Consider the following 72089-nt stretch of genomic DNA (forward strand, 5'->3'; position numbering starts at 1 on the left):
GTTTCTAGGAACAGCATGCCAACAATTGCTTTTTAGGCCACCTTGTTTCTCACAATTAAAACACCCAAATGTCTTGATTTTTCTTCAAGCCTCTGGAAATCACTACTCATATTCAAATATCACCATAGTTATGAGATTCAATATTGACTATATCTCAGATTTATCCTTCTGTGGGTGCTGATCTTGCCTTTAAAGCCCTAATTATGCTTTTGCATTGTGAATGAACATTTTCAAAAGCCAGAGATTCACCTATTATTTGTCTAGCTTCTGAATTTGGTATCATTATATTTACTGATAAAGTCAATCTTTGTAAGAAATCAGTGAAGGTTTCTTTTGATCTCTGTATGACTTTAGTAAATGACTCAGTTCTCTTTCTGACTTCTTTAATTCTGTCCCAAACATTCAAAGATGCTACACAGCATAGAGTCAAAGTGTGGTCATGATATAGAGACTATCTTTGTACATTAGAATAATTGCCTCTCCAAGAAGTTGATCTTGGGAGATTTCAATACCTCTATCCCTCCTTCATTGTTCAATGGTCCTAACCTCATCTTTCTACTAGATTCTCCACTGTAATTGAGGACTAGGCTCCAATACTGCTGAAACTAAGTCTCTCCAGTCTTGTGGGATAATTCTGTTACAAATTGACTATGAGTTTAACATCTTCTTCACAAAAGGTGAATGCATGCCATAGGAGACTATCACTTCCTTAAATATCCTCAAATATAACATTTCTACAGGAGTCTATTCAGCTCTTGCATAGCCTTGGGGTACCTATTCTTTGGCTGTTCCTGTAATGTGACTAGATAAATTAAGGTTGGTTGTTTGAAAACCTTGGGCTATTCCTCTCTAATCTTATAATACAATGCTGGATTGGTTCTCATTTAAATTGTATTGTCTGGGTCTGAATATCTCTATGATCTGTTTGAACAAGTTTTCCTATGACTTGTATCTTGGTACTCATATTAACCAACTTTTTTATGAATAAAACAAGAATAATCAAACTAATGATGTTTATAATTGAAATTATATAAATTCCATGTAAGTTATTTATCCTCTAATTTAATTTTTCCATTTTAAACCATCCATTGTGTAATCATATAGAGAACTAACTCTCTTTATCAAAATATAGTTTCCCATTTTTTTAATGTAGAAAAATTCACTTTATGTCTTTTTAAAAAAACTAATCCCCCCACTTTAAGAAATCCCAATTGTCTCACCAAATCTTCTGCTGATGATGGTGAAGATATGAAGCTGACTGGTGATGAGTAGAACAGTAGAAGCCCAAGCAGGTTTTCCAGGCAGCTAACTAGTTTGGCAGCAGCCTGAGGAGAGGAAAGGTCCCAGGGGAAACCCACAACCTACCAGGAAAGGGAAACTGTTGTCTGAAAAATGCACACAGAGGATTGTGGGGAGGAAGCACATGTAGTGGGAGCTGCCTAAAGGAAGAGTTGGCTGGAGGTGAGGGGCTAAGTCTGACAACGTTTGGAACCCAATCACCTGTGGAGCTTGCTGTGGAGAGGCTGCAACAGAAAAAAATTCCAGACTAGCTCAGTGGGCATGATGCATGATATTTATTAGTCTTAATAATAAATACTCAGAGTCAGATATCATGGTAAAAGCTAAAACATCAGAGAAGCAAAGGAACAGCCATAGCCACCTCCTACCTCTCTAGCTCCTCAGACTGAAAAGGGGGCAATCTCCTGTCTGTACCCTGCTTTATCACTTCTTCTCTCTGCCCAGCCATGTAACTTCCTGTCTCCTGTCTGTGCATACCCCCAGTTCTCTATGGTTAACTAGTGGCAAGCTCTAATCTCTTATCTTCAGGCAAACTTTATTTGTAAAAACAGAAACAAAATATCACAACACAAAACTTCATATCAATGCATATTAATGCAATGTTATCAAATATAATATTATGAGATATATCACTGTCTTATGCAACAGTAAAAACACAAAAAAACATAAAATATCACAAATATTCCTGAAAACACCATACCTGTCAACTATGAGCTTCTTAAATATAGCATATACTTCTTAATCCAAGAAGGAAAGAAGCAGGAAGATGGTAATTTTTGGGTGCTGCTATCTGCTTTTGTCTTTTTTTGGGTGGGTGATTTATTCCTTGGGTTCTGTTGCCCTCCATGATTCTGAGGAGTTTGGTGGATGTGTGTTGCCTGGTATGAAATTCTTCTGGGAATCCTGCTAGGTGTGGCCATTGAGGGTTCCAGGTAAAATGTGTGTTTCTAGGTATTTGGACTTGAGACTTATAAATGGCGATAGTCAAGGGGGATGAGGTTGAGGTTATCTAAAGAAAGAAGAAAAGTGGGGTGTTCTACTGGTATCTACTTAGTTCCCTGGAAATGGAGGCAGAGATTAAGGAAAGACCATAGCAGGCAGTCTGGTGTAGAGCTGGGGATGAGAACTGGGAATTAGATTTGGAGAAGCTAATGGAGAAGTAGAGGTCTGCAATTAGTCTACCTGCTTCCTTGCTCAACAAAGAACTATTCTGTCAGTAAAAGGCTTTCTGGAGAGATTTGAGTCAGGTTCCACAGAAGAAAATATAGGCATGGCACTGGGAACCTGTCCAAAAGTGAGTGACTAGACATGTCACATGCCCTAGAAGAGAATCCATTCTGGATATTTTCTACATGTGCAAATATTCAAACTGTCTTTAAATGGTTCTATTCATACCATAGCCTAGTAGTACTTTCAACATGGTTTCAGAGAAACTTTAGTTTTTGCAGTGGGCAACAATTATTTCATAGACTTTTGAGTGCAAAGCTTGTAATGGGGAATTCATATTATCACATACAGATATCAGAAACATTACAGAAGCGGTGGGGGTGGGGGAGAAGATTGAAAGAGCTGGAGAATGAAGAGGTAGTATATGAAAAATTTAAACCAAGCAGAAGAGAGGTCTCTACAATGAACACTTTTGCTGTGGATATCATTCTGTATGCTGTGACTGTGTTGTTCTGATTGGTTAATAAATAAAATGCTGATTGGCCAGTAGCCAGGCAGGAAGTATAGGCGGGACAAGAGAGAGGAGAATCTGGGAACAGGAAGGCTAAGTCAGAAGTTGCCCGTCAGAGGAAGCAAGATGGGAAGGCAGAACTGAGAAAAGGTGCCTAGCCACATGGCTAAACATAAATAAGAATTATGGGTTAATTTAAGTGTAAGAGCTAGTCAATAGTTAGCCTGAGCTAATGGCCTAAAAGTTTTAATTAATATAAGCCTCTGTGTGTTTACTTGCGTCCAAGTGGCTGCAGGACTGGCACATATTAGAGTGATTAGGTTAGTGTCCTGATCATGGGCCAGGTGGGATACAGGAAAACTTCAGCTACAAATGGCACCTAAAGGATTGAGTTCCCACCTAAGTTTCTACTTCACATCTTATGTGGGCAGTGAGACACTGCAATATGCGAGCTTGAGCTACTCTATGGTGGGTTCATGGTGTGCGGGCTTGACCTATGTTACACAGAGGTGTCTCCAAACTGTGCATTTTTGCTGTGTGGTGGATATAGTTCCACTATGTTGGAAAGCTGAGGTGGGCAGAGCCAGCAGCCACAGCTGCCTTTTCAGTCCTGGTAATGCTGCAGTTTAGAGCAATAAGTTCACAATAAGGCAGATTCAGATGGAATAGTTTACAATGTGTGTAAAAATGTATGTAGGCTTGGAAGAAACAGAAAAAGGAACATATGCAGTTATATAAAGACAATCTTGAAAGAGGTTTGTGTTCTGTAATAATCAAAACATTTGCTCAAAAAATACTCCTAGTATTTTGAATAGAAATAAGTCCAAAAATTATAGAAAATGTGAATAAATACATCTTGAGAAATTTTTAGAGGAACATCAAGCCTAAAGTTGAAATGAACATTCATTAACATTATAAGAATGAAAAACATAGAGTACATTCATGACTCAGACAGCATCAAATATAAATGGAAAGACATTGTAGACTGAGTTTAATACACTATGGCGATACTATGCAGTTCTCACAAAAATCTGCTGGCATTGTTAGAGAAAATGGAAAAATTAACCCTAAATAAACAGAACCTGAAGGAACTACAAAGTGTTCCAAAATATGACAGCAGGCAATAACCTGGAGGCATCAATGCCCCCAATTTCACACAACATTAAAATTATAATAGTGAAATTATTTGGTACTGAAATGAAGACAGGAACATCAATGTAAATGAAAGAGGGACAGCATCACTCATATTCAGTCAGGACAATAGTTGCTCCTACTATTAATTCCTACAATGCCTCACTCTAAAACATCTTATAATCCAGAGATGTTTATCAGTAAAATTCTCCTGAATCATTTCTATTGAAACAATGTGACAAATCAATATCATTTCTTGTTTCTACTGTCACTTGAGACACTCATCAAATCTTCCTCAACTCCACCTACCAACATGCCTAGAACCTTTGCTACTGTCTTCTCTTTTCACTTTCCAGGGTTTCTTCTCTGCGTCTCAGGTAAGAAGGCCTAGCTGAGCAGTGTGAGACCTGCATATGGGAAAGACATTCTTCATAATGCACCTGGATTTCTAACACTATGCTGCATAAAGAGAAAATAAAATAGACTCTAGAAACTATTTCCTAACAGTAAAAACAGATTGAGAAGAGGTAGTAAGGGATCATTTTCACATTGTAAAACTTGAGTCCCATTTCTAATCAAAGCTACATCAAATTCAAGGGGGAAAATTGAACTGACAATATTATTCACTACTGTGTTTCTGAATTAATAGTGGAACAAAATGAAAAAAGCTTAAGACCTCCCCAAATGAAACTCATGAAGAAGACAGGAAAGTTCATGAAAGTCTTTTTCCCTTGAGAATTTTACTGAACTGTATGAGATGTGTGACTCACTCACATACAGCCCAAATCCATGTGCAATAGTTTAAAAAGGAATCCAGATGATGAGTACAAAAGCTGGGCATGTTCACTCAGGCTTTTATACCCAGCACTCTGGAGGCAGAGACAGGCAGAGCTCTGTGAGTTCCAGGATAGCCTTGTCTATATAGCGAGTTCTAGCACAGGCAAGGCTGTGTAAAGAGAATCTGTCTGAACAAATAAGAAATAACCCAGAAATAAAAATGAGCACTTTATTTACATCACAGAGTGTATACATCTCAAATGGAAAGTTAATGGTTAAATTTTTTACACAGTAAATGTTAATGTTTACAACCATACCCACAGGGCTTACAAAAGTACATTAAATAATCCAATTACATCTTCAGTCGATCCTTATGAGATTAATATCCAACAAACTCAGTGAAGGCCAAGAAAACAAAAGTAAATGGCTAAGGATTTAATTCAACAATATAGAATGCACACATTGCATTATAAGGAGATAGAAAACTCAGGGACTCTCAACCTGATATAATGTGAGAAAGAACAGATTCAGTTAAATAGTAACTCAAGGGAAAGCCTGTGCTCCAGAATGGAGAAGGGAGAAGACTAACATCAGGGCTTGAAGATAAAGCAACAGAACTGAATCATTCAATCAAAGAAATAATAGATGAAAAAGTGAACAAAATTTTAGTTGCATTCTAGCAGAATATTAAAAGATAAAAGTGAAATTCAAGTCTAGAATTGTGAGTCAAGGCAGGTTTTTAATGTCAGCACCGAGGAGGGACAGGCAGGAAGATCTATGTGAAGTGGAAGCTGGCCTGGTCTCCTTATCACATTACAGGCCAGTCAGGATGACATAGTGAGACTGCCTCAGAAATAAACAAGAAATTCAAGGTCTATTTTCTACAGTGATATTAAATTCCTCCAAAATATGCCTTTTGATAGAATAGTGGCATGAATATTAGAAAGCTTGTCATAGTTTGAGTGAGAATGTCCCCCATAGACATGTATTTGAACTCTAAATCCCCAGTTGTTCAAAACATTTTGGGAAATTTCATTGATGGAACATTTTTAAATAAAATGTGTCACTGGGGACAGGCTCTGAGAAAAAACATCCACAAACCACCTTCACTCTCTTTCCCTTCTTAAGGATCAGGTTGAGCATGTCTTCTCTCAGCTGTTATTTCATCAATAAAGCTGCTTGCTCTCAGCCCTCCCTGCCATTATTTACTCTTATTCCTTTGGAAGCATGAGCCAAAGCAAGCCCTTTCTTTTACAAGTTGCCTTTGTTGTGGTGCTTTATGAAAGCAACAGAGTAGTAACTCCTACAGGCAACCATTGTCTGACTGGATTTAAGGCTCTCTTCAGAGAGCAATAATACCAGGTTTGAAAACCTGGTGAGGACACAGTGTGGTAAGTAATGGGCACCATAGGGGACACACTACTGTAGATTTCCTAAAATGTCCCTATGGTAAACTTCTTGATAAATACTTGTTTACACTGACAGTAAAGTGCTGTACTCCGCCTTCATCAGTGAATCTTCTTATGGCAGTGCATAGACATTAGTACAGAGAACAATAATGGCCCAAACTGAGATGCTCTACGCTAAGTGGACCATCTATTACCTCCTCCAAGGCTCAAGAAATTGTTATGGTTAGATCAACCTGAAGCTTTCCTTCAGGCCCCAGTATATGGAGAAAGAATATATTACCTCCTCTAAATAGGCCCAGCAGAGCCAAGAATGTCCCAAGGCAAGGGACTTGGGGAGTTATATTTTCTGACCCCAAGAACCCAACTGTTCCCAGCATAAGGCATTGGGGTTGTCTATCCCAAGGCTGTTGTGTGCTTGGTCTCTGATGCCATTGAGATATTGTGTGTTCCCCTTGTGCAACATGGATTGACTAGATTCTCATTTACTCCATCCCATTATATGATAGGCTGTTGAGGCACTCCCATTTTTACTTTCAGGAAAACTGTATAGTCTGCTATACTTCTTAATAACTTTCTTGGCATAAGACATAGATCATACAAGAACACTTGAGCCAATCTTTCCTATCTTCTTTATTCTAATCCCCTATATCTTCCTCTTCACAAGCCTGTCCAAGTCACAGGATCATCCTGGAAGATATAGGAAAAGCCAGAGCCAGAGTATGGGGAAGAATGCAGTGAAAAACCTTCTGGATCTGACCATATTACCCTGGTAATTGGCACAATGCCTCAGAAGATTGGGGCTAACAATTCATCATTGCTGAGTAGGGTGCTAAGATTGGGAGCTTCCCTGAATGTCTGTTGACAGTTAATAAGAGGTGGTGGAAGGGTGTTCCTTTTTCAGAGAGAGAACCAGTTATGAGTAGTCCATAATCTAGTGAGTAACCTCCCACCCATGTTCAGACAGGTCTAGTTAAAATCATAGGGTCCTACTCAAAGAAAAGACATGAAAGAAGTTCTGATTTTTCGTTTCTGCAATGGCCTTTGAATTATCTTTATAGAAACTCTCAACTGAGTCAGGTTCAGGTTGTGACCACAGGCTCACAACTCTGCCATCTCTGTACCTGTCTCCCTGATTCTACTCCATAGAGTTCACACTCCACACAGTCACCCTGCCCAATCACAGATTTAAAATTCTTTCACGTGTTTAATGCATATGCTACCATTTTCACTGCATACCTCATTCTTGACTTTCTGTTTATAAGAACCAAAGTGATACAAGAGATGCCTAGCACTCAGGGCACCCATTACAGCTGGTCAGTGGGCAGTACTCACCATAGGTGAAACCTATCTTGTGTTTCCTACTGATTTATCTTGAAACCAATTTTCTGTCTGGAATCCCCACACAATTATTCATGAACAAAATTTTCACCTAATGTGCACTGAAATTCAGTCTCTGCCTAGTCAGTGTCTATACTCGTGTCCTCAACAGTAAACAAATTCTGCAGACAATGCATCAAAAAGAACACAGAAATACAGTGTCAGTGGGAATTCAACTTACTGAAGTCATCATGTGTAGCTGGAGAATTTCTCTCTGGGTTCCGCCAAGCCCCCGCAGTCCCAGAGAGCATTTATAAAATAAACAAACTGGCTCAAATGGCTCAGGCTTCTACCTAGCTGTTTTTGTATCTTAAATTAACCCATTTTTATTAATCTATAAGTTGTCACGTGGCTCGTGGCTTACCGGTATTTTAACATCTTGTTTTTCATTGTGGTGGCTGGCAGTGTCTTTTTGTCTCAGTCTTTTACTTTTTAGACCCTTTTTTTCTCTCTTTGTCCCATCTATATATTTTGTTTGGCTACTGGCCAATCAGTGTTTTATTTATAAATCAATCATCCAAAGCACTTCCTTTTTTTATTTTTTAAAAGGGTTTAACTTTAACATAGTAAAATTACATATAACAAAACAATTATTAAGCAAGAATTACAGTTACAATATCTAGTCTATTTATAATATCTAGTTTATTTGTATTTGACAAAATTAAAGAAGATATCCTATCTATCTTATATTTGTGAGTCTAAGGTTTTATATCTAACTTATCTTTTATCATAACCAAGGAAATTATAACTATTTAGTCTTCATCTATATCAAAGACCTCAGAAGGATATACTATTACCTGAGAAACAGAAGAAGGACACATGCAACTTTCGTGAGTCTTGCGAGAGTAGACAGAGACAGCTGGCAGCCTGGACTGTCATCCAAAGGGACTGCAGGAGCTTGGCAGTACCCAGAGAAAAACTCTCCAGTTACAACCATGCAAGTCTGTGGGCAACTTCTTCAAGAAATTTACATAAGATTCAAATACATTACACATGTGATTTTGTATTAAATAACTTTAGTACATTTTTGCAATAATGGAGAATTACTCACTGATCAACATGCATACTAAATAGCAACAGAAAATGGAAAACAGAAAAATACATATATGATATATGAGCATTGACACATGGCTACCATGTCCTCATTCAGTCACAAGAAGACAATGTGAGAGGTTTCTCTCCATAAAGATTCTAAGAAAGTTGTTTCAAGAGGAATGGGCAGTTTCTGCAAGACAAATGAAGTAATGTTAAAAAGAAACAAAATATAGAGAAAGCTCCAAGACTTCAAAGACCCCTAGGAGATTAAACTAAAATTCCAAAATCTTTCAAAATTATTGCAATAAAAAACATTGAATAATGTTGCAAAGACAGACATCAGGAGATGTTAATGGGAAGACAATATAGATAGGACTTAATCCTCTGCAAAGATACTAAATAATTCTTCCCCAAATCCTGCTGGCATCACATTAGGAAATGGAAAAACTGACCACAAAGGAAATGGAATCTAAAGAAATTACAAAAACCTTCAGAGTTAGGAGATCAGCAAACAAAACTTAAAGGGAAGAACTTTTCTAATTTTACAGCACGTAAAAATCAGAGTAATGAAATTCATATAATAGTGAAATGAACACACAAGTGATACAAATGGAATAGGAATGTCATTGTTCACAAACACAATAAAATAAGTTATATTTTCTCTAGTATTAGTTCTCATGTTAAAAGACAGTAACATATATAAGAACATAATCTTGAGATTATTTAGTGTAGATTATTCCACAATAATTTTTAGGAAAACAATATGGCAAATCCAATTTCATTTCCTGTTTGCCCATTTTGTTTTTTAAAAAAATTCTTAGATTTTTAAATTTCAGCTCATAAGTATTGATGTCTAGCAGTATGTCCTCTGTTGTGTCTGATCCCTGCTGAAGTCAGAAGAAGGCATCAGATCTCCAGACATAGTTGTCAGCCACCATGAGGGTGCTTGGAACTGAACCCATATCCTCTTCAAGAACATGAAGTGCTATTACCTACTGAGCCATCTCTTCTGCTCCCTCCAAACTATACCATATATTTCTCTCTACCTCCCAGGCTTTTTTTGTTCTGTATCACAGGTTAGCAGGTTTATCAGTAAGCCTAGTCTCTGAGAAATTGAGATTCTTCTGAAAGCATCTGGATTTCTAACACAGTACTGCACTTTGTAGAGAAAATAAAATAGAGGATTCTGCAAATGATTCACCAACTGCCACTGTGTTAGAATAATCAAAATACTTAGAGAGAATTTTCAGATGATATAATTTGAATTCCACCACTTCTAATTATATATCAGTCAAAACTCAAGGGCTGGCATGGAACTGAGTGATTGAGATGACAATATTTTACATTACCAACTTTCTGAATTTATCATGGAACAAAAATGAAAGAACCTTACACCTGGCAATAGAATACACATGAAGAAGAGATAAAATATCATGTAATGTTCTTTCCTCCTCTGAGAATTTCTTTCCTCTGTGAGACGTGAGACTCATTCAAACACAGCTCTTACACTTGCAGAATTTCTCCTGAGGAGGAGCAAGGGAGACTGCAGGCAAATTATTCTCACCTTCAGAAAACAGACTGCTGTAATTCTGCAGCATCCAATCTCTGTACAAAGTTCACCGAGCAAAGTATAGGCATTGCCCTTACTTCTGATAGAAGTGCAAATCCATTAAACTGAATGTCATGAGACTGTGAAATAAAAAGTGAGTGTTTTAGCCAGCTGTGTCTGTACACTGCTTTAACCCTAGCACTAAGAAAAGCAGAGGCAGGTAAATACCATGTAAGACCAGGCCTGAGCAAGACAGGGCAACAGAGTGATGTATTTATTGAATAAAACAGCAAAAACCAAACAGTACCAAGCCACTTTGTCCATGCCTACATGGGAAGACTGGTTTTTGTTGGACCAAAAGACAATTTTTCTTACACTTGAGTGATCAGAACTTTTTAAAAGATGCTTTCCAATTCTGTCCCAATCTATAGTACAATTTATAACTAAAAATAGTGTGGCCTGGTATTCACCCACAGCATACAGACTGCACTTTTCCACAGTCTAAGGTGTAATATTAAGAATGCATCATAGACACATTTCTGGATGTTGTATTTTTATACTCTAATTCATACATCTCAGATGGAAAATTAACAAATTTTAAAATTTACTTAGTGACTGTTAATGTTTTCAACCATTAGTGTGGGGCTTAGTAAAATATATTTTCTAGATCAATCAAATCTGTACTGAATTCTCATGGGACTAATTCCTTTTTAGCTGTTGTTTGTTTTTGAGATAGGCTTTTTCTGTGTAACAGCCTTAGCTGTCCTGGAACTTACTCTGTAGACCAGGTTGGCCTAAAACTCAGAGATAAGCCTGCCTCTCTGTCCCAAGTGTTGGGATTAGAGATTTGCACCACCACTGCCTGGTGTCATGGGACTAATTTCTAAATAGCTCCTGAGATACTAATCACAGGAGAAAAATCCACTCTCTTGAATAGGCAAGTGGAAGAATGGCAGAGTTAGAAATCATGGATGAATTTAAATTCCAGGTGCTGTGAAATTGCCGCAATAGCATGAGAACCCTGTTTGCAAACAAGAGTTAATGTAAATGCAACTATGCTGCAACCAAAAGAAAAATGAAAAGAATCCTGATAAGCCCTAATTCATATGATCTAAAGTTTACAGACATGGGTAGATATCCACAGCAGAATTTGAGACAGTATCCTCCTGCACAGCAGCACAAAAACTAGTCAAACCCCTGACTAGGTTCCAGACACATTTCCCAGCCCTGCAGCTCCACTGGGCTGCAGTTTCCCCCACTGCACTGCTGACTGATAATTCTCCCAGATTCCTAAGGGTGGCCTGCAATGGAGGGGAGTTTTCCTGTCCCTACAAGATATGGAGATGACACCTGTGTCTTCTCTTTGGTTCTGAACAATGTAGCTCCTAGAGGTCTCTCTGGGAATGCTGGTTTTTTCAGACCATGATGCCCTGGTTCAGGAAACACAGCTCATGTAGTCTAGATTTCACCATGCACTTGCACAAATGCCGCTAAATTTTCCAAGCCCACACAACCTCTGCTTCATTTCCCCATCATTCCTCAGATCAGGCAATTGTCCCAGTCCCACTGATACCCATCTGTCCCACTCTGTTCAGGCTACCTTCTACACAGCTTTAGCTGTCAGGCTGTCCTAGTTCTGCTCTACCAAGCTTCCCAGGTGTTGCTGCAATCATACATAAGAACTGTGTTTATAAATGGGCACAGAACGAGGCAAACAATATCATATAAGGGGTACGAGGTGAGATATCTTCATTGTACTCAAGTTGACAAATTTATCCCTAGAAATCTGTGATGAATTAGGTAGAATAATCATCTAATGTCATCAAGAAGGGGCATTATGATCCATGGAACTCCCCAAATTTTCTGATATGTCTACATTATTAGTATTGTGTAAAGGACTTAACAAAAGGATTCAATTCATTTGTTGAGGCTTATAGAGTGGAATTTCTAAGGTACAACAGGACATGAGGATAGTAAAATGATGTTGAGTATTTACCTGTAAACATCAGTCTTCTGAAGGTCATTGGAGTTTGAATGACAGTCTAAATGTGATTTCAGAGCAATGCATAGACACAGCCCATTTTGGATGATGTCTGTCAATAACACAGGTTTATACCCATATTTTCATTTGTCCCACTGCAGACCTCTCACTCTCCTCCTTGAATGCAAGGAAGAGAGTGGCCTTCTTTATTAGGCTCCCCAAGCCTCTATGTTTTGTCTGTGTTGAGCCCTTTCAATGGGACAATGTACTACTCTAACAGTAAGCCTGGAACAGTGAGTAAAATAATCTTCCCTACTTTATTTGACTCACATGCTTTCTAACATTGATTTTCTGGTGTACAAGTTTGGAGGAACAATTAACGGGTTCAGTACATACTATATGAGACCTTTCCTAGGAAGACACAACATTCATATGCACCCACTCAGCCAAAATGGGAACTGACAACAGAGCCAAGCATGCTTGCACTGAAATCCAACTCGTTGAACCAATGGGCTTTATTGGGGTTACTTATATAAATATGAGACTGGAGTTGCTTACAAGAGCAAAAGTTACTCATAGACAGTTGTCATAATGAAACTCCAAGTCAGCATGAAATACAGCTTTTGAACACTGGACACCCATAGCATACTACACACCTGCAGATATATCTACATGTTAAAGGACAATGTATTTTAATGGCTCAATTCATCAAAGCCTCTTCTAAGCAGCAAGACTGGTATGTTTCTTCAAAGGAATTAAGCATAGTGAATCTTGACAGTTTCAGTTCTGGAAGCTATTTTGAGTGGTTCATTTCCCGTCTTATTTAGCTTCCCTACAGGATGGAATGCTTGTCTCCACAAAACTGCTACACAACAGCACATTCTTCAGGTGTCTCCATTTTTTATTCATTCTGAAGTATTTGAAGGTGAGAAGGTAAAACGTCTTAATGAAAATTTTCCTACAATGTCACATTTGCAGAATTTTTCCTTAGTCTGGACTTTTTTTTTCCCCTAAGATTCAAGAATTACTCAAAGGTTTTCACACATTTCTCATGTACATGATTCCCTAGTGTGGATCCTGTGGTGGTCCATAAGGACAGAGCTTTGATAAAGCATATGCTGTAATACTTACTATGTAAACTTTTGCCTTCAGTATGTATTTTCTGATATTTTCTTAGACCTGAGGGACAGGTAAAGAGTTTGCCATATACATTGCATTTATAAGCGTTCTCTCCTGTATCAATTCTTTGATGAGTTCTAAGGTGGGCTTCCTGGATAAGGGATTAGTCAAACTCACTGCATTGGTAAGATTTCTTCCAGTATGAATTTTCTGATGTTTTCTAAGAACTGAGCCACCAGTAAAAGATTTCTCACATTCATTGCACTTGTAAGGTTTCTCACCTGTATGAAGTCTCTGATGTGTTCTAAGATGGTCTTTCTGGATAAAGCATTTGTCACAGTAACTACATTTATATGGTTTCTCTCCTGTATGGATTTTCTGATGTGTTCTAAGATTGGCTTTCTGGATAAAGCATTTCTCACATTCATTACATTTGTAAGGTTTCTCTCCTGTGTGAATTCTTTGATGTCTTCTAAGGTGGGCTTTCCGGATAAAACATTTGTTACATTCACTGCATTTGTAGGGTTTTTCTCCAGTATGACATTTCTGATGCTTCCTAAGATCTGAGCCAACAGTAAAGGACTTGTCACATTCACTACATTTGTAAGGTTTCTCTCCTGTATGAATTCTCTGATGAGTTCTAAGATTGGCTTTCTGGATAAAGCATTTCTCACATTCATTACATTTGTAAGGTTTCTCTCCTGTGTGAATTCTCTGGTGTCTTCTAAGGTTGGCTTTCCGGATAAAGCATTTGTCACATTCACTGCATTTGTAAGGTTTTTCTCCAGTATGAATTTTCTGATGTGTTCTAAGATCTGAGCCAACAGTAAAGGACTTGTCACATTCACTACATTTGTAAGGTTTCTCTCCTGTATGAATTCGCTGATGTTTTTTAAGTTTGGCTTTCTGGATAAAACATTTGTCACATTCACTACATTTGAAAGGTTTTTCTCCAGTATGAATTTTCTGATGCATTCTAAGATCTGAGCCAACAGTAAAAGATTTCTCACATTCACTACATTTGTAAGGTTTCTCTCCTGTATGAGTTTTTTGATGTCTTCTAAGGTGGGCTTGCTGGATAAAGCATTTGTGACATTCACTGCATTGGTAAGGTTTCTCTCCTGTGTGAATTCTTTGATGTATTCTAAGAGATGAGCCAACAGTAAAGGATTTCTCACATTCACTACATTTGTAAGTTTTCTCTCCTGTGTGAATTCTTTGATGTGTTTTAAGTTGGGATTTCTGGATAAAGCATTTGTCACATTCACCACATATGTAAGCTTTCTCTCCTGTATGAATTCGTTGATGTCTTTGAAGACCTGAGGAGGTGGAGAGGGATTTTCCACATTCATTACATCTGTAAAGTTTCTTTCCATTGTGGGTTCTATAATGGTACTCAAGGTGTGACAATGTATAGAAGGACTTACTACATTGTTTACATTCATAAGGCCTCTCTCCTCCATTAGCATTCTGATGTTTTCTAAGACCTAAGCAGCAGGTAAAGGATTTTCTACAATCACTACATTTGTAAGTCTCCTCTCCAGTGTGGATTCTGTAACGTCTTTTAAAACCCAATGAACGATAAAAGCACTTACCACATTCTGTACATTTGTAGGGTTTTTCTCCATAATGGATGTTGTAATGTACTTTGTGGTGTGACAAATACAGAAAAGATTTATTACATTCTGTAAATTTATAGTGTTTCTCTCCAGGATGAATTCTGTGATGTCTACTGAAGCTCAAATAGGTTCTGAAACATTTTCCACATTTCCTGCATTGGTATGGTTTCTCTCCACTGTGGATTTGTTTCATCTTTAGTTTATGTTTAGAGTCAAAAAATTCATCATACTCTCTATTTTTGTGTTCTTTCTTTCCAGTGTGGATTTGCTGATATTGGCTAATGATGGGGCACAAATTTAAACACTCCCCACAATTGTTATATTTATATTGTTCTTCTGCAGTGTTCCCACTTTTATTTCTCCTTGGGTCTGATGATTCAATAGAGGCATCACTGTGGTTACCATTTCTGTACTCCTTGAAGTTTTCTGTAGTATCACTTGTGTTATACGGTATACCCTGTGAGGATTCATGAATCGTTTTCCCAAGCTCGCAACATTTGTAAGACTTCTCTTGGATATTCACATCCTCATGGACAATGTGCTTTGAGTCTTGATCCAAGACCTTCTCGTATTTACCACATATGCAATGGTTCTCTGAAAAATTAGCACAATTAGGGATAATAAGGATTGATGCTTGATTAAACAGATTCAATAACTGATGTTTTCTTAGACATACAAGTAGCAGTTCTCAGGGATAAAGCTTTCAACAGAGGACTTTGTGTTTCACGGTCATTAAATGGATGCTCAGAAGAACCTCAAGGACCACAAAGACAAATAATAGCCTTTTCATTCTTACCTAATCTGCATACCTTGCAGAAGGTTAAACAAATAGGTGATAGAGCAATAATGTACTTTGAGAAAAGAGCTCTCTTAAAAATCTTATGGAGAATGCTTCTCTTTTTTCTTGTTTGTATTTTTCAAAGAATCACACTGTGTAGCCTTCATTGCCTAGGAACTCACTATGTAACACAGGCTGGCCTACAACTCACCAGATCCACTTGCTTCACCCTCCCTAGTAATAGGATTAAAATCATGATTTTCCAGGACTAGAAACTATATCTCAAAGTATTGAACAAAATCACTCATATGTACACCATCAACAGTTCTTTCTCTATTTAAACAACTCTGTATTTTAAAAATTAAAAATAGGTGAATAGCTTAATTCAAGAGTAAAATCAAAATATTCCAACAACTAAGTGCACTATAATGCATTTCCTTGCTCTGAATATTCAATTTTCTTTGAATACTGAAATTAAGATTAAAAACTGTATGAGAGGGTTGGAGAGACGGTATACTATATAGAATTACTTGTTTTTGGTGAGAAGACTGAATAATATAAAGCTATGGTTATTATCAGAATTTCCCTACATTCTGGTAGTCTCTACACAGATCGGAGAGTTTACATACCACAAAGTAAGTAAATACAAAGGAAGAGTTAGGAATTCTACAAGAAAAGCATACTTACCTACAAAAACTAGATTGCTGTAATTCTCCCACATTACATCCATATACAGAGACCTTTGAGAGGAGTCCAGACATTCCCATTCCTCTGGGGAAAAGTCCACAGCCAGATTCCTGAATGTCAACAGACCCTGTAATGGAAAATCACACATTTACCATGTGCTGTTGACAAAATGCTTTCCTAGGTAAAAGAGACATAAAGAACTAGAGGCACTTTCGTGATATTGATGAGGCGTGGCATTCAAAGACAAAAGCTTTCTAACAGTGCTGCAGAGATGGTTCAGAAGTTGAGAGCATGGGTGGCTCTTCTGGAGGACCCAAGTTTTCTTCCCAGAACCCACACAGCACTCCATAGTAGATTATAACTCATGTTCCATTGCAGCTAATGCTCTTTTATGAACTCTGCAGGAAGGAGGCACATATATTACTCATGCATACATTCAGGCAAATAAAGTGAATGTGAAAGTTAATTTTAATAAAAGATACATTCTAGAATACTCTGTTGTATTTTCTATCTCTGCGAAAACAGGATGGCATAATAGGCTTACAATCAGCAAACTTTGAAGGCATATACGATATATATTGGAGTTCTAGATGCAGGAGTATACCTTACTGAAGGCTGTGTTGATATCAAACAGGATCACATTGTTGCACCTCAGATGGAAAAGTCATGATGAGCAAAACTCTGTCGACCTTGCTCAAATAAGGACACTGGATCAATCCTGTCAGCAGCTGGGCTACAGCTGACTTTATTCTAATATGCTCAGTTAAGATCCCACGGCACAGGTACAATTCTACACCATTTGTAGAACACAGATTTAGAATATGGAATGGAGAATTCATGGATGAATGAAAGTCAAAGAGTATTTCTTTTTAACAGTAAGGAGAGTAACAGTGCATAATCCAACATTTCAAACAACACATAGGATCAAATATTTTGTGACGTTACTGTATGGAAGTATTTTCACAACCATCAAGTGAATACATTTTTTTAAAAGTCGACAAAACCAATACAGATGAATAACAATTTCAGAAATTCCATATGGAGGGTTCACTCCAGAATAGTTAGAAAAATATGTGTAAATAAATGTTCTATGTGACAATACATTCAAATGAAGTAGAGATTTCCTGTGATCCAAATGATTGTATTGTTGTGTGAGAATACTAAATCTTTATTAATTTTGATTATATTATTGCTCATGACATTGTCTCAATTGAAAATTTGAATATTGTAGTTTCAATTGTATTCAGTCTAACATGATTTTTGTTTCATACATAAGTATCATTTATAATTATTTCTTTATTTTGCAAAAGAAAAAAAAAAAAAAGAAGACACAAGATTTAACATTGACTCCGCCATGAATGTGCCCCAGAAATGTAAACCTAAGGGATGGAAAGATGGCTCAGAGGTAAAGGGCACTTGCTGATCCTGCAGAGAAATACAGTTTAATTCTCTTTACGTTTATGGCAGCATACCACAGTGCTTTACTCTCTTACCAAGGGTTTGAGGCCAACCTTAGGGCTGCATGGGCATCAATGGAGGCATGCAATACACATAAAAACATGCAGATAAACATATACTCAATAAAGATTTTTTATTGTAAGTCAGACATAGAAACCTGATGATTACCACCTCTGCATAATTTCCAGCTATGTACTACATAGCTCCAGGGGAAGGAAAAATATAGGGTAGGGGGAGCATCTTCCCTCCAAAAGAAAAGAGCAAAGTCATTAAGAGGGACATTCATTTAGGCTTGAAAATTGACAGCTTTTGCATAGAGGCAAGGTAATATCTCTAGAATATTCTTCCTAATATATTCCACATGATACAATATGGGGTGGGGCAGGACTATCTATACCTCGTCTGAAAACTAAGACAAAGAGAAAATACTGATCTGTCTATTGAGAACTTACCACTGAACATTGTTATCAAGAACATGATAAGACCAAGACCTCTCGTGAGACAATTAGTTTTCAGATGTCAACACATCCATAGGTGTATCATCACCAATGTGATATCAAGTAGCAAAGAAAGAATCCATTAAACTACAACTTGCATCTCCTCTCAGAACATCAGTTTTATGGCAAAAGCAAGCCATGTTATTCATTCCTTCATGTGTGCTCTCTAGGGTGCTTAAATATTTACTATTATGATGTAAGACTCTGAGTCTGTTCTACTTCTACTTTTCCTTAAATTGTTCAGTGATGTAGGCAAAAGGTCCATGTGTTTCTAGGGCTACTTTCATAAGATGGTTTAGGTAATCCCTGAAATACAACCTATGTGGCACATGAGATCTTCCTTCCTCACTAATATATAAAGACACAAGTCCACACTCTGTAGGAATTGGGCATCAATATATTTCTTTGATCATCATTTACAATGGAATCTCTTTCAGAATTATAAGTCTTAAGTACATAAAAATATATGTCCTCACAGTAATAATCGAGGGAGGATACAATGGAACAAGGCTGAGCTGTGTAGGTGTCAAAATTTAAAGACTTAATCTTAATTATCAAAGAAAAGGAAGAAAAAAAACACAGAAAATAAACACTTCACCATTGGCAGGGAATTTAAGACTTGCATGGTTCTGATGAAAAAACAATTTTCGCTCTTGTCTCTTATTTCTCTCTGGCTCTTCTTGTCCCCACTCTGACATGACCCTTCACTCTTTTGTTCTCCCCTTCCCCAATAAACCTCTTGCTCTATCTCTGTCTTGTGTGGCATGTTCACTTACTGGCATACTTTGGCAGGGCCCACCAAAAGGTACATACTTTACCTTTCTTTTTTATCCTTTCATTGGTGCCAAGATTCAATAGGCTCTCCTAGCATTTGTTCTGGCCACTTGCTCCACCTACAACAGATCTGCTTTCTTGTTCACTGATGGCTTTGCCTTCCATTCAATACTGGCAACTGGGTCTCTGGCGGGGCTACTTGCCTCTGACTAATTCGCTGGATATGAGGCTTCATTTCTGGAGCACAATTCTTGCCTTCTTGTTTTTCTCAAAGTCCAGGTGACTGTGTCTCTCTTGCGGTCAGAGCCCTTGGCCTCTGTTCTTGCCTGATGACACACGGAGCAGCTTGTGCCTGTTCAGTCCTCTTCTGAGTCTAGGGGATGCCTGAGGCTCTCACAGTTTTGGATTTTTCTCTGCTTCATCCTTGGGACCTGTGTCATAAACCTCCTCACTTCCACTGGGATGACTTCTGGAGATCCTCTGACCACTTCTTTCAAATCAAATCTGGCCTCAGTATACCTTGGACCAGGCAGTCAAGAAACTGAGAAAGAATTCTCCACTTTCTTTCTCTTTGTTCCAAGACCTGCTTGTTTCTCTCTGCTCTCCCTCTCTAAATTTTGTAAATGTTCTCTCTGTATGTTTGTTGGAATGTGGGAGTTAGACAGAGAGGTCAGCTTTATCTTGCTCAGCATACACCAGCTCTCCTCTGCAGTATCTGCTGATCTAATCCTCAGGAAGGTATGTATGGATTATTTGTCTGATAAGTGAATCTAATTCCAAATTTTAGAGTTTGAGTCTTCCTGCGTTACTTTCCACATGGACACATGTGTGCTTGGCTGGCTCCTGACGCCTGCTACATCCATGTGGACCTGCTTTTCCCATCTTCCAGTGGCCTTCCACAGCTTAAGTTCTAGTCTACTGTATTCTCCGTATGGCTCTGGCTCTTGTGGCCTGCAGACGGACATGCTCCCTTCTCCTCTGTGCCTTCCTGGCTTTCCCTTACTCTGCAGCCAGACTGTAAACCCGCTGTGCTATCTCTGTTTCTACCTGCAATCCTGCAGCTCATTTACACTCTCAACTTCCTCTTAGGACTTACAGGAACACACTTGCACAGTGCTCCACTTTGCAACCCTATCTCTCTTCCTCTATGGACTCAGATTTTATTACAACATCTTGGCCTTAGTACAAATCAATGGCCCAAATTGGCAAATTTGATTTCCAAATTCTCACAAATTATCAACAACTGCTACTGCTTTTCAAGGGTAGTGCTGGCCTCACGGCTCCCTCAGTCCCTGTTCACAGAACCCACCCAGGCTCACAGGCCCCCTTTTCTCCTGTTCCCATTTGGCCCTGGGGATCTTTCCCCTGTCACATTTCCTTGCCTTCTCAGGAGACAGCCTTAGCAGTTTGGAATAAACTTGTTCCATTTTCACCCATGGAACAGCTATTTTGGTTTCTTTACTGAATGCATTATCCACAATTAAAAAGTTTTATTTTGATACTAAGACATCAATTTGAAATCATTTTTAAGCTAAACCTGACAGGAATGGAACATAAAGTACTAGTCTTATAAAAGCTACAAACTTATTGGAAACTGTAAAGAATAATTAAGAAATGCAAACTAATGATGAGTCAACTTAAACAAAAATGGAATGTAAAATACTAGTTTTATGAAAGTTGCTAACTTATTGTAGACTGTTAAGGAACATGTTAATAGCCATCTTATGACTGATCAAACTCTTTAATTGTAGTCATGCTAAGTACTAATATAATTAATTACAGGGATAAGCCCTTCTTAGTCCCCTGTATATATTTCAAAGTTAAGCTTAAAACAAGTAACTAGAAACTAGCAAAGTCTGTCTATTCAGACATACCTAGTAGGCAGATGGTCTTCAAATGGTTCAGAGATATGCAGAATATGGCATTTAAAACATTTTTTTTTTTTTTTGGTTTTTCGAGACAGGGTTTCTCTGTGTAGCTTTGCGCCTTTCCTGGAGCTCACTTGGTAGCCCAGGCTGGCCTCGAACTCACAGAGATCCGCCTGCCTCTGCCTCCCGAGTGCTGGGATTAAAGGCGTGCGCCACCACCGCCCGGCCCATTTAAAACATTTAATAAAAAAGCTTTTCAAGATAGAGGGACATGTCAGCTCCTGGTAGCACCCCATCTCCTCCAAGGAAGATGGATGGGCATAGAAGAACCTCCACCTAGAGCTTGCTTTAAATGTGGCCACTGGGCAAATTTAAAATGTTGGTCACTGGGCAAAAAAAACTGCCTTTCACCTCAACTGTTGCCAAGACAATCAGGACACTGAGGAATTAATTGCCCTGTTTTGCCTAGACAAGGTAGGCTGGTTCCCCTCCCCCCACCCCCCACCCCCACCTCCAAGTTCTTACTCCACAGGAAAAGCTGTCCGATCTTTTGGACCTGATAGCTGAAGACTGATGCTGCCCTGAGACCTCTGCTCCCAAGCGCCACAGAGGACCCTGGGGTAGCTGTCTAGGTAAGTCTGTCGTTTAATAGATTTGGAAGCTGCCTGGTCTGCATTTCTGCTTGCTCAGGTAAAATTTATCCTTCTCAGAACTCCGATGGTCGGCAACTATGCTGGTAATAGCTTTGTCAGTTTAACAGCAACAAGCAAGACTGCAGCTGCCTTCTCAGTTCTCTTTATGTTTAAAAATCCAGGCCACAGGTCTCCCTCTCCTAGAGCTACTACTAGATCGTGACACAGTTTAACTTGTTATCAGACTCAGAAGAGATAAACTCACAAACAGATTTCAATGTAACTTTCTACTATTCCTTTATTGAAAAGAACTCTATTTACAAAGACTGTCCTCAGTAATCAACTACCTGTATCTCCTGGTGAATTAGATAGAAAGAGGATGTTTTAAGGTATATAAATGTAAGTTATAAAGGTTTGAGGATGAAAAAGCGTATTTAGTGATAAAAAGTGATTTAAGGTGTATAAAAGAATGAACAATGTTTCAGATTTCTTTCTCTCCCTAATATACTGTTATTAAGACTCCAAAAGTTCATAGTCTTAACATTAACCAATGGAGTTCTGATAAGCTGTTAATCTATCTCTGCTAGAGTATCACTACTATTACCATAGTCACAAGCTCAAGATTCTAAATTCCCTTTGGTTGCTTTCTATGTATAGATTTAAAAGTGTTTCTCATTGTGCTAAAAACATATGTCTAATCTATATACATGTTCTGGATAGAGGAAAGAGTGTTAAAGCTTTTAACCAGAATTATTTTAGAGTTCCTTATGATGTGAGTCTACTGCCTTTTCTACAATGTTGATTTCAGTACAGATTATAAACAGTGGGAATGCTACTGTGTCTAAAACTTACCTCTTTTGGTAAACTCCTGAAAATTCTTGTAAGCTCCAGGGAATTGACTTAAATCCACTTCACACAGGTCATCAAATAAACTCCAGATAAGCACTATCAATCAACAGCCCAAGTTTCCCACCTACAGTCTGTTTCTGAGGGTGGGATCTCCCCCACCTTTCCCTGGTCTGGGTCCTCCCCTCCCTTAATTACCAAAACCTAAGAAAAGGTTTCCTCCATAAACTTGTTAACTTTATCTTCTGCTCCACCAGCATACTAACAGGTGTCCTCTCAAAGTCTGCGTCCCGAAGAACAGCTTGAAAATGGCTAGCCCCACATGGTCCAACCTCACGGACTGTTTCAACCAGGCCAGCACTTTCCTAGCCCCTAGCACCAGAGAAGTTCCCACAGAACCTGGACGAGGGAATCAGCCAGCTATCCCAGGACTTGGTAAGCACACCAGCTTTCTCAGGCCCCGCAAGGATGCTGACACCTCAGACAAGAGGAAGCAGTTGAGAAAACACGACATCACCATTCCTGCCTCACCTGCTACCCCTTCCTATGTCCTCACCTTTTTATAATAAATAAAAGGGAGGAGTGTCAGTTTCTTCTGCAGCAGCAGCCTGGCCTGTCTCTGTCGCCAAAGCAGTTACATCATCACCTGTTGCCAGGTGCCTTTCCAGTTAGCTGTGCAACGTGCTCCCTTTAAAAGGGCCCGCCAGAGCACAGCTCACTCTATGGTCTCTTGTTTCTCTTGCCTCTTCTTTTCTCTCTGGCCTCTTCTTTTCCCCACTCCGACATGGCCTTTCCCTCTTTCGCTCTCCCCCTCCCTCAGTAAACCTCTTGCACTGACTCTCTTGTCCATGGTGTATTTGCTCACTGGCACACCTTGGCAGGTCCCCTGAAAGGTACCCACTTTGCTTTCTTGTTTATTTATCTTTTCATCTGTATCTGCATATCTTTAAAAATAAAATTTTGTTTTGGGTTGCCTGTAGTTTTAAATATATGTGCATAAAACATGGTTTTTGCAATAATAGATGTTTTTAAGCTTTAGAGAAATAGTCAAGTCTGTTACTATGTGTGGTGCTCATAGGTTTTCTCAGCTGTCACTTTCCTGTCTTCTAATGCTCCATACTCCCGACCTCCCTAAAAGCATGGCTTGTGTCCTCCCAGACTGCCCCACTGTTGGTGGCTCTCTCTACAGTTTACTGGCTGGGCTCAGGGAATCTCTCTGACACAGGAACGTCTCTCCCTCCTCCCCAGCCTTGCTTCAGATCCTGTCTCTAGGGCACAGACTCTGTCTTCCTGAAGTGTTGAATGTGGCAGCCTGGAGATAAGAGCTCTCATGGGGTGAAGGTTGCCTTTGGAGAAACAGTTGTAGGGAGGAAGCAGTCAGACACATTCTCCATTTCTGCTTAATTTCAGTCACTTCCCTGAGGGTGATTTTTCTATCATTCCAGTGTGCTCAACGTGGAGTGTGGAGGAAACCCTGAGTGTGTTAAGTCCTGAGTGGGTGTGTGTTGTTGACATGTGAGTTGGTCATGTCAAGAATCAATGTTTCAGCCCCAGGGGAGTGTTAAGGACCAATGTCTCAGCTCTATGGGAGCATCAAAGCTCATAGGAAAGGCAAAGCCTTCCTTAGATCTGAGTGTGAATGTTGACATGTGTGCAGAAAATGCCTACCATAGCATTCTCCCCATGATGCACAGCTTTCTCCCTGTGATATTTACTACTTGAAGACTGCTCCCCTACAGAGATGCCTCCTCCTGAGATTAGGTAAGCCTGCCTCCTTATTCAGCTATGTATAATAAACATACTGAGCTTCCAGGGCTGCTGTGGCTCCTCCATGAGAGGGCCCAGATCACCCAAGGGGGGGGGGGACAATTTTCAAAGAAATGTGGACATGAGACTTACCTGGGGTGCATTTACAGGAGAATCATCCATTCTTTCTGTTGCTCTTCTCTGAGGTTCTTAGGAACAAAGACTGGAACTTTTTGACATTTCACATCAAGGTGTCAATAGTAAAAAGCTAAAATTAAAACAACCCTGTTACAGACAGTGCTAAAAAAACATAAGAAAACCTCAAAATGAAAAAGATAGCAGAAGTATTGTCAACATTCCTACAGACAGGAAAGCAGGGGAGGATATACTTAGAATTGTGGTAGTATTCTAATTGTACTAAAATGTGATTTTAATTTTATGTTAATAAATAAAGTTACCCGGGGGTCAGAGCTATTAGAGCCATAGAAAGAGCATGGCGGTGGTGGCACACGCCTTTAATCCCATAGATCTCTGTGTGTTCAGGGATACAGCCAGCATTGGAGACATACGCCTTTAAGACTTAGAGGGCTGTACATACAGACAACCAATGAGAAGGCAGAATGACTTTGAACCGACTGACACACAAGGAAATAGCTCTCTTTCGGGAAGCTGGGACACAGCAGGAGGAAGGGTGAGATTTTAGCTCTGAGCTCTGACCTCTTGGCTTTCTCTTTTACATTGTTTCTGTGTTTCTTATTTAATAAGACGGTTGGATACATCAACATAGAATAATGAATGAAAGTAACTAGATCTTATCATTGCACCCAGAAATGTTGGCTCTTAAAATTCAGAGAAGGAAGTTCACTTGAAGAAAGTTACAACTTAACATAGGTCATGCACTCAAGCAGCACTGAAGAGCATAATTGGAAGTAAACTATACATGTAAAAATCAGAGAAATTATCCATGATAACAGAGGGAATAAAGACATTTTACATAAAGAATAGAAGACAGAGGAAAGCTGGGGGTAACATACCATACCCAAACCCTATAACAATAAGCCATTATTTCTAACTGGAGGGAAGAAAAATACTATCAGTAATTTTACCAATCAGAATATTTTTTAAAGCGTCATTATCAGAAATAAAAGCCCTGTGATATGAAAATTTCAAAAGAAATGGAAATGTCTAAGACAAGGTTCAACAAGATTCTGGGATGAACTCCTAAAGGAACTCGGAAGAAAGGAAACACAGCTGAACAAGGACACATGTGCCACACAGAGACAAGCCATACAGTGCCGAGATATAATGAACAGCATTTGCAGGAAAACTAGGAGGGGAAGATGCATGTGTTCTCCAGTCCAATTTAATCCAGAGGCATAAGAGTGAGCTAGAGAAATCTGAATAAAACAAAGGATAAAAAGGAGATACAGGTAGAAAAAAGACACCAAACTCCTCTACAATGATGATAAAGTCACACATAATATTCTCCACAGACGCCATGGGCAACTCTTAGACTTGACAAGTGTTTTAGCTATTATTGAAAAATACAAAACACACATGATGACTATTTTTCTACAAATCTATGACAATTTGAGAATTAAATTAGAAATTTAACCCACTTAGGTTGCTTCATAAAGATCTAGAAATAAGTTGAAATAATAAAGACTTCACTTTTATGAGGAAAATTTTAATGCACTCAGAAAAAAAGTGAAAAATAAAAGTACACAAGGAAATGGACTGACAGACACTCTGACTGACAAATGACTGGTATAAATGATTATGTTACTAACAGCCTTCAGCAGAATTGATGCAATTCCCAGCAGCAAAATACTGACATTTTTCCCAAAAGTACATATGTAGCCGGGCAGTGGTGGCGCACGCCTTTAATCCCAGCACTCGGGAGGCAGAGGTAGGCGGATCTCTGTGAGTTCGAGGCCAGCCTGGGCTACCAAGTGAGTTCCAGGAAAGGCGCAAAGCTACACAGAGAAACCCTGTCTCAAAAAAACCAAAAAACCAAAAACAACAACAACAACAAAAACCCCCAAAACAAACAAAAAAACCCAAAAGTACATATGGAAACAGTCATGTGATCACAGGAAGAATCATAAACATCAATGTGAGGAGCTCAATCCTTAGAGAAGGTAAGAAAGTTTTCTTCAAATAGAAATTAGGTGGTTGGGAAATTCAGCCTCTGCCAAGGTTTCCCCACCGTAAGTGAGAGAGTGGAATCAACATGCGTTCTCCTCACTCCTTTGCAGCAAAGCCTTCTGCACAAGTACTGAAATGTTTGCTAAGATCCAGGAAAACAAAATATCCAGTTATAGCTCTGCAATGTCACATGCACAAGAACTAATGTAAAGAGAGCCCCTGAAAGGGGAAATAAAATCTCTGCCAATTATTAAAAACAAACCATCAAACAAATAAGAGAGAGAAAACATTTTCTGTAGGACATATCTTGCCAGGCCTGGCCAAATGGACTCCACAGCCACTCAGCCTCCAGGCCAGCCATGTGTGTTTGGGGCTTGTCCTCCCAAGAAAGCTGACTGGAACGCAAAGCCCTCCAGCCCCACTGTCTTTTCCAGGGCCGGGGTCTGGCCTAGCCTGGAGCACAGAAAGGCATCTGAGGCAATACACAATTCCAAGGAACCGTGAGCGGGCCTCTGCTGCTGCAGCATGAGCTAGCTTGGATGCCCCAGGACTTAGTTTTTTGTTTGATTTTTGTTTGTTTTCTCTCACATTGAGAATAATTCAATATAGCCTGATCAATGATGGAATGATGAAATGGGGAAAGATGAAAACAGGCCCAGCTTCTAGCACAGGAACAATTACAAGTAGGACATTTAAGCCAAAGCTGATTAAATTTCCCAAGGTATTGGTCATTCATTATATGGATGTCATTCTCTTCTCTTGCTCACTCAATCAATATTTAAATGAGTGTTTAACTTTCATGGTAAATAAACTAAAAGCAAAATTTAAAATTTTGGGTCATGTCACATCTGCCTGTAACTACGACGGATTTATCTCTGCTTTTTCAAGTTGCTTCTGGAGACACTTGGGTAAATTCTGTAAGAAATGTAACACCTGAAGCTGAGAGTGTTTTTAGGTGATTAAATAATGCTGCTGCTGAAGCAGTATCTCATAGAATCAATCCCTTACTTTCTAATCAATTACTTATCCTACTTTCCTTCCCTTCATTTCTGGTTGGAAATATGTCAAACAGGTAATGGTATTATAGAAATTCATTCATGTCATAATTCTATGCAACAATCTGTAACTCCTTATTTACAAGAAATTATAGACTTAATGAATGGAAAGGACCCATCTAAGAGAATTTACTAATAAAGAGCCTACAGAAACCATCATACCACTAAATAAAATGCAGGTTGATTATTATTTTCATAAAAAATTGGCAGGTTGCAATAGCATGTTACTTGGGATCAATAGATAAATCCCTCTTAATATTGCTTGAAAATACCCCATGGGTATTGCATAAAATTACATAAAACAAATCCTATAGAGATTACATTTAAAGCTTTAACAGATGGCTCTTCAAAAGGACAAGGAACATAGTTTTATATACAAATTCAAATCAGCTTTTATGAGATGTTTCCCAACCACTGAACATTTTAACTGACTCTGTTGTTTATTTAAATTTGGATGATAGTGAAATGGGTGGACTAAGAAAGAATCAAACTCATCCAGTCACGTTGGGTAGCTACAAAACCCAGTTTGCACATCCTCTCCCAAAATGGCTATCCTGAAGGAAGACTGAGGCTAACATTAACTGACCTTATATATAAATTAGAAGATGAAGGACAGAGAAGCACCTAGAATGGAAACCGACCTAACTGAAGAGGAAATGAATGCTGCAGAAGGATTGTGACTATAGAAAGGGTATAATGGAAGGAAACATTTGGAGCGAGGTCTTCAAGGATGGAGTAGTCAACAGAAAGTTTGAACAGATAGGACATAACTAGCTAGGAGACAGAAACTGAAGAATGGGACAAAAATGGAAAAAGGCTTAGCGTACTACTTCAGCTGAGTTTCTTTGCCTTAAAAATAACAGGTAAAGAACATCCATGGCAGCCTTCCCTACCCCCTTCTTCCTATCTCCTGTGGATCTCATGGATCTTTCCCTTCTTACCACTCCTCTTCTTGTTTTATCCCAGCCCCTAGATCCACAGGCCACACCTGCCAGAAATCCAGGTAGACTCTTGTACATCCTCTCTTCTCCCACTGTTCTTTCAGATCTAATATCCAGTCTCACTGAAGCTCTGCAGCAGAACACCTGTAGCAATCTCCATCTCTCCTAGATCCCACATATCTTTACCTTCTACTCCCTCTCCCCCTACTCATTGTTTTATCCTGGCCCTCCGCACCAGCAGGTACCCTCTGCAAAGGTACCACAGGCCAGGCATGCCAGAAATTCAAGAAGACTGTCTACTGATCCTCTCCTTAACCCTCTTTTCCCAAGGTCCAATTCCCCAACTCATCCCCAGCTCCACAACAGAACACTTGCTGTAGCCTTTCCCCCGCTGACCACATCTCCTATGGACCCCACAGAACTTCCTGTCCTAACTTCTCTTCCACACTTGTTGCATTATCCCGGCCCCCAACTCCAGCAGGTACTTCTCACTAACCCACCAATCACTCCTGCCAAGAAAGGAGGTGAGCTATCTATAGCTCTTCCCTTCTCCTTCTGTTCTTCTAGCTCAGTGGTTCTCGATCTTAATGCTGTGAGTCTTTAATACAGTTCCTCATATTGTGGTGGCCCCCAAATATAAAGTTATTTTGTTACTATTTTATACCTGTAATTTTGCTACTATTATGAATCATAATGTAAATATCTGATATATAGGATATCTCATATGCAATCTCTATGAAAAAGTCATTCAATTCCATAAGGGGTCAAGACCTACATGTTGAGAACCAGTGGTCCAGATTCAACCCAAGTCTCATGCCCAGTGCTACAGCAGACCTTCTGTGGTGAAGACCCTCTGTGGTGACATCTCTTCATTGTAACCCCCAATCCAAGAAGACAGTTAAGCAAATCCTTGTTGAACACTCTCATCTACTTCTTCCGGCAGATCCTCTCAGAATCCTGGCCTATCTGCATTCCACATTCTTTTTTTTTTTTTTTTTACCGATAGAAACAGGGCCTTGACCCTCTCGTTTTATTAAAATGGCACGTAAATATTAAAACAGCATACTGAGCACGTCAGCCTTCTGCAAGCCTTGGATGAGGTGCTGTGGAGTGGCCCGAGGGCTCCCTGGTGAAGGTTGCAGACTCATGCATTGAGCAATTCGTGTTCTTTATCGGTTTTCCCAACAGCATCAGGATTTGATAAGGGGTCGAGGTCAGCAAAGAGGCTGAACCAGGCAGTCAGGTCCGAGGCAGCCTTGGCAGGCTCTTGGAGAGAGGCCTGGAGATCTTTCATGTTTTGGTCTAAAAGCTGCGAAGGAAGGAATCCAGAGCCTGCCTGGGGCTTGGGGTCTGGCTCTCCCTGGGCCCCCACGGGGGCTGCCTCCTTCAGCCGGTCATCTCCAAAGACAGCAGCCCACTCTCTGCTGAACTCTCCTTCGTCCAGGCAGGATGCATTCCACATTCTTTTTTTTTTTTTTTGGTTTTTCGAGACAGGGTTTCTCTGTGTAGCTTTGCGCCTTTCCTGGAGCTCACTTGGTAGACCAGGCTGGCCTCGAACTCACAGAGATCCACCTGGCTCTGCCTCCCAAGTGCTGGGATTAAAGGCGTGCGCCACCACCACCCGGCGCATTCCACATTCTTAAGCGTCAGCTGCCATTACCCAGAAACACATTATACTTGGAATCCCCACTGGCCACACCTATCAGGTCAAAAGAAAATCTACTACTAGGCAACACACAGACATCATACTCTTCAAAAATCCAGAGAGAAAACAGAAATCAAGGGGTAAAAACACCCACTACAGTAAAGAGAAATTCAGAAACCAGTACCTAGGCCTATAATCAACCCAATCCCATATGTCTAGATGGTAGCATAAAAACACAGTCAATACAGCCAGGGCAATGTCTTTACTAGAACCCAGCTATCCTACCTCCATAGGTCCTGAATATTCCAACATAGCTGAAGCACAAGGAAAAGACCTTAAAACTGCCTGTATGAAGACAATGAAGGCCCTTAAAGAGGAAGTGATTAAATCCCGTAAAGAAATCCAGGAAAACACAAACAGTGTAAGAAAATGAATAAAACTGTTCAAGACCTGAAAATGGAAATAGAATCAATAAACAAAACACAAACTAAGGGGATTATGAAGATGCAAAAAACATTAGGAATTCATAAAATAGCTACAGAGGAAAGCTTCGTGAACAGAAAGGGATGGAAGAGAAGCTCAGGCACTGAAGATGTGATAGAAGAAATGGATACATCAGTCAAAGAAAATGTTAACTATAAAAAACACTTGACACAAAATATCCAGCAAATCTGTGACAGTATGAAAAGATGAAACCTATGAAAAATAGGGATAGAGGAAGGAGAAGAAATACAGCTCAAAGGCCCCCCCAAAATGTTTTCAATATAATCATAGAACAAAAGTTCATATCACTAAGTGCCTAAAACAAACAAACAAAAAGCAAACCCTGGAGAGATCTCATACTAGCAATTTAACAGAACACCTGAAATCTCTAGAACAAAAAGAAGTAAGCACACCCAAGAAGAGTAGACAACAACAAGAAAGAATCAAACTCAGGGCTTGAAGTAGTAAAATAGAAACAAAGAGAACAGTACAAAGAATCAAAGAGTGGGTTCTTTGAGAAAATCAATAATATAGACAAACCTTTATCCAAACTTACGAAAAGGCAAAGAGAATTATCTAAATTATAAAAATCAGAAATGAAAAGGGGACATAATAACAGACACTCAGGGAATACAGAGAATCATAAGGACATACCTTAAAAACCTGTCTCCACCAAATTAGAAAATCTAAAAGAAATGGATAATTTCTTGACTATACTAAGATCAGATAAGCAATTTTTTTCTCATTAACACATTTTTATTAAATCATATCAGGAGATGAGAGCATAAATGGGAACAAGGAATTAATCACCTCTCATCAAGTCTGAAAGTTGCTTTTCTAACCTTTAATTTGTCCCCCAAGACTTTCTACATTAAAGCCATTAACAAAAACAACTTAACCTAACTTTACTAACAATCTACTTGTCTAAGTTCTTTCTAAGAGTGGTGGTTGAATCATTCACTATTATTTTAAGCACCAGTGACGCTGCTCAATGAGGTGTGAAGCCTTAAGAGTTTTCATATAACTCAGAGGTTATGAGGGACATCGTGACAAGGAGGATAATAAGTGGAGCTGTGATCTGCAAACAGGCTAAGATCCTCAGTACGCAGTCCTCCGGGCTCTGCTTCTCCAAGCTCATTTGGTATAATTTTGCTAGTGGCCAGTCTGTGGTCTGAGTTCCAAGGTTGCTTACTGTTCCTCTCATATGCCACCAACAATTAGCATCTCACAGGGATGAGCTCGCTTCATGGTTTTCCAATAGAACAGAACAGTCTTCTTGATGTCATATATACAAAAATGACAAAAATCAGACTCATAGATAAAAGCATTTAAAAATAATGATAGAAAAAAATGCTATCAACTTAAGTGTGAAGGGACAGGAACTGGGCTCAAGGTATGGTATCTGAGAGGTGATGGGAAGAAGGAGGTGAGGGGAGATTACATGATGTAATTCTCATTCAATCAAAATATTTTAAAAATTAAAAACATTTAAGCCAGGTGGTGGTGGCGCATGCCTTTAATCCCAGCACTAGGGAGGCAGAACCAGGTGGATCTCTTTAAGTTCGAGGCCAGCCTGGGCTACAGGTGAGTCCCAGGAAAGGCACAAAGCTACACAGAGAAACCCTGTCTCGAAAAACCAACAACAACAACAGCAACAGAATAAAACAAAAAAACATTTAAGCTAAAAAAAGACAAATCCTATGGTAAGGGCCACTACTGAAACTACAAGGGAGAATTTATGGATTAAAAAACAAAATTTTGAGACTTAATAGTTACATTCCAGAAAATCAAAAATTTAAAAGAGGTTCCTATTGTAGGTTAACCATGAAACAGTTTTGACATTTCAACAAATCCAATACTGTCAATAAACATATTTCTAAAAAAGGTTTCACAGTCACTCAAAAAGAATTCTCATTCATTGTAATGTGTCAGAATTTCATATACTGCATTTGATCCTTAACAGTCTGTCTGAGTATTAATTTTCTGATGTATAGCAATTTGGGAAGAACTATTAATGAGGTCTGCTCTTGTTATATGATAGATCTTTACTGGTTAGATGTGAATCTACTCACTCAAAATGTGGATTGAAAACAGAACCAAGAATAGATAGCAATGAAGTGTGTCTTGTTAAATCAATAAACCTATTTGGGTTACCTTAAGGAATGTGGAAACAAGTTGGTAACAGGAGCAAATCAGACTGCAAAATAGTTGTCATCATGAAACTCCAGCCCTGCAGGGAGAGGGCTTACTAAGCCTGGACACACAGAATGCACTGCACACCTGGAGGTAGATCCAGAGGTTGTAGGACATGCATTCTTGGAGATTTAGTTCATCAGTGCCTCTGCTGAGGAGCATGGCTGATCCCCGTTTCTTTAGGAGAGTTTAGGATAGTGAATCCTATCAGTTTTTTGACTTCCTAAAGTGAATGAGAGGTGCTTATTTCCTGATTAATCAGCTTCTATTCAGAATGGAAGGTTTAAGTCTCCAGGAAACTGATATAACACAGTACAGTCTAGAGGCTTCTTCATTTGTATACAAATTTTGAGATTGAAGAAGTAAAAGTAACATGTTTCAATGAGAATTGTCCTACATTGTCACATTTTCAAAATTTTTCCTCAGTATAAACTCTCAACGTTTTGCAAAATTTGTAAATTATTAAAGGTTTCCACAAATATCCCATGTTTCTTTTGTATGAAGATGCAGTGGCCTTTAAGAACAGAACTGTGGATAAATCATATGCTACACTATTTACTATGGAAATTTTCCATTCCAGTATGTTTTTCAAGTATTCTTAGAAGCTAGAGGAAGACAGTCTTTGCCACATTCACTACTCACAATTTTTCTCTCCTGTATGAATGATCTGATGTTGTTTAAGGCTTGAACCCTGTGTAAAGGATTTTTCACATTCACTACATTTCTAAAGCTTCTTTCCTGTATGAATTCTTTGGTGATTTCTAAGACTTGATATATGTACAAAGATTTCTCACATTCACTATATTTATGAGGTTTCTTTCCTATATGAACGATCCGATGTTGTGTAATATTTGAAAACATTCTAAAGAATTTCCCACATTTACTACATTTGAAAGGTTTTTCTGCTGTATGAATTCTGTGATGTTCTTTAAGAGAAAAGGAACGTGTAAAGGTTTTCTCACAATCACTACATTTTGAATGGTTTCTCTTCTTCATGACTTCTCTGATGTACTTTGAGATCTGAGGCACGTGTATAGGATTTCTCACAATCAGTGCATTTGAAAGGTCTCTCTCCGGTATGAATTCTCTGATGTGCTCTAAGATGATCAGCATGTATAAAGGATTTCTCACAACGATTACATTTGAAATGTTTCTGATTTCTATGAATTTTCTGATGTGTCACAAGTTGCTCTTTCTGGATAAAGTATTGTTCACATTTAGTACATTTGTAAGGGGCCTCTCTACAATGGGTTTTATTATGGTTTTTAACCTGATGTAACAGGGAAAAGCACATTCCACATTCTTTACATCAGTAGTATTTCTTTCTAAAATGAGATCTATGATGTTTACTGAGACTCCAGCATGATGTGTAGCATTTTCCATATTTCCTGCATTAGTATCCTTTCTGTACAATAGAGATTTGTTTTGGCATGAGTGCATGTTTAGAGTCAAAGGATTCATCGTAGTCTGTAGTATTGTGTAGTTCCTTTGTAGTGTGAATTCTTTGACTTGTCGCAGAACACAAATTCAAATGTTTCCCGCAGTCTTTAGGTTTGCCGGTTTCTTCTCCAGTGTTCCCACTTTTATGATTCTTTGGGTTTGTTGATTCAATAGAGGCATTCCTGTGGTTACCACATCCATACTTGTTGCAGTTCTCTGTAAGATTACTTGTGTTATTAGGTATACATAGAGGGAATTTTTGGGCCATTTTGCCAATCTCATTAAATTTATGAGACTTCTCTTGGATATTCACAGGATGGTAGACAATGTGCTTTGATCCTTGATTCAAGATATCCATATATTTCCCCCATATATGGTATTTCTCTGGGGCACAGTTAAGGGAGATAGAGCCATTGTCTCTGACAACTCTTCTCTAAGTTTCTGATGCAGGAACAAAGGCCAGAACTTTAGTTGACATTTCCCATCAAGGCATCAAAAACACAAACCTATATATGCCTTGTGAAAAATAAAACTTTGGAGCTTGATCAGATGTCCTGTCTTGCTCTCATCCTTTGTGTCTCTTGTCCCTCTCATTTTCCAGCCCTACCTTTAGGTCCCCGTTGAAGACCCCGCTGGCTGGGGCAGTAGACACCTGATGTGTCACACCTGAGTTCTATCTTAGCACCAGGCCCTGCCACGACAGTGATGGAAGAAATCACAGTAGTGCCAGTGTGGCTCCTTCCTTCACAGACAGCCAGAGAAAAGCTTCCAGCTCACACACACACCATTTCCCACTGCTCCTCAGAAGTCTGGGGGTGGACAGCTGCAGTTGGTCCACTGGATGCCACTCTTTTAATGCAGAGGAATCTACAAAAACTAGATTTCCGTAATTCTCCAACATTACATCAATAAAGTCCTCCAAGCAGAATCCAGACATTCCCACTCCTCATGGGAGAAGTCTTCATCCAAATCACTGAATGCCAACAGACCCTGCTGCTCATTTACAGGAGATACAGCCATTCTCCCTGTTGCTCTTCTCTGAGTTTCTGTCTCTTCTCTGCCGGGGTCAATGAACAGAGGTCCAAAAGCTTGCTCTTCTAGCCGACTTCTGCATTCTTCTGGTCTGTGCTGGGCCCAGATAGCTGGGTTCCAGGGAGGGAGCCTCTGCAGATGGACTTGTCAATGGGGGGTCAGAGTGGCAAGTGTGCACAGCTCTGACTCCAGATAAGCAATTTAAATAGACCTATACCCCCTACTGAAATAGAAGTAATCATTAAAAGTCTCACAACCAAAAAAAAAAAAAGCCCAGGGCCAGATGGTTATAGAACGTAATTCTACCAAAAGTTCAACAAGACTTAATGCTAATACTCCATAAATTATTCCACAAAAATGAAACAAAGGGAACAACATTTCCCAATTCATTTTATGAGGCCACAGTTACTCTGATACTGAAGCCACACAAAGGTGCAGCAAGCAAAAAGAATAATAGACCAAGTTCCCTTATGAACATAGATGCAAAAATGCTCAATAAAATACTTGCAAACTAAATCCATGAACACATTAAAAAGATTATCTACATGATCGAGTCAGCTTCATTACACTGAACTTTGCAAAGCACGATGATCTTTCAGGTTCCTGCTTCACAGAAGAAACTGTCAGACATTCTACAGGACATAGAAAAAAAATGACTGAGGGACTAGGCCTGTGGGCTGAAGATGGATGTCCCAACATTGCAGAGGAACTTTGGATGACTGTCCAGGCAAAAAGCTGTCTTTGTCATTCTAGATTTTTTTGGAAGTTGCTTACAGTGCTCTTCCTGCTTACTTAGGTAATATTGTATTCTTCTGAGGTCTTTGATGTAGTTGAGGACTAGATTGTTATAGTTATAATTTTCCTTGGTTATGATAAAAGATAAATTAGATATAAAACTTTAGACTCACAAATATAGGATAGATAGAATGTCTCATTTAATTTTGCCAAATACAAATAGACTAAATATTATATCTATAATTCTTGCTTGATAACTGTTTTGTTATATGTAATTTTACTGTGTTGAAGGGATGGTTCAATATATGAAAAAAGTCAATAAATGTAATCCACCATATAAACAAACTGAAAGTAAAAAGCACATGACCATTTCATTAGATGCAGAAAATGCCTGATACAATATCCAACAACCCTTCATGATAAAAGTCCTCTAGAGATTAACAATATAAGTGACACAGCTGAACATAACAAAGGCAGACTAGAGCAAGTCTTTGGCCAATATCAACTGAAAATGGAGAGAAACCCACTCCATATCTGATAGAGGACTAATATCCAAAATATATAAAGAACTCAAGAAACTAGATATCAAAAAATAAATAATATAATTAAAAAATGGGACACAGATCTAAACAGGATAATTAGTAACAAATGGATATCAGTTTGACATCTGAAATTTGTACCTGGGACCTTCTCTACTGTCAGATATGTAGAGGTCTGTGCTCAGAGTGCATATCTTTCCCTAACTAGTCAGTTACAGACACATCCCCAGGCCTGGGATGGGGTCCTAGTGACTCCAGGAACATACCATTGTGACACATCTGGAATCTGACTTTGTAAAAGAGCCTTTTATACATTTCCTTTTTAGGACTCTCATCACAATTAAATACTAGTAATGACCCTGCCTATGCTAGCAAAAGTGATTTGAGGAATTTTAATATTAATCATGTTATTAAGTCCCTTACTATGCACAGGGTCAAGCTATTGTGGAATGACAACATCAAATTCTTAATTGGCAATACAAAAATTTAAAAATAAAGGGGGTGTTATTTATACTCATCTAAATCCCTCACATGCTATGCTACATTTAGCTTATGTTAACTTTAAATTAAATTTTTTTTTTCACTTTAAAGGATAATGCTTTTTGTGCTGCCCAAAAACATTTTGCCATAAAAGAGACATAGCCTAAAGTATATGTTAAATGAAAAGATCTAGAAATTAATCAGTAAAAAGGACTCAGTATTCTAACATTGAGGTGAGGTTAACTATGTCTTCCAGAAAATGAACAAAGTCCCCAGTGGCTCCTGACCCAATACAACTGACCAGGACATCTAGAGGCCACTAGATGAATGAGATATCTGAAGGCAGATGATAAATCCATCAAGAGGTGACATCTTAAGAGGGAAAGTCAGGCTGGGCGGTGGTGGCGCACGCCTTTAAACCCAGCACTCGGGAGGCAGAGGCAGGCGGATCTCTGTGAGTTCGAGGCCAGTCTGGTCTCCAAAGTGAGTTCCAGGAAAGGCACAAAGCTACACAGAGAAACCCTGTCTCGAAAAACCAAAACCAAAAAAAAAAAAAAAAAAAAAAAAAAAAAAAAAAAAAAAAAAAAAAAGAGGGAAAGTCAGCTGATAGCTTGGGGAGACATCAGGACTTTAACTCATCAAGCTGAGACTTTGGGGGAAAAAACAAGGACACTACAAAACTGACCCCAAAATGATGCTGCTATGTTTATTACTGGATTACATAGTAATTATCAGATTGCCAATGCAGAATCCATTTTTTTTTTTGACAGGGGGGTTTAAGGCACACCTGTGATAGGAGACGATATGATACTGTTTTGCAATGTTGAGGGTTGTTCATGAAGGGTTTATGTGGGACAGGCAATACTATACTCATTTTGCTCAGTAAATCTTTGCAATCGATCAATAGCCTTAAGAGAGCTTTCTCTGAAAATTGTAATGATTTCTTACATCTATTGGATCCTGTTATGGTTGTAGCCACAACAGCTTCTTTTTATTGTCTATCCCAGGAATCATTACTGGAATGCAAATAAAAGCCTCAAAATGGCCTGTATAATTAGTAAAACTACTAATAATACAGCAAAAATATTAGCAGAAATTAGAGTTGGGTGAACTGAGGATCACAGTTTTACAAATAAGATCTACTACAGATTATGTTGCTCAAGCATAATCTTCATTGTCAACAACCACTTGGCATGTTTTGCTTTAATGTGTCAGATTTTTCTCATATTATTGGTGGTCAAGTTACACGATGTGACAGACAAAAATTTCTCAAGTGACCTTTGAATGGCTACCATAGTTAAGATGGCTTTTCCCTTTTCTAGGTCCTCTATTAGCTATTTTATAATTCTCTTATGCTTACCTATACTAATGAGACTAACCATAGAGGGCATTCAAACTTGGCCTCTATTATAGCTAGTATCTATTCTTAAAAAAAAAAAAAAAAAAAAAAAAAAAGGGTGATGTTGGGAGCACAAAGGTCTTTGTGCCAAATCACAAGGGAAAACGGTAAAGTTAATCATACAGGGTTGTCTCCTCAAAAAAGGAATACTGTTTCACACACAGAAGGCTGGAAGTGGATGCTGTTAATGACCTGGTGACCTCTGCTATCTATAGAGCCAGACTTCCCAAATACCCAGAATGTTCATCTTAGACTCTCCCTCTCTAGACCTTTCTCTTCAGCTTTGTTTCTCAGTCACTAGAACCCATCATTACAGTAGATGTCACATGTTCTTATAGCCTGCTGAACTGCATGCTAACTGTATGATCTGGATGATGGACACCACACCAGATCCTTCCCTAGGCCCTTACATTAATATATGTAACCTATCTCTAGAACCTACCTTTTTTGGAGGAAATGACATGTACTTTGAGTTGAGTTTAGATGTAATTATGCTTCCTTGTGCATTGGGAATTGTATTACACTGGGAAATGTTTTCCAAAACTGGACTGTGAACCACTTGGTGTCAGACTAGGTCAGGCTGAACTGAGTTTTCCTTCTTACCTCTGATAGTTTGTTTCAATGACAGCTGTGTATGGGGATTCTCAGACGCTTAACCTCTGAGTCACCTCTCCAGTGCCCAGGCAGTTCTTAACAACTCAAGTTGACAATATTTACTGTGTCAACTCTGAGATCATTCAGTCTGTGTCTGCTACAATTTCTTTTGTGGAAATCAAATTTATGGTTTCATATGAAACTAGGATTATGGCTTATTTACCTATGTTATATTTTATGTTAATCCTGTGTAACAAAGTAAGTCTTAATTCTACATGTACAGATAAGGTTTTTTAGTGTACATAATTATGACACACACACACACAAACACATACCATATTTATATTTATGTCATCTACTATAATTGTCTTGATAGTTAATGGACATTTCTATGACTCCTTATTAAAAAATTTTTAGGGTAAATATAGAGAGCAGATTGCACTTATCACTGACTTAATTCTCAACTTATCATATCCAGTCATAGGGCAGATGCATTCTATGTTTCTTCTCCATGATTTCAGAGGAACTGCTTTACTGTTTTCCATAATACATTCAAATTTTATAAATGATTAAATGCAAGCAACAGCCAAGAGTGTCCAAAGCTCAAAATAAATAAAAGAATTCAAATAAATCTCTAGAAACCAACTCTAGATATTTATGAATTCCTTGAGGAATTTAAAAGACACTCAATGAGTTAAGCAAGAAGAATAATAAGTAAACGAGGTCAGGAAATTCACAGTATCAAAAACAGAGTTAAAGCAATGCAAAGACAACAAACTGTAGCTCAGAAAGCTACAATATGAGGGAATAGGAGAGAAATTCTCAAGTTTCATGAAGGAAAGAAACATCACTCAACAACTTCACTAATGCTATGCATCAGAAATCTGAGGACACAGGACTAGAAAGTTCGTATCAGTAGCAGTGTAGAGATGAATATGAAATTCAGCAAGATCAAAAGCTCCCAATGAATAGTACTACATGCAGCCAATTCTCCTCAGAGAATATGTATGACCTTCAGAGACTTCAGAAGTTCAACTGCAAACCACAGTCCTGGAGTGTGTGTGACAGTGAGACTGTCAGTCAATGTGTTTGGTTTCTCAATGCATTTCACACATGAACATCACGGAAGAGTTGTGTATGACTTAGGACACAATTAACATGCAGCCCTTTATCCCAAGTCTTGTTTGGTAATTGGGAACTATTTAGAGTGGGAACATGTCCTTCCTACATTAGCCCTAACAGATCAGTGAGGAGGTTTTGAGATCTGGGGCCTGTATTTACACCACATAATAAGAAAACTGTGGTATCTGATACTACAGCAGACTTCTCTGTAGAAGAGATTCTGGTCCACAGCATTTTCTTGTATTATAAATTCTTCCACAAATAGGGAGGATCCTCTCAAAAGTTATTGCTGTGTTCCTAACTACATCATCAGTATGATAAACCTTCTTTTGCTACATTACAATGGCACAGAATGTTCTCCAGATCTGGGCTTCATGTACAGAAACAACTTTATTTCTCACCCACAGGGATCATCCCTAACTCTTTCAATGCTGACATGAGGTGTCAGCTATCCCGTCACATATACAGGCTCTACACTTACTCGCATACTATCAGTAATACCTCCAAGTTCTCTCCTGTAACGTTAGCCTGAATTGTTATCTTTATGCATTTTTATGCATTACCTCTAGGCCATTTCTTCTCTCTCTCTCTCTCTCTCTCTCTCTCTCTCTCTCTCTCTCTCTCCCTCCCTCCCTCCCTCCCTCCCTCCCTCCCTCCCTCCCTTTCTTCTTCTTGTTATTTTTTATGTATATGAGTGGCTTTGCATGAACATAGGTCTAAGCACTGCTTACATGAAGTGCCTGCAATAGCCATAAAAGGGCAACAGATCCTCTGGAACCTAAGTTTTTACAGGAGGGTGTTGAGTATCCATGCAGGGAACTGAACCTGGAAACCGTAAGAGCAACAACTCTGTTAAGACTGCTAAGCCATGTCTACAGCCCCTTGCTTACTGCTTCTTGATTAGCTACTCTAGAGACTTAAATCAAGGAACAATGACACAGAATTCATGGAGCACTGAGGACAAATTTTTTCTTATAGTGTCAGGGTGAGTACAAGGTCACAAAAGACAGTCACACAGAAGTAGGTGACAAAGACATTCTGAGAAGTTTCAGCAACAAGAGGTACTGGTTGTGAAAAACATTTTTCTGTAATTATGTGCCTAAGGGCTTACAAGCACAAGAACAAGTCAATCTGAAATACTAGATAAAAGATATTAGAAAGATTATATAGAAATTAATGAAATAGAGACTCAAAGACAACACAAAGAGTCAATGGAATAGACTTGTTTCTGTGAAGAGACAAAAGCACTGACAAAGCATTCTTCTCCCTATCTGAACTAAAAGAGTGAATCCTCAAGTACTAGGGCTAGAGCTGAAAGGAGGACATTGTAGTGTATGCCAGTGACGTCAGTGTTACCTTATGGAGTGCTGTGGAAAGTCATATGCAAATAAATCAGAATTGAAGGAGAAAGGGACGAGTTCCTAGAAAGAAGTGAACAAATCAACTTTCTGTCTTAAAACTAGAGCAGGCATTATTTGAGTGCTGAGACTGAAGCAGGAAGAGTTTCTTCGTAGACTCTAAGGCCCGGACAGATTCAGTACAGAATTCTCCTTTCCTTTAGACAAACTTTACACTAATACAAAAAGGAGAATATTGGAGAAACCATGAAGAAAAGGAAGCCTACAATGTCATCCTCCAAAGCTAGCTTTACATTGACACCCAAAGCAGATGAGAAAACACAAATACATGCAAAGAAAGATCACAGATCAGTTGTCAGGATGGACATAGACACAGATTCTTCAAATTACATGGAAACAGACCAAAAGCTGAGTCCATGTCAAGACTGTTTCAACACTTACAAACTAATCAATGTAAGACACCAAATATGTAGAATCAGTGAAATGAAACATGACCATGTCAATAGACTCAAGAAAGGCCCATGACAAAATTCACATTTGCTCAGTATAAAAGCTCTGAAGAATGTGAGAATAGAAGGAACGTACCATAATAAAGATAATGAGGTGAGTTTCCGTAGTGTAGTAGTTATCATGTTCGCTTTAACACTCGAAAGGTCCCCGGTTTGAAACCAGGTGGAAACAAAGGTGTCTGTTTGCCGGGTGGTGGTAGCAGCACACACCTTTAATCCCAGCACTCAGGAGGCAGAAGCAGGCGGATCTCTGTGAGTTCGAGGCCAGCCTGGTCTACCGAGCTGAGATCCAGGACAGGCACCACAACTACACGGAGAAACCCTGTCTCGAAAAACCGGAAAAAAAAAAAAAGACAATGAGACAAACACTAGCAAAGAAGGAGAACTGGAATCATTCCACTGCAATTAGGACAGAGAAGGGTGTCCACTCCTTCTATACTAACTCAGTACAATGCATTAGTGGGTACACAGTTCAAGAAGGACAGAGAAAAATTTAAAGGGGAAAATATGAGTCAGAAAGCAAGTAGACCTCCTACAGAGGAAATAGAACTCTGTAATCCAATAATACCCATGAGAAAGTTCAGATCTGATAGCACTCATAGTCCTCTTAAGAAGCTTAATAAGCTCTTCATAAGCTATATAACCCACATAGGACACCACCTGGTTTTGGGTTTTTGTTTGTTTGTTTGTGTTTTTTCAAAATGTTTTTTTAAAAAGGAAGATGGTAAGAAGTCAGCAGACCACTCAGTGTCTAAAAATATCCTGGACTCCCTGCTGGTAGCAAGTATGTCAGAAATTGCTATGCAGGCCATACCCACATATGGATCCTGTGCTATAATCCCAACCTGCCAGCCAAGAAATGCCCATTGGTGTCATAGTGGCAAGATGATTGGGTGGGTAAGAGAAGGCCTTCTGGTTTGATCTGAGGCTGGCTCCACAGAAGGGAATACATAGTTGGTACTGGGAACCTGGGTGAAAGCCAATTAAAAGAAAGATCACAGGCTCTAGGAAGAAATTCATTCCTGACATTTTGCTCCATGTATAAATACTTAAACTGCTTTTAAATTGTTCAGTTCACACCCATAGCCTGGTATTACTTTCAGCCTGGGTCAAAGAAACTTTGTTTTCAATGGGCAAGAGTTATTTCAGAGACTCATAACAGTTGACTGCTTACTTCACAGAGCATAATGGGAATTCCATATTCCCACATCTACATCACATGGAACATTAAAGAAGAGGAGGTAAAAGATTTTAAGATCTGGAGGATGAGAAGGGGACATAGGTTAAGACTTTGCCATATGACATGGCAGTTGGAATTATGAACACACAATGGCCTGGCTACCTGGCCTAAATCTGCCCTAAATCGTACACAAAATATAAGGGAGGCTATTTGGAAGAAAGCTAACCAGGGATGAGAGAGAGGGTGAAGAGACGGTAATGGTGGGTGATTAAACCTATGCAATGATTAAATATCAGTATTTATTAATTATAAGTATTAAACAAAATTTAAACCAATAGAATTTAAGGGGGATACCAATGCCTAGTCAGAGGCAAATCTTTTGTCATATATATAAACAACTAATTAGAAAAGCCTTATACTTAGTTATTGTTCTATTTATTTAATTAAAACCAGATAGTAAATAAAAACACTTTTTTTTTTTAAATGAAGAAAACAAGCCAGGTGGTGGTGGCACACACCTTTAATTTTAGCACTCAGGAGGCAGAACCTGGTGGATCTTGAGGTCAGCCTGGTCTACAGAGCGAGACCCAGGACAGGCACCAAAACCTACACAGGAAAACCCTGTCTTGGAAAAAACAATACCCCCCCCCCCCCCCCCCCCCCCCCCCGCAAAAAAAAAAATGAAGGAAAAAAAGTAACCAAGCAGAAGAGACCTCTAAAATGAAAATTTGAATTCACTGAAGAAATTAAGAATGACACAAGAAGGTGGGAAAATCGTGCATCCACATGGAATAGGGCATATTATTGCAAAATTATCAGTGTTAAAATATGTATCTGATTAACTTAAAATCCATGACAATCGAGCTCCCCATGATTTACTCCATAGGTACAATGAAGAGAATCCTACAAATGTACAGGGAAGCACAAAGACCCTAAGAGAGCAGAGTAAGCCCAGACACACAGAGCACAGCGTCAGTCATCCGAGCTGTGATTTCTGATGACACTAAAGATCCACAGGAACAAGAGTGCCTTGGGAATGGCAGAAGAACAGACATACTAAACAATAAGAAAAACAGAAACAGAACCAGGCCAAGCAGGTGAATTTCACCAAAATGGCAAAAACATATGCTACAGAATAGACAGCCTCATCAACAAATGGTGTTGGGAAAAGTGAATATCCACATATAAAAGAATGAAAGGGTCCAGTGAATTCCAGTTCACAATTCCAGTGAATTGTGAAGCCTGCAGAGTAGCACAAGGGGAAATAAATCCATATACATTTTCTGAATGGCACTACAAATTAACAGGACACAAGAGCAAGAAGCAACAAACAGGATTGCATGCAATTAAAAACTTGCACAGAAATGGTAATAGCTAAAAGTATGAAGAAACAGCCTACAGAATGGAGAAATCTGTTAGCAAACTTTTAATAGCACAATACAAAAACATAGATTCTCATTAAGAATTAAAAAAATGCAAAGCAGCCGGGCGGTGGTGGCGCACGCCTTTAATCCCAGCACTCGGGAGGCAGAGCCAGGCGGATTTCTGTGAGTTCGAGGCCATCCTGGGCTACCAAGTGAGTTCCAGGAAAGGCGCAAAGCTACACAGAGAAAGCCTGTCTCGAAAAACCAAAAAAAAAAAAAAAAAAAAAAAAAAAAATGCAAAGCAAATAAATATTGCAATCAATAAATAAGCAAAAAAAGAGCATGTTCAAAGTAACTAAAACAACCAAAATGTCCATAGTACATGCTTCACACTTTTAATCATGAAGAAAATGCTCATCTATTATACACTGAGATCTCATCTCTGCTTAGTCAGTGTGTATACTCAAGGTCCCAAACAATAACAAACCCTGGAGAAAATGCAGGAGGAAGAACACACAGTCTCAGTGGGAATGCAACTCACTGCAGCCACCAGGGAAGTCAGTGTTGCAGCTTCCTAAACAACCAAACAAGCAAAAATAGAAAACACAGAGAAGATACTAATCAAGTTTATAAAGGAATTAAATATGCTGCAAACTATCAACAATATAGAAAGGAACTCAGAAAGAGACATAAGAAATAAAGAAAAATTAACAAAATGATTTGTTTTTATATTATCCTTCAGTGATTTATTGAAATGTATGTGGACACTCTTCCCCAAATCAAACATAAATATAGGATACAGCTTCAGGAATATATCATAAGAAGTCAGCTGGTTATGTCAAAGTCACTACCTGGAGGGATCAGGGAATTCCTCCAGAGGAAGCCAAATTCCAAAAAGCTTTTGGTGTTAGTTGGCTTGTTACATATCAGCTATTTTCTGTTATGAAAATCATGTGTGCCTTCATAGTTTTCCCAACTGACTCTTCCCTAAGAAGGGCTAAGAGTGTGTAGACTTATCACTCTCTGGACTTACACATTCCAGGTATTTGGAGAACAGCCTCAGGAAAGGCTTTCTCTGGAATCAGATTATCTCCCTTGGCCACTTTCAAGGACTAGCAGTAACAACAGTCCACATGCAAGTTTCCTGATTTAAGGCAAATTGCACAAGGAGACACCGCCTAGGTCAGGTGGATGTTAAGTAATAGCTTTACACAATTTAGCTCAGACCCTCCATTCTTACAGCCTTACTAACTTTATAGACCTTTAACTCCTTACCTAACCACTTCTAGGAATAGTTAGATAACTTTCTGTGCTGACAGCTATGCTCAGCCAGAACCCTAGTTCAAGCCTCCCTGTAATTATCATTGGCAGCATCCGGCCAGGTCCATCCCCAGATGGAGGAAAGTACCTTATCAGAGATACCTCTGTACTCTCTAAGAACAGACTTAAGCATCCAGGCTACCTGTTTGAGAAGGCCTAGTGGATGTGCCAATTAAGCTTAACTTCCTCCTTTCCCAAACTTTACCTCTAGTTCCAGATCTCCCTTTAACTATCATCAGAGGCATCGAGCTGTACACAGGTTGCCTAGTGACTGAGCACACTTTCCCCCACCCTGCAGAAAAACGGCAGATAGCTTGGACAGATAGGAGCCACAGGAAAAAAGAAGACAGTTTTGATTTCTCCCATTGGCCTAGCAACTTATAGATCTTAACATTTTCTACCAATCACATTTAAGATTATAGTTGAGCACATAAGAGCCCTCTTCTTAGACATTACCTGAATCTAGCCTTTAGTTAATTCATTTCCCCATTGGTCACTTCCCTTTGGGGTTGCAAATGATAATTAATGGTTATTGCCTCTCTGTGTGATTCTTATCACCCCTCTGTTTGACCCTGGAAGCCTGGCTTTGCACAGCTAAGGAATTACTGCTTGTAAGTGTATATATACCAGGACTTCCAGGGCACAGGAGGACAGAGAAGAGAAAAGAGAATGGAAGAACTAGATGCGTAAGAACTTGAGAGGAACAAACTGAGATGGGGAAGAACTAGATTGAAGGGCTAGAAGAGAATACTAGAGGGATGAGATGGAAAATGAGGAAGAGCCAGATGGGGAAGTACTAGCTGGGTAAGAACAAGAAGAAAAGAACCTAGTTGAGGGAGAGTTAAGACAAGAGAATTAAGATAGAACTTAGAGGGAGCAGTAGATAAATATAGAGAGAAATCAGGCAAGAAAGGAGCTAGGCACGAGAACAGAACTGAAGCTGTGTATAAAGGATGTTATGCCAAAGGAATTAAAGCAAATGGACTAAGAAGTCAGTGTGCTGAGATTCTATTTCCTGAAAATAGTCCTCGACGTTAGTAGTTCTCTCTCCTGAGCCCCTGGGATGTATAATATTAAGGCTGGTCCCGCTAATATTATACAAGAATATTCTATGAAAGTACTTCCTTCAAATATAAGGATACAAAATGCTAAGAGTGAAGGAAGTTTTTTAATAAGATATGCTGTGATGAGGGTTGGTCATAATAATGGTAGATAAAAGAAAAAGCCAAATCTATCAACATAGAAAGCAAAAATTTTAACAAATGATCAAATGGTCCATTTCCCAGAAAGTTATGTGATCAATATAAATGCATTTCACATAACAGTTTCCAAATACATGAAGCAATAAATGACAGAATTGTAGGAAGCAAGTAAGACAGTGAAGAAAGGAAGTTTCAACATCCTTCACTGGGTGATGTTGGAAAACAGACAGAACATTAGTGAGAAAAACCATGAACAGCACAGAAAACCAGTAACGTCTAGCAGGCCTCCAGAGAATCATCCACACAACAGCAGAAGACACCCAGTCTTCTAATTCCAAGCAGCATTCTCCAGTGTAACCATGTCTTAGAAATAGAACAAGTCTTCAAACCTAGTAAAGATCAATGACTAAAAAGTATCTTCTCCAAGAAATTGCAATGCTGATATCAACAGTACAAAACAGAAAAAGAATACATAAAAGGTAAGTGAATACTGACTCACTGATAGCATGTTCTCATTCAAACACAGGAAGAAATGTAAAAGAATGTGTTCTGTAAAGACTCCAAGTAATTTGTGCCAAGCTCATATAGGCATTTTTCACATGAATAGAGCAATTGTGAGAAACAACTTCAAAGACTTCAAAAATTATTAGAGAAGGACCAAATCCAGAGGTGATTTCAAAATATACAGAAGTTATAGCAATGCAAATCATTGAGAGTTGACATGAAGACAGAAGACAGGGAATATCAATGGACAGACAATGCAGTCAGAGTTTAATACTCTGCAGAGATACTAAGCAAATCTTACCAAAATCCTGTTGGCATTATTTTAGGAAATGGAGAAAGTAACCCTAAGACAACAGAACCTGAAGAAGCTATAAAATGCTCCAAAAATTGAGAACAGGAAAAACCAAGAGGCATCAATGGTTCTAACTAAACATTATATTCAAATTATAGTAATGAAAATCTTTAATATTGGTATAAAGGCATGATCAGTGATATGAATGAAAGAGGGACAATAAAATTTTATTTGCCTTTGAGTCTTTCATTACCTTTTAATAGTCTTTTAATACCTACAATAGGATAATCCTGAGATTATCCTCAGTGGAACACTCTAGAATCAATTCCAGTGAAATAGAATGTGGCAAAACCAATTTAATGCTCTGTTTCCACTGTCATTTGAGCCTTTCGCTATCCCGTTATTCCTTCCTCAATCCCCCTTACACACCTGGATCCTCGGCTATTGTCTCCTCTCTCTTCTCCATCCAGGGCTCATTGTTCTGATTCCTAGGTGAGCAGGACTGGCTGAGCAGTGGGAGACCTGCATTTAGGAAAGAGATTCTTCAGAAAGTACCTGGAAATTCCCATGGAACAAACATGAAGGATGCTGACACTTGCAAAAGGATAAACATGAGGGAGAGAGAAAATATCAGGATAAATCTCTCTCTTTCTCTGAGGATTTCACTTTACTCTGTGAGATGTGAGACTCATTCACTCACAGCTCACACACGTCAAAGTAGTTTTCTCAGGAACCCTGAGCAGGAGAAAGGGAGACTGCAAGAAAACTTTCTTACCCACAGAAACCAGACTGTTGTACTTTGCCAACAGGAGATCTTTGTAAAGAGCCAGGTGAGCAGGGTTGAGGCATTCTAATTCCTCCTGCAAGAAATAAGTCCACAGTCACAGCACCGAATGTCAACAAACCTTGAAACAAACAAACAAACAAACAAACAAACAAAAAACCAAGTTTGACCACGTGTTCACAGACAGAGGGCTTTTCTTGAACCAAGAAACATTTTCTGATCTAGGTGTGTGATCATAATAATTCAAAGAGTGCTTTCTAATTTTGTTTTCATCTACAGTGAGTTTCCCAACTATAAAAAGAGTCTGGGCTGATATCCATTCACAGCATCCATAAAGTGCTTGCTTGGACCTAAAGTATTACATTAATATCTAAACATAGGAAGATACATTTCTGAATGCGGCATGTACATCATAGAGTGCACACATTTCAGATGGAAATTAATGGGGAGTAAAAGTTTGCTTAGTAAAAGTTCACAACCATAACTGTGGCACTTGATAAAGTATTGTTATGGGTAGCCCAAGAGAGATTAGTACTCAACAGTTTATAGCCAACTCAAAGTCTTTATTCCATCCAGCAGAGACCACACTCAAGTGTTCAGGGTCCTAGGCAAGGCTACAAGTATCCAGAACATGGGTTTTTTTAAGGGCAGAGATCTCGGTCCAGGAGTCTTGCTTGGCAGTTGCAGGGGAGTTTTTAACAGAAGCTAAGAGAGGATGTTAGCCTGCCTGAGGCGGGGTTCCCGCACACACAGGCATCTAGGATAAAAGGTTAGCTGGGGGAGATTCTCCACAAAAAAGCACTTTTAACAAAGGCTAAATAAGATAGATTAGCTAGGACATCCTGACCTTTGGTTTCTAGTTTTCCATGGGATTCTCCATCAAGGAAATCAGACTCTAGTTAACCCTGGAAACAGCTTCAGCAAGAATACAAGATGGAGGAACCTCTGCACTGTCTTGTCCTGTCACAGTGTATTTTCTGATTCAGTCAAATCTGCGCTGGTTCCTCATGTGGCTAATATCTACAAAGCTCTTTGGGTGCCTAGTCCCAGGGAAAGCATGCATGAATTTAAATTCCAGGAGCTTTGTAAATAGAAAAAAGAACGGTGTTTGCAGACAGCACAAAATGCAAGCATAAAGCTCTACCAGGTTACTTTGTGAAAATACTCTGACAACCATAAGATTAATGAAAAATTTACGATTAAGTCCCAGTTCATAGGCTCTCAAACTTCCCGACAATGGTAAGGTATCAGCGACAGAATAGTGAGAGCGGCGTCCTTAAGAGCAGCCTCGGCGCGCACACCCTGGTCCCTCCCCTCCCGTGTCCCAGCCCCGCAGCTCCTCTGACCTGGGAGGTTCCAGGGCCGCCGGGCTGCGGTTCCCGCCACTGCGCTGCTGACTGGTGACTTTCCCTGGCCACCCCACGTGGCACCTGTGGCTACCGGGAGTTTTCAGGTTCTCCGAGAGAAGCGACTGTCCTCCACCCCGGAATCCGGACCAGAGAGCTCTCCCAGGTCCCACAGTGAATGGTGGAGTTTCCTGTCACTCTGGCCTGGCTCCTGAGAGTGTCTCCCTGGCCCCGCCCACTACACGCCGGTTCCGGTTACGTGGTTCCTTTAAGTCCGCCCACGCCAGGCGCTTTCCCTTTCTTAATTACTTTTCCAAATCCTTCGAAGTTTTTTCTTTTACCATCTCTCCTCTAATCGGGCGAATGTCCCCGCTCTGCCGAGACCCGTCCCTCCCACTCGGTCTCGGGCTGCCTTCCACACAGCTCCAGCTGTCAGGCTGCCCTGGACCCGCTCTGCACAGCCTCCCCACATGCTCGCTGCCAGCCTAGACCAGAACTGCATCTAGAAGGACGCTGCACCCCCCGTATCTGACCCCTACCCTGGGATCTGACCCTTTCAGATACAAGCTTTCCTTCCTAACTTCTCATCTTGGGGTAGCAGCCTCCTGGGTTAAAAATGCACAGCAAAAGACAACGCCCTAAATTCTGGTGATCAGGTCCCATTCCCAGAACAAATTAAAACGAAGACAATATGCCCTTAACTCAAATCTCAGATCGTAGCTGTATCCCTTAAGAAAAGCACTTTAAATGATATCCATGACACAGAACTGAAAAACCAGAGTCATGTTCAAGGAGGTCAAAGCATATAGAGCACGTTAATGAACTCAAAGAGGTAAGTATAAAATGATTGATGGGCAAGAAAACAGCAAATGCCTGAAGGAAAAGAGGACAATGCAAGATATGAAAACTAAATTCAATAAATAGCTAGAAACACCGAAAAAAAACCCAAAATGAAGTGAAACAGGAAATGGAGAATGCAATAAGCCTAATAATAAAATGAATCAAATAGGAGACAAAGTATCAGGTTTGAAGACCAAATAGAGGAGCCGAATTTCTCAATCAAAGAAAACGAAGAATTAAAATAAAATGCTCCATACAACTAGCACTATTTAAGGTAAAAATGAAACCCAGATGCACAGCCTACTCTTATATAAAAAGTATTGTAAATTTTAAACACAGTAACTCACCCTAGAGAGCTTTCCCGGGAAGCTGGATAACACATTTCCATCATTATACAGATGAATGACTTTAAAAAGCCATCTTTATCCTTCCTCCACAATTACCAGGTGAATATCCGGAATTACACCATTAGCAATAATGACTTGGGGGCAGACATTTCAGGAACTCAGGATTTTGAGAGGAAATGGGTGTCTCAGGAAATCATTGGTCACTTAGTCCTTTTACAGCATAGTGCTGAATTCACCCTGTGCTGTACTCCTGAAACTGCTAGATGGTGGCATTGGCATTTTGCTAACTCTCAAGGAACTTTGTCTTCCAGGAATCATTTAAGAGCTGTTTTTAATTAAAACATAGGAAATTTATTTTTAAAAAATGCAGAAACCCGTTGCTGTCCCAGATGCAGAAAATAAACAATGTATATGGCCACAGTCCTAAATAAGTCAGCTACACCATTCCATCTAAGGCTTCGAGAACACTGAGGAAGAGGTGGTGGGAAGGAAATAAGAAGGGGAAGAGGGGGAATGGGCATGACCTGCCATTCTCCAGATTCCACACAACTAGACTAATCAGTAACCCAGAGCAACTGTCTTACCTGCACTGCCCACACTCAAAACCTGCCTTAGCCACAATCAGCCTAGGACGGGGAGAGGCTCACAGGGCCCTTATAGTTCTCAACTGTGGCTATGGATAGACTTTAGGAGAAGGGGAATCACTGTCTTTACTTGTGTCTCCTCTGAGAAACCACCAGGCTTCAATACATAGCACCAAAACCACATTCTCACAGATGGTCCCTGGTTAATCTCGATGGGTCAAAAAACAAAGTGAATAGAAATGAATACGAGAGAGAGAGGTAGTGAAGAGGACACACACACACCACACACAGAGGAGGGCAGGTATGGGGAGAGAGAATTATTGTAAGAATGGTCCAGGATTGTAGGGAGTCAGGCATGAGAGTGCATTGAAAGTGAGGTATGTCATGTGAAAAGGAAAAAAAAAATATCAAAATGACCACATCAGTCTGTACTTTCATTTTTGTGGGGAATCAGGTAATACCAGCTTCATTAAGAATCTGGAAGCCTCACTTTCCTTTTATATCAAGGAATATTTTAAGTAGCTTCAGTATCAGTTATTCTCTGAAGTTTTGACAGAATTCTGTGATGAATCAATCTTCTTCTTGGTGATTCTTTTTCTTTTCTTTCTCTCTTCTTTTTTTTTCTTGAATGGGGGTACATTTATTATTGCCTCACTGTTGTTGCTGCTTAATTATCAGTTTATTTCTTTCAATGTTGATGTAATTTTGGTATGTGGTATGAATCAGATTATTTGTCCATTTCTTTTGGAGTTTCCAGTGTAGTTTCCTGGAAGTGTTTAAAGTCAGTGGACATCAGATACACTTGTACACTTGTGTCTATTGAGTAGGATGTGCAGTTGGCTTAGGTACTTCTCAGGTCATGTTGACAAAAATAATTCTGAATACACAGCTATCAGGGAGATGCAGACTAAATCTCCCCTAAGATTCCATTTCATCACAGTCAGAATAGCCATCATCAGGAAAAATAAATTCTGGCATGAATGTGAGTAAAGGGACAGTATTATATACCACTTATGGGAATGTAAATTAGAGCAGCAACTTTGGAAAATGGTCTAGATTTTTTAAAAAAAACTAGAAGTAAAAGTAAAAGTACTGTATATAATACACTGTTTAATCTCTTGATTGTTCTCTACAATTCTCTGTATACACCCAAGCTGAGGAAAAGAGACCCCAGTATTATCCAAGTTCCTTTAGGGATTATAGCTAAGAAATAGATTTGTCATAATTATAATGAAGACTATGTTTCTCTGGTGTGTTCTGAGGTTCAAGCTGTACAGTCACAAGTGTGACAGTAAAAAGGTATCCCAGCTCTAGAGGGGGTGAAAGCTCAGAAAAACAAACTCAGAATTAAGGCCCTGTCTTTAAAGCACAGGGTTGTGAGCATGTTCAATTTTCAGATGATATGGCTACTTGTTTTACATTGTTGTAAGTTTATTGTTTCTCTCTGTGTGAAAAGCAAGCAAGCAAGAAAAAAAAAGACATCACTAGCTAATAGTATATGTGCTGCTGAATGAGCACAGTCACCAGCTAATAGATTCTGCAGATATGCATGGATTAAACACATTAATGATTAACTCCAGATCACCAATAATACATCCAAGTTGAGTTAAGGAAAGAAATGAAAGCTTTTAAATAAGAGTCCAGATCTGAATTCTTTACTTCGTACTCCCTGTATCTTGTTAGGGACAGACAGAGTACACAGACAGACTGACACACAGAGACAGATTCACAAGACAGCCTTCCGGCAGGCACAGTTTAAGACTCAAGCAACAGACAGAAGAGGTCAGAAGACACAGGAAGCATGAAGAAGAGAGCAAAATCTGGACTTTCTCTTGATTAAATGACTCCAATGGTGAAGTGTTTATTTCTTTTCTTGAAATTGATTCTTCATTGATAACTGTGGAGTATTGGAGAAATTATTTTGGCCACTCCACGTAGTTAAAAGGATATTTATTTAATGGCGTAACTCACAAATTAAGTGAAAGGTAGGTCGCAGGGTCTGGGGAAGGTATATCGCAATCCAGCGGTGTTCTCCGGAGCTCTGCACAGTCCACCTTCACCGTTCAGCGTCTGGCACAGAGAGAGCGCACAGAGAAAGCGCACAGAGAGAGCGCTGGCCCATCCAGCTCTCAGGTCTCCAGGTGCCTCCCCTGGCCCCACCTCGTAGGTGTGACAGTTGCCAGAGTCTCAATGGGGGTTGGAACTTCCAGATCCAAGCTGGAATGGCTACCCACTACAGTGGAGGGGCCCCAAAACAGCTTGACCACACAGCCACCATCATGATAGGCTTAGAGGCCCAGACACAGCTTCTGTGACAAGCTTCCTGGCAGGCAACACCCAAATCCAGGAAAAGCCTTAAGCTTAACACCACCCAGGGATCCACACAGGGATGGGGAAGTACCTAACATCCCAAACATTGCAACCATTAGATAAGGTGGCCAGATGAGTCTAGCACACACCTCTTTTTGTCTTACAGATACTCCTAGACAACTGTCAGCCAATCAGAGTCCTAAACCCTGGAAATCCCCTCACCCCAACCTCTGTTGTGATAAAACCCTACCTTGTCTGGACTCTGGGCTCTCTGTTCTCACCACTGTGTTGGACAGACAGAGAGACCAAGCTAGGAGCTTGAAGAGAACAAAAGCTCTTTGCTTTTACATGCGGAATTCGGTCTCTGTGGTGGTCTTTTGGGGGTCTCCACAATCTGGGCATAACAATGGCTTGGAGTTAATCACTAACACATATAATCTGTATGTATATGCATATATACTTATGTAACACTGTTAAATGAAAAAAGAGGCCATGAATTTGAAAGAGAGCAAGAAGGAGTATATGGGAAGGCTTGGAGGGAAGAAGGGAAAGGAAGAAATGATTTAGTTATATTATAATCTCAAAATGTAAAAGAAATAATTTTATAAAAAGAAATGAAGATATTGCTGCCAAAAATAGAGTTTCTGAGAACAGTTTAAATCACAATCAACAAAATTAGCCTATTGTTACATTTATAAGATATGTATATTTTAATTATATCAAGCCTAGCAATTATGAAAAATGGTCTCTACAAACAGGCTTATCCTAAAATTTTAAGTTTCCATATAAAAAAGCAGTTTAGAGATTTTTCTAATCATATAATAAAAGTATGTCTTAATAATTGACTCATCCTTTAAATGTATAAGCTAGGTTATCTTTTCAGAAGGTAGTAAAGATGCTTTAAAGTATATTTATTTTATATGTATGGGTGTTTTGGCTGCATATGTGTGAATTCACCACATGCTCACAGTGCCTCAGAGAGCAGAGCATTGAATCCCTTGTAACTGGAGTTACAGACAGTTGTGAGCCACCCTGTGGGTGCTGAGACCAAATCTGGGTCCTCTGTAAGAGCCACAAGTGTTTTTAACTGCTGAGCCATCTCTCCAGTCCTGATAGAGACCAACTAGACTAATCTCTTCTTGGCTAGGATTAAGGTAATATATCCATGGTGAAATAAATGAGAGGAGAGATCTCCTCAATACCTTTTTTCCCACATCACCAATGGTTCACAGCAAATGGCCAAATGAAACAACTTCCACATCGTCATAGCATGCTCTATATGCTGATGCATATAGTATTCATTTCTGTAGTATTGTAGTATGATTGCTACAAACAGTACAGCAACTATTCCTCCCTAAACAAACCAGTCATTAAATGGGGCATTATCATTATATTGAGTAAAATAGGTTATATGAAGATAGGCAAATATTACATGTTTTGTTTCTTTCATTTATGTGTTATAGGATTTTCTATAGATACAAAAAAAAACCATTTATTGGGGATGCAGGATGTGGTCAATGCACATAAGATGGCTGAAACAATATGTCTGTGTGAAAATAAACATCATACAATGGATAAAATGATGCCTAGTGATGGTGAGCACAAATGTTTCTTCTTTTGAGAATTTTCTGTTTAGTTCCATGGCCCAATTTTCATGGGGCTGCTTATTTTCTTAATGTTTATTTTTTTTTAAGACCTCATACATTCTAGAGAATAGTCCTGTCAGGTTAATACCTGTGTACCTGTAAAATTTTGAAAAAGAAGAAAGAAAAGAATTGATACAAATACATAATGAATTTTATGAATCATGAATTTATGAATTCATGAATCAGAATAAAATCATTACTGTTGCAGGAACATGGGCTAAACTGGAGATCATAGTGTCAAGTGACACTATGTCAACCCAGGTCAAAAAGAATGTTGTCTGCTTTTTCCACATATGTAGAATTGGTGTGTGTGTGTGTGTGTGTGTGTGTGTGTGTGTGTGTGTGAGAGAGAGAGAGACAGAGAGACAGAGACAGAGACAGAGACATAGAGGGAGAGGGGAGAGATATGAAAGTAAGAAGGAGGTCTAGGAAGAGAAGAGAGAGATCTTTAGAGGTAAGGGAGAAGAGAATGGATAATAGAACACATGAGATGGGAAAATGTCTAAAATAAAAAAGGTTACAACTAATATAAGAAAAACTATAAGCAATAACTATATATAATATATACAGGAATAATTGAATCAGTAATGTCTAGTCCATTAACATTTTACAAATTCAAAAATACTCCATTGTCTCTCTCATCTTCATAAGTCCAAAGGTTATGCCTGATTTAACTTCTATCTTAATTCACATTACTAATCACAACTATCTTTTGCTGTTTCTCAAACTAAATACTTTACACATCTTTAGTGAGTTTCTTTTCTGAATCTGTTAACAAGGAAAACTATAATTATAACTATTTAGTTTTCAACTTCATCAGACACCTGAGAAGGAAATAATATTACTTGAGTAAGCAGGAGATGCAAGCAAGTGACTTCCAAATAATATGAAAATGACAGAGGCAGTTGGCTGTCTGGACAGTCACCCAAGGTTCTTCTGTGATTTTGGGACATCCATCTTCAGCCCACAGACCTAACATATCTGACAGACTTTTCTGTGAAGTTGGATACTCTGAAGGGCTGTCCTACCTTGTCTTGGCAAAGCTCAGCAATCACTTTGTTTTGTGTCCAATTTGAACACCATACTGTCAGCAGTCAAGGCAAGGGCAATTTCTTGCCCAGTGGCTAACTTTTGCCACAAAGAAAGTAAACTCCATAAGGAGTTTCTTCAATGTCCATCATCTTTTCTGAAGAATATTGGTGCTGCAAGGAGCTGACCTGTCTCATTGTCATAAATATTCTTTGTTATTAAAACATCCTAAATGCCACATTCTGTAGATCTCTGAAGTGTTTGAAGATGACCTGTCTATCTAAAATATATTTCTGTTTGACCTAGAAAACATACCTAATATTGCCACAAGTTTGATTGCAATAGGTGACTAAGTACTAACCTGCATTTCTTTATTATCTTTAAATAGTTTCTAATAATAACTATCAAGGACTAGAAATTTACATTATATGATTAAATGAGCTATATAGGTACAATACATTGGACAAGAGTAGAAATGTATGTACAGTATGTCCTAACAAAAATAAGCTAAAATTTGTATCAATATACAAAGATCCATATCATTGGAAAATATTTAAAACAAGTAGATGCTTTTTAAAAGCAGATTCAATAATCTACCCTTTTTATCCTCTCATGTCTCTATCTCCTTGTTTTCTTTTCAAAAATAATAAGCCTGAATCTAATCTTCTTTGTTCAGCCTTTTTTCTGCCATTCCCAATAACAGCTTATAACCAACCACCCTAAATAATGACAAATATCCATAACCCATTGAAAGACCTAAAACCACTCACCCCACTTCTTGGGAATGTGGGCTTCATGCTCTTAAAATTACTTTATACTCTCTGGGAGTGACAGCATCTTTAGGAGACCCTGAAAAAAATTGGGTTAATTGTCAAGTCCCAGGATAGCTAGCTGAATCATTTCTTGTACAATCTCTGTATAATGGGAAAGTGCAGGGTTTATCTCAAGTCCTGGCTAGAGTAGTCTGTGAGGCTGTACCATAACAGTTATCCATCTTGAAATTTCTCTGAGCAGTTTGTAGTCCAAATTCTATCTTTAGGTGGTGTTCATCTGATTAGTGGCATTTTCATAATCCCTGTGGAATCATCGTTGTGGGACCCCATCCTCCTTTTGGAGACTTTAAATGTTGCTGTTATGCATGGTCATGGTTCACTGCAGAAAACTTAAACATTTTAAATATCATATGCAGCAGAACTCAAAGAGGTTAAAAATTAATATTTGTTATGTACATCTTATAAGATGAATTGCTAAATGGTCTTATTAATAAAGAACCTGGGGCCAAATATTTATTAGGGTACACAATATATTGGGAGACAAAATATATCACCACATTTCCACCTTTTTTTATCTAAAATAAAAAATAAAAAAGTTATAATTAATATAAAGAAAACTATATACAATAAGTATTATAACTATATACAACATATACAAGAAATAAATATATCAACAATGTCTAGTCCATTTGCATTTGACAAATTCAGAGAAAATATTCCATTATCTATCCTATTTTTGTGAATCCAAAGGATTCTATCTAATTTACCTTCTATCCTAATTAACATTATCAAAACTCTCTTCCAATGTCATTCAAATTCACATACTTTTATACCTCTTTGGTGACTTTCATTTCTGAATTTCTTAACAGAAAAACTGTAGCTATCTAATATTCAACTCCCTCACAGACTGAAGAAGGAAATAATATTACCTAGTAAAACAGGAAGTGCAAACAAGCGACTTTCAAAAAATGTGAGTTATGACAGAAACAGCCAACTGCCTGAATAGTTACCCAAGGTTTTTCTGCAACATTGGGGCATCATTTTCAGTGTATAGGCTTAGCATATCTGACAAGACTCATTTGTGAAGCAGGATTTTCTAAAGAGCCTTCCAACCTTGTCTTGGCAAGGATTGGCAGGTAGTCTTTTGTTTTGTGTCCTGCTTGTCCATTTTGGACAGCATACTGTCAGCAGTTGATGTGAGGGCACTTTCTCACCCAGTGGCTAATTTTTGCCACAACGAAAGTAAACTCCATGTGGAGTCTCTTCAATGCTCATCTTCTTCTATGAAGTAGATTGGTACTGTCAGGAGCAGGCATGTCTCATAGTCATTAAAAAAACCCCTACAAACTATGTTATTAAAACATCTTAAATACCATATTCTGTAGGTCTCTGAAGTTTTTGAAGATGACCTGTCTATTTAAAATATATCTGTGCTTGACCTTGAAAACATACCTAATATGACTACAAGTTCAATTGTAATGACTAACTACTAACTTACATTTTCTTATATCCTATACAGGTGGTAATAACTTTCAAGGATTAGTAAATTGCGTTACATTGTTAAATGAACTGTATAGGTACAATACCTTGAATAAGATTAGGAATATATTTACAGCATTTTCTAACAAAAATACATCTCAAATTTCTATCAATATACACAATTTGCATGCAATATACAAAAATCAAGTCCAATGTAAAATATTTAAAACTAGTAGTTGCCTTTTAAAACTAGATTAAACAATCCACCTTTGTATCTTATATCTATAGTCTCTCTTTTCTCTTATCTGAGTATATTCAATAGTCTACCCTTTATTCTATCTTTTATATCTTTTTTTCAGAGTAGATTCAATGACCTACCTTTTATCTATATCCTTTTTTTTATTTTTTTCAAACAAGAATCCTGAATCTAATTTCCTTTGTTTAACCTTTTTCCTGACACTTAACAATTAACAACTTGTAACCAACTATCCTAAACAATGACAATTGTCCCAAACCCATAGAATTACCAAAAACCACCCACCCTACCTCTTGGGAATGTGGGTGTCATGTTCTTAAAATTACTTCCTCTGTCTTGGGGGGATGGCATCTTTAGGGTATCCTGAGAAGAAAAATTTTGAGTTAATTTTTAAGTCCTGGGAAAGGTGGTTGTATCATTTGTTGTCTACTCTCCGCACAATGTGAAAATGTCTCAAGTCCTTGCTTGAGTAGTCTATGAGGCTGGATCATCTCATCTCAAGATTGTGCTGAGCAGTTGTAGTCAAAAGCTGATATCTGGGAGGTGTTTGTCAGCTTAGTGGTATTATCATTATCCTGATGGAATCATCATCATGGGGCCCCATCAACTTTATGGAGACATCAAATTTGCTGTTAGGTATGGTCATGCTTCCCTGAAGAAAACTGATAAAAACTCAAATGTGAAAACATGTAAGGCAGTTAGATGAAGTCTTTTTTTTTCTAGAATTAGTTAGTATTCTATATGACCATTAATATCACGACAAAAGTTCAAAATAGACATATATATATTATTCTTACAAATTTTGATATAAGATTCATACCTTAAGAAAAGTCTTAAAGAGTCAAAATAGAACCAAAGAGTTATGAGATTAATGGCAATGGAATAGATCCTTAATTTTGATTTTCTTCTATCCCATATCAGATGGATCTTCTGACATGATACAGAGATTTTGCATTTTCTTTTACCAAGTATGCTTTAGAGAAGGAGAGAGCCATTCTCCAACCCCAAAGCCAGCTTTACTTTTTAATTAAACTGGGACTACAAGAAGACGATTTTTGTTAAGTGTCTGTAGCAAACAGCAGAAACAAACATTTAGGAAGACATAAAATTTTATCCTGTTAGATACATGATATAACAATAGGCCAATTTACTCTTTCTTGGAACATTTTTTTTCTGGATGATTTCTCCTTTTTCTTCAGATATCTCATTTGTCCAGCTTTCTTCAGATTCCCTAGCCTTCATTCTCCTAAAAGACAAAAACAAAAACCTTTCCCCAACCTAACTTTGGGGAGATTCCCTTTTGGCAAGTTAGATCTGACCAAATGAAAAGCAATTGTTAGTTGCACAAATTAATTTAAATTGAATGGTCATGCTGGGTGATGAACTATCACCTCTTGTAATCAAGAGGTCTCTCTTGATCAAATTGAACATTTATCAATTTTGATGGTATCTATAGCTTTTCTTCTACTGTAGAAACAAAATCAAAACCTTGTCCTCAGTGTAACACACATTCTGTTTTTCATTCTGAGGCCAGCACATCCTTAAAGTATATAGGTTGATTAAATTGTGTAGTTTTTTTTCTATTATCCAATGTCTCTCCACAGCTGTTGTTCCTTTCCCATTAGCATTGAGAAAATTAATAAAGCATTATGTAATCTATTTTTTTGGGGGGGGGTTGTTACCCCTTTCTATCTATTTAGCATATCATTTAGAGTTTGATTTGATCTTTTTATAACTGCTTGGCCTATAGGATTATGTGGTATATCTGTAATATGCTTTATATTGTAATAAGCAAAAAAATTAGTTTCATTTTGCCAGAGAAATATGCTATAGTATTGTCAGTTTTAATTTGTGCAGGTATACCCATGATGGCCATAACTTCTAGCAAATGTGTGACTACAGAATCAGCCTTTTCTGAACTCAGAGCAGTTGTTCATTGAAATCCTGAATAGGTATCAATAGTATGGTGTAGATATTTAAATTGTTGAAATTCTGCAAAATTAAACATATCCATCTGCCAGATTTCATTCCTCTGAATACCCTTTGGGTTACATCCTGCTGGTAATGGAGTTTCATTGTAAAAAGAACAAGTACAATATTTCCTTTTAATTCCCTTGTCTTGTTGGCAAATTATAGAAGATTCCTTTCTTTTTTTTGTGAGCTAGAGAAGAGTGGATCAGTGGTCTTTTTTCCAAGGGACAGTTGTGAGCTGCCTTGTGGGTGCTAGGAATTGAACCCAGGTCTACTAGAAGAGCAGCCAAGGCTCCCAACCACTAAATCATCTCTCCAACCTGAAAATTCCTTTCTTAAACCCTTACTACTGACATGATTTTTATGTAATTCTGAGGCTTCCAGCACATTTCCTGTCAATAGTTTATTGATCTCATCATTACCTTGTGCTAGAGGGTCTGGCAGACCTGTATGGTATCAGATGTGAGTTATACATAAGGAATGTTTCCTATTCCTGGTTGTATCTTTTAACTTAATAAATAAATAAATAACCAAGTTAATTCTGACTCATTAGCGATAAATTCTTCAGTCTCAATATATAATACTATTCTTTCAGCATACTGAGAGTTAATAACTATGTTGAGAGGTCCCCCAAAATCCATTAATACCATCAGAATAACATATAATTCTGATTTTTGTAAAAACTTATGTGGAAAAGATCTCAGAGTTGATTTGAGACTTCATCTTAGCATGAATAGACCAACTAGAAATTATAATACCTTTAACTAATGATTAAATTAACAAATTAGGGGCTGAAAGTGAACTTTGGTAAAGAGCTTGCAATAATTTTCTGGGATAGATTACAAACAATATCCCCAAAGTGACAAATTTAACATGTAAAAAGAACTAATGGGATCCTGCCTTGCATTGTACGGGAAACATCAATATCTAGAGCCCCTATAGAAGTTTGCCAAAAAATTCACGTTATGGTTTTTTGTTCTCTCTATCATCTCAAGCAGTACGGTTTTTTACAATAGGCATTTGGTTATTTAATTGCTCTGTAAAGGGGTTTCTTCTATGATGGCAGGAAAGGATTGAACTGAATTTGCCTTGGGGGCCTGCGAGAGGGCACTAAGGGAGTTTTCCAATGGCAAAGGCAAAGGATTACCTTGTCTGTGCCTAGTTGATCTACATACATTAGTTCAATATTTGCATTTACCACATCTTCTGCATAATCCAGAAGGGAGGGGCCTTGTGTTGCCATTGTTCCTTGAAAAAACATTGTTTCTAGGAAAACCCTATTTACAGTTCCTTTTTAGGTGACTTTGTTTATCACAATTAAAGTGTCTGACATTATTGTTTTTCTTCAAACCACTGGAAATCACCTCTTATCCAAGTGTCATCATAGTCATCAGATTTTAGAACTGATTTTTGTTTACTCCTCTTATATGGTAAAATTATCATTTCCAATACAATATCTTCTCTCTGAACTAAAATTCCTGAATGAGAATACCTAGAGGGTAAGTTAACTAAAATGGAACCAAGCTTTGGAGCCACATGATCCACATGTGCATGCTGTATTTTCTTTTTCACCAATGCCAATTCTTTCTCAGCTTCAGCTGATAATTCTCTTGGACTATTTAAGTCCTTGTCACCCTCTAAGGTTTTGAAAAAATTATTCAGTTTATCATTTTTTTCCTGACAACAGTCATAGATGGGAAATGTATCTGAATAATCTTTGAAAGTAATTAAGAGTTATAATCCATCTCTCCTAATTTGCATCTTTTGGGTCTAATTTTTTTGTAGACCTATTTCATATCCTAAATAATTAATAGAATATCCTATTTGTATGTTTTCAGGAGCAATTTGTAATCCCCAACAAGGCAAAATTTTCTTTACTTCTTCAAATATTCTTTCTAAATTATCCGCATTTGAATCAGCTAGTAAAATATCATCCATGTGATGATGAATTATAAAAGTAGGAAATTGTTTATGTATTACTTCCAATAGCTGTCATACAAATATTGGCACAGAGTTGGGGTGTTTAACATTCCTGGTGGGAGAACCCTTCATTGATACCTTTTAACTGGCTGAGAATTATAAGTAGGCACCATGAAGGCAAATCTTTTTCTGTTCCTTTCTCGTAAGGGTATCGAGAAGAAACAGTCTTTTAAATCAATAACTGTAAGAGGCCATCCTTTAGGTAACAGAATATGCAAAGAATTCCAGATTGTAGAGAGCTCATTGGTTGAATTATTTTGTTAACTGCTCTTGGGTCTGTTACCATTCTGTACTTACTAGATTTCTTTTTAATAACAATCACAGGAGAATAACAAAGACTTCTTGGTTCTTCAATACCATGAGCATTTAGCTGCTCTTGTACCAGTTCTTCCAAGGCCTGCAGTTTCTCTGTTGTTAAATTCCCTTGCTGAAACCATATAGGCTTGTCAGTTACCATTTTAAAGGTTAAAGCTGTTGGTGTCTTTGAAAGATCTGCAGCTGTTGTGTCCTGTTCTTGTACAATCTGGATGGCTGGTGACTGTTCTTTATATCTTCTAATATTTCTCTCAGAAACATGTGTTAGTTTATGGTTTGTTTCTGAGGTTGGAGGAATGTTAATCTGGGTATTCTATTGTTGTAATATATCACAGTGCCATAAATTCATAGCTATGTTAGCCACATATGGCTTTAATTTTTTTCTGTCCTTCTGGCCCTATACATTCGACCCATCTTGTGCTGTGTTTCACTTGAGACAATGTTTCAATCCCTAACAGGTGAACATTGATCTCCTGAAGAGGCCAATTTGGATGCCAATATTCTGGTGCACTTATTTGCATGTCCACATCCATGTCTATAAGACCATCCATAAGAATGTCATTTATTCATACTTTCAATTTTGGTCTTTGTTCATTTATAGAAGTTTGACAAAAATTTTGCTTTACGGTTTCTCTTGAATTTTTTGTTCTCTCTGTTATCTATCACCTTGAGCAGCATAGTTTATTACAATAGGCGTTTGATTATTTAATTGCTCTGAGAAGGGGTTTCTTCTACCATGGCAGGAAATGACTGAAGTGAATTTGCCATGGGAGCCTGTGAAAGTTCCCTCAAGGGGTTTGCTGATGGCAATGGCAAAGGATTAAATTGTCTGCCCCTTGTTGATCTACATTCGCTAGTCCAGTGTTTGCCTTTATCACACCTTCTGCATAATCCAGAAGGGATATCTTTCCTACTTCTTCAATTCTGTCCCAAGAATTGAGACCTGCCATTTGGAATAAAATTAGAGTGTGGTCATCATATAAAGTTTGTCTTTGTATTTCAACAAAATCGTCATCTCCAAGAATATGATCATGGGAAATTTTTATACCTCTAGCCCTATATTGTTCTTTGTCTTTGCCTCCTCTTTCCACCAGGTTTTCCATTGTAACTGTGGCCCAACCTTTAGGACTTCTATAACCAAATCCTTAAAGTCCAGAGCATTCTATTACAAGTTGACCATGAGTTTAATATCTCATTTACAAATGGAGAATACATATCATAGCTTCTTTAAATCTTCTCATATCTAACATTTCCACTGGAGTCCAGTTAGCTCATACATACCCTTGAGCATTTGGCACTTTCTATAAGGTTACTGGATAGATTAAGTTTGGTTTGAAAGGGGGCTGTTTATCTGTAATGATTTAATTCATTGCTGAGATAGGTTCACCTTTAAATTTTTCTGTCTGTGTCTGAAAAAAATCTCTATAATTTGTTTAAAAAAGATTTTCTAAACCTTTTATCTTGGCACTCAAATTAACCAACCTTTTTAATGCTAAAATAAAAATGACCAAACAAATAATACTTATAATTGACATTTTATAAATCCCATCAACATTAATTATCCTCTCACTCAATTGTTCCATTTTCAGACTGACTAATGTGTTATCAAACAGAGACCAAATTCCCTCCATTGTAAAAATGCTTCCCATTTTTTAATATGGGAAAATTTTCTCTTTTAAATAATTTCTCCCTTTAAAATATCTTAATTAACTCACCAAGTCTGATTATTACTCAGAACAGTAGAAGTCCGGGGGAGTTTCAAGGCAGCTATCTAGTGTGACAGTAATCTGAGATGGGAATCCAGAGAGAGCCCACAACCCACGAGGAGAGGAAAAGCCAAAGAGACTCTGGCCTACATGTGGTGGACACTCCAGCCACATGCAGCTCAGGCTGGAGCCAGAGGCCTGAAGGCCACGAGCAAAGTTTTAGTGAATTTGTGCCATAAAAGTTAGAGTACCATGTGTAAGATGAATTGCTAAATGGCCTTACTAATAAAAAACCTGGAGCCAGATACTGGGGTAAAAAAACTGAGAGATCAAAGGAACAGGACAAACCACAGCCAACTTCACCTTACCAATGCCTCAGCTTCCCAAGAGAGCTACTTCCTGTATACTCATGCCTATATACCTTTCTGTTCTGCCACCTCACTTCCTTTCTCCACACAGCTACATCACTTCCTGTCTATCTGTACAGACTTCCAGACCTCTATGGTTAGTGCTGAGATTATAGGCATGTGCTTCTACACCTGGCTCTGTTCCCAATGTGGCCTTGAACTCAAAGAGATCTGGATGGATCTCTGCCTCCTGAATGCTAGGATAAAAGGTATGTGTTACCATTGCCTGACTTCTATGTTTAATTGAGGGACTGGCTTTTTCTTCTGATCCTCAGACAAGCTTTATTAGGCTGCGCAATATATTGGGGGATACAATATATCATGACAACATCCAAAGTACAAAACTTAATTCCTAGCTTCCTGATAGAGACTCAAAACCTGAAATGGTATACAGGAAGTTAAATGAATCCTTTTTCTAGAATTAGCTAGTACTCTATATGACCATTAATATCATGACAGCAATATATATATATATATATATATATGTATATATATATATGTATATATGTATATATATATACACACACATATATGTTGAGATATATTTATATCTTATGAAAAGTGTTAACAGATAAAACCAAAAGAATTATGAGCTTAGTTTGAATAGCATAGTCCTTAATTTTGATTTTTATTCTGTCCCATATCAGGTAACTCTTCAGACATAAGACAGAGATTTTGGATTTTACTTTAACAAACCTGCTTGGATTTAGAGACAGAGAGAGTCACACTTCACTTCCAGTCAGTTTTAATTTTCAATTTAGTTGGGACTACAAAAAGACCATTTGCATTATATGTCCATAAAGAACAGCCAAAACAAACATTTAGGAAGATTTATGACATCTTATCCTGTTGGAGATGTAACATACTAATAGACCAATTTAATGTTTTTTTTTCCCAACATTTCCTTTGAATGTTTCTTCCTTTTTCATCAGATGTCTCATTTGTTCAGTGTTCTTCAGATTCCTTAGCTGGATGCTTTCATTCTTCTGAGAAGACATAAAACAAAACCCTTCCCCAACCCTAATTTTGGGGAGGTCCCCTTTGGCAAGTTATATCTGATAAAAAAAACCAAAACATTTGTTAGTCATAGAAGTTAGTTTAAATTGAATGGTTATGCTGGTTGATGAACTGTCACCTCTTCTAATTAAAAGGGTCTTTCTTATTCAAATTGAACCTTTATCAATTTTGATTCATGGTTTCTCCTGAAAATTTTGTTTTATCTTCTTTTTTTTTTTTTACTTTTTCTTTTTTTTTTAGAATCTTATTTTTTTCTTTTTTTTATTATTATTATTTTACAACACCATTCAGTTCAACATAATAGCCACAGATTCCCCTGTTCTCCCCCTCTCGTCCACCCCTCCCCCCAGCCCACCCCCCATTCCCACCTCCTCCAGATCAAGGTCTCCCCCGAGGACCGGAGTTGACCTGGTAGACTCAGTCCAGGCAGGTCCATTCCCCCCTCCCAGACCGAGCCAAGAGTCCCTGCATAAGTCCCAGGATTCAAACAGCCAACTCATGCAACGAGCCCAGGACCTGGCACCAATGCACAGCTGCCTCCCAAACAGATCAAGCCAACTGACTGTCTCACCCGTTCAGGGGGCCTGATCCAGTTGGGGGCCCCTCAGCCTTTGGTTCATAGATCCTGTGCTTCCATTCATTTGGTTATTTGTCCCGGTGCTTTATCCAACCTTGGCTTCAACAATTCTCGCTCATATAAACCCTCTTCTTACTCACTAATTAGACTCCCAGTGCTCCACCAGGGGCCCAGCCATGGATGTCTGCCTTCAGATTCCTCAGTCCTTGGATGGGGTTTATGGCACCACTATCTGGCTGTCTGGCTATCCCATCACCAGAGTAGGTCAGTTCCTGCCGTCTCGCGACCATTGCCAGCAGTCTTTTGAGGGGGTATCTTTGTGGATCTCCGTGGGCCTCCCTAGCTCTCTGCTTCCTCCCCTTCTCACCTTCTCATGTGGTCTTCATTTACCATGGTCTCCTATTCCTTGTTCTCCCTCTCTTTTCTTGATCCAGCTAGGATCTCCCACTCTTTCCCTCGACTGTCGCCCTTCATTGTTCCCACTCATGACCAGGCTATTCATGTAGATCTCGTCCATTTCTCCGTGTCTTTTTTTGGGGTCCCGTTTTCCAGGTAGCCTCACTGGTGATGTGAGTAGCAGTCTAGTCATCCTTGTTCCACATCTAGCATCTTCCTATGAGTGAGTACATACCATATTTGTCTTTCTGAGTCTGGGTTACCTCACTCAGGATGATTTTTTCTAGATCCATCCATTTGCCTGCAAACCTCATGATGTCATTGTTTTTCTCTGCTGAGTAGTATTCCATTGTGTATATGTGCCACAATTTATTTATCCATTCTTCAGTTGAAGGGCATCTAGGTTGTTTCCAGGTTTTGGCTATTACAAACAATGCTGATATGAGCATAGCTGAGCAAGTGCTCTTGTGGTATGATTGAGCATTTCTTGGGTATATGCCCAGGAGTGGTATAGATGGATCTTGGGGGAGATTGATTCCCAATTTTCTAAGAAAGCACCATATTGATTTCCAAAGTGGTTGAACAAGCTTGCATTCCCACCAGCAGTGGAGGAGAGTTCCCCTAGTTCCACATCCTCTCCAGCATAAAGTGTCTTCAGTGTTTTTGATCTTAGCCACTCTGACAGGCGTAAGGTGGTATCTCAGAGTTGTCTTGATTTGCATTTCCTTGATGATTAGGGAAGTTGAGCAATTCCTTAAATGTCTTTCAGCCATTTGGGATTCCTCTGTTGAGAATTCTCTGTTTAGTTCTAAAGCCCATTTCTCAATTGGACTGTTGGTCCTTTTGATGTCTAATTTCTTGAATTCCTTATATATTCTGGATATCAGTCCTCTGTCAGATGTGGGGTTGGTGAAGATCTTTTCCCATTCTGTAGGCTGTCGCTTTGCCTTGTTGACTGTATCCTTTGCTCTACAAAAGCTTCTCAGTTTCAAGAGGTCCCATTGATTGATTGTTTGTCTCAGTGTCTGCTGATTGTTTGTCTCAGTATTTAGGAAGTGATCTCCTATGCCAAGGCGTTCAAGACTATTTCCTACTTTCTCTTCTAGCAGGTTCAGAGTAGCTGGATTTATGTTGAGGTCTTTGATCCACTTGGACTTAAGTTTTGTGCACGGTGACAGATATGGATCTATTTGCAGCCTTCTACACGCTGATATCCAGTTATGCCAGCACCATTTGTTGAAGATGCTTTCTTTTTTCCATTGTACACTTTTGGCTTCTTTGTCAAAAATTATATGTCCATAGGTGTGTGGGTTAATATCAGGGTCTTCAATTCGATTCCATTGGTCCACATGTCGGTTTTTATGCTAATACCAGGCTGTTTTTATTACTGTAGCTCTATAGTAGAGCTTGAAGTCGGGGATTGTGATGCCTCCAGAAGTTGTTTTATTGTACAGGTTTCTTTTAGCTATCCTGGGTTTTTTGTTTTTCCATATGAAGTTGAGTATTGTTCTTTCCAGATCTGTGAAGAATTGTGTTGGTATTTTGATGGGGATTGCATTGAATCTGTAAATTGCTTTTGGTAAGATTGCCATTTTTACTATGTTAACCCTGCCTATCCATGAGCATGGGAGATCTTTCCATTTTCTGAGATCTTCTTCAATTTCTTTTTTCAGGGACTTAAAGTTCTTGTCATATAGGCCCTTCACTTGCTTGGTTAGTGTTACCCCAAGGTATTTTATGTCAGTTTTGGCTATTGTAAAGGGTGATGTATCTCTAATTGCCTTCTCAGCTTCTTTGTCCATTGTATATAGGAGGGCTACTGATTTTTTTGAGTTGATCTTGTATCCTGCTATGTTGCTGAAGGTGTTTATAAGCTTTATCAATTCCTGGGTGGAATCTTTGGGGTCACTCAAGTATACTATCATGTCGTCTGCAAATAGGGAAAGCTTGACTTCTTCCTTTCCAATTTGAATCCCCTTAATCTCCTTATGTTGTCTTATTGCTCTGGCTAGAACTTCAAGTACTATATTGAATAAGTATGGGGAGAGTGGACAGCCTTGCCTCGTTCCTGATTTTAGTGGAATTGCTTTGAGTTTCTCTCCATTTAATTTGATGTTGTCTGTTGGTTTGCTATATATTGCCTTTATTATGTTTAGGTATGTTCCCTGTATTCCTGATTGCTCCAAGACTTTTATCATGAAGGGGTGTTGGATTTTGTCAAATGCCTTTTCTGCATCTAGTGAGATGATCATGTGGTTTTTTTCTTTGAGTTTGTTTATATGGTGTATTACATTGATGGACTTTCATATGTTGAACCACCCTTGCATCCCTGGGATGAAGCCTACTTGATCATGGTGGATAATTGTTCTGATGTGTTCTTGGAGTCTGTTTGCCAGTATTTTATTGAGTATTTTTGCATCAATGTTCATGAGGGAGATCGGTCTGTAGTTCTCTTTCTTTGTTGCATCCTTGTTTGGTTTAGGAATCAGGGTAATTGTAGCCTCATAGAAGGAGTTTGGTAATGTTCCTTCTGTTTCTATTATGTGGAACAATTTAGAGAGTATTGGTATTAACTCTTCTTTGAAGATCTGGTAGAATTCTGTGCTGAAACCATCTGGTCCTGGGCTTTTTTTGGTTGGGAGACCTTTAATGACTGTTTCTATTTCCTTAGGGGTTATTGGACTATTTAAATAGTTTATCTGGTCTTGATTAAACTTAGGTATGTGGTATCTATCCAGAAAAATGTCCATTTCTTTTAGGTTTTCCAGTTTTGTGGAGTAGAGGTTTTTGAAATATGACCTTATAATTCTCTGGATTTCCTCAATGTCTGTTGTTATGTCCCCCTTTTCATTTCTGATTTTATTGATTTGGATTCTCTCTCTCTGTCTTTTGGTTAGTTTGGATAAGGGCTTGTCTATCATGTTGATTTTCTCAAAGAACCAACTCTTTGTTTCATTAATTTTTTGTATTATTCTCTTAGTTTCTAATTTATTAATTTCACCTCTCACTTTGATAATTTCCTGGCGTCTATTCTTCCTGGGAGACTTTGCTTCTTCTTGTTCTAGAGCTTTCAGATGTGCTGTTAATTCACTAGTGTGCGATTTCTCCAACTTCTTTATGTGGGCATTTAGTGCTATGAATTTGCCTCTTAACACTGCTTTCATAGTGTCCCATAAGTTTGGGTATGTGGTGTCTTCATTTTCATTGATCTCTAGGAAGTCTTTAATTTCTTTCTTTATTTCTTCCTTAACCCATTGGTGATTCAGTTGAGCATTATTCAGTTTCCATGAGGTTGTAGGTTTTCTGTAGTTTTTGTTGTTGTTGAAATCTAGCTTTAAACCATGGTGGTCTGATAGAACACAGGAGGTTATTCTGATTGTTTTGTATCTGTTGAGATTTGCTTTGTGGCCAAGTATGTGGTCGATTTTAGAGAAAGTTCCATGGGGTGCTGAGAAGAAAGTATATTCTTTCTTGTTAGGATGGAATGTTCTGTAGATATCTATTAGGTCCAATTGGGTCATGACATTGGTTAAGTCCTTTATTTCTCTGTTAAGTTTCGATTTGGGAGATCTGTCCAGTGGTGAAAGTGGGGTGTTGAGACCTCCCACTATTAATGTGTGGGGTTTTATATGTGGTTTAAGCTTTAGTAATGTTTCTTTTACATATGTGGGTGCCCTTGTGTTTGGGGCATATATGTTCAGAATTGAAACTTCATCTTGGTCGATCTTTCCTGTGACGAGGATGTATTGTCCTTCTTGATCTCTTTTGATTGATTTTAGTTTGAAGTCTATTTTGTTGGATATCAGGATGGCTACCCCTGCTTGTTTGTTAAGACCATTTGATTGAAAAGTCTTTTCCCAGCCTTTTATTCTTAGGTAGTGTCTGTCTTTGAATTTGAGATGTGTTTCTTGTATGCAGCAGAAAGATGGGTCCTGCTTTCGTATCCATTCTGTAAGTCTATGTCTTTTTATAGGTGAATTAAGTCCGTTGATATTAAGGGATATTAATGACCAGTGATTCTTCATCCCTGTTATTTTTGTTGGTAGTGTGTGTGTACTTCTCTTCTTTGGGGTTTACTGTTGTGGCTTTATCTATTGCCTGTGTTGTCAAGTGTGTATCTGACTTCCCTCGGTTGGAATTTTCCTTCTAGTGCTTTCTGTAGGTCTGGGTTTGTGGATAGGTATTGTTTAAATCTGGCTTTGTCTTCGAATGTCTTGTTCCTTCCGTCTATGATGATTGAAAGTTTTGCTGGGTATATTAGTCTGGGCTGACATCCATGGTCTCTTAGTGTCTGCATTACATCTGTCCAGGTCCTTCTGGCTTTCAAAGTCTCCATTGAGAAATCGGGTGTTATTCTGATGGGTTTACCTTTATAGGTCACTTGGCCTTTTTCCTTGGCTGCTCTTAATATTCTTTCTTTATTCTGTACATTTAGTTGTTTAATTACTATGTGTCGAGGGGACTTTTTTGGGGGGGTCTAGTCTGTTTGGTGTTCTATAGGCTTCTTGTATCTTCATAGGCATTTCCTTCT

General features: G+C 38.6%; 1 protein-coding gene across 1 annotated transcript; it reads right to left on the reverse strand.

The window, feature by feature from the left end:
- Window positions 1–12727: 12727 nt before the first annotated feature.
- Window positions 12728–50158, reverse strand: LOC102928301 (uncharacterized). Its single transcript, XM_006996621.4, has 6 exons — window positions 49926–50158; window positions 48571–48655; window positions 48225–48317; window positions 24414–24528; window positions 16440–16566; window positions 12728–15568 (listed from the first exon to the last, which is right to left on the reverse strand). Exons 4-6 carry the CDS (start codon window positions 24441–24443, stop codon window positions 13410–13412), a joined length of 2316 nt encoding a protein of 771 aa, XP_006996683.2. The 5' UTR covers window positions 24444–24528; window positions 48225–48317; window positions 48571–48655; window positions 49926–50158; the 3' UTR covers window positions 12728–13409.
- Window positions 50159–72089: the final 21931 nt, after the last annotated feature.

The sequence above is a fragment of the Peromyscus maniculatus genome, chromosome 1 (genome assembly GCF_049852395.1).
Source record: "Peromyscus maniculatus bairdii isolate BWxNUB_F1_BW_parent chromosome 1, HU_Pman_BW_mat_3.1, whole genome shotgun sequence".
NCBI classification, from domain to species: domain Eukaryota; kingdom Metazoa; phylum Chordata; class Mammalia; order Rodentia; family Cricetidae; genus Peromyscus; species Peromyscus maniculatus.

Coding starts and splice junctions, on each gene's coding strand:
- LOC102928301 (XM_006996621.4), bottom strand. CDS start 24,443: ATGGATGATTCTCCTGTAAATGCACCCCAG. Junction 16,567..24,413: donor CTCCTGTAAATGCACCCCAG/GTAAGTCTCATG, acceptor TTTCCATTACAG/GGTCTGTTGACATTCAGGAA. Junction 15,569..16,439: donor CAGCAATCTAGTTTTTGTAG/GTAAGTATGCTT, acceptor CTAATTTTTCAG/AGAACCATTGCATATGTGGT.